The following is a 72,089-nucleotide window of genomic DNA, read 5'->3' as shown; positions in this document are numbered from 1 at the left end:
CCCGGTGCCGGATCCCATTTTCTTGCGTTAGCTACTACTTTAGACAGATAGTTCGTTCTCTGCTCACATCTTCTCACAGAACACAGCAAATCATTTCACAGCAGCATGGGTTCGAATCTGCCTATACATTGCCGCAACGAAATCAAACGTTTGACCTTTTTGTTTCATCAAGCGTCAGTCATTTTAACAAATTTTAGTCGAACGGTAACGGAATAATGTAAGGCTTATCACATTGGAAAGATTAATTCCGCATGCGTCACAGAACTGTGATTTTTCACTTTACAGCAGTGACTTGCCACTTTTTGAAGGTGCCTCTTGAATAGAGCAACTCATTATCAGGAGTGATACTCGTACGTTGTGTTCCTTCTAGTTTTCCTTGGTAGAAATTGCATAAATGTCAAGAAATTTGTAATAAATGTTAGTTAAAATCAGTGCTTCTATTGTCTGCTTTTTCGTTTGTCTTCATCTTCCCAAATTTCTCGGGTTGAGTTTGGTTTATGGGCATTGAACATCCCAAAGCGGCTAAGGCTATGAGGGACGCCGTAGAGAAGGGCTCCGGAATTTTCGACCACTTGGGGTTCCTTAACGTGCACTGACATCGCACATTACACGGGCCTCAAGAATTTCGCGTCCATCGAAATTCAACCCCCGCTGCCGGGGTCGAACCCGTGCGTTTCGGGTCAGCAGCCGAGCGCCATAACCACTGAGCCGCCGCGGCTGCCGAAATGTTTCGTTATAAAACAGAGTTTATACCCCATAAACTCTGTTTTATAACGAAACATTTCGGCAGCCGCGGTGGCTCAGTGGTTATGGCGAGTTAACGTATGCAGGTTATGCAGGAGTTAACGTCCCAAAGTGACGCAGCCTCTGAGGGACTGAACCAAAATAACGCTTCAAATTGACATATTTAAAACACAACGAAACGATATGATTTGTACCATAGACGTAAGCCGATGCTTTCTAGCAAGTTTTGAAACTGATGCGTTGAGTGGACGATAATTTATATTGATTTTGAATGCTCCCCGACGAGGCGCTCCACATTTCAACAAAATCGACTGATTCCAAGGAGCACCTGACCCAATTATTCCGGGTCAGAGATCCCAATTGTTTTTGTCTAGAACAGCTAGTGCTTGCCTGAGATTTAGACGTAATCAGTAATCCGGTAGTCCCAGTTGGCCGTTAGATCGTAGCACCAAGCTCCACGTCAATGCTGGCGACCAACTAGACAAATATTGCCGGTAAAAAATAGTTTGTAATTTACTCTTAATGGTACGGTCTAGTGTTTTGACTAATGTTCATGATTATTAGGCGTGTACGCCTCTTGGAGGGCAAAAAAAAATTAAAGGCGCTTAAGCTTCGCCTTTAAGACTAGAACGCAGTAGCGTTATCGGAGGCCGCCGCCTATCGGCATTCGCTATCGGCGGCCCTACGCGGGCACGGAGGAAGGCCTTCGCCGCTGGTCCGCCTCCTGGGATTTTCAGGCACGAACGACGCGACAGAGCCGCGGTAGCGCTGCGCCGTGGCGACAACTCCGGCTTTTTCGCCTCACGAGCAGCTGAACGCGGTTGCATTAAAATGGGCACCCACGAACTATGGGTTTGCATCCCTTCAAAGAGGAGCGCTATGCTTCTGTAGCAATATAAATAAAAATGTGAAACTGCTTTGTTTTTTATTTCAGAGGATGCTCCGGTGGAAGTTGCCTACTTCCGTTACAGCGACTACAAGGATTGCGCTATTCTTGAAATGCCTCATTTTGGAGACCGTGAGAAATGAACACTTTTGATGCATATTGAAGACTTCCATTCATTTCACTCGAATTGATTTTCGATTGAAAAACCTCATTGTTAAATATTTTATTCAGTGCCCAGGAAAACACATGCAAACGGTACCTTATGAATACATTTTATTTCTGTTCCACAATGCACCTGTCATTATCGGGGTTAATGTTCAATAGAGCCCATATATGGCTCTCCTGGAGAACCCGGTGAGCTGGTAAGCAGCCGCTCCTAAAGCGTTCAGCTCGTTTCTAGTCAGAGAAACGCATCTGGAGCAGAGAGTGTGTGAAGAGGCACTCCCGAATATCAGGAGGCTGAACACAGTGAGACTGAAAATGTTCGACTCGGTAAATAAAGTTTCGAATTGCTCGTTTGATTCGGTCTTGTATTTGAGGTTGATATTCAAACGTAAGATTGCAATGAGCGCCAAGCTATTTAAAAGAGCCACGATCATTGTTTTAAGATATGTAACGTCTGCAGCGAATATTTTTTCTAAGAAATGACTTCATACTGAAATTCTAAGATGCTCGCTTTAATGAAAGGCACTTCAGCCTTCTGGCAAAAACATTATTCATGGTCATTCCTTTCCAGCTCATTACCCTAAACGACCTGTTCCTTTGCAGAATGCACACTTTGGGTCTCAGAAGAAGCGCTGGATTCCATTCCTGACAAGTGCCTGGAGCAATACGCCGATATATGCGGCGATGGCGTTCCCATCTTCGACAAAAAGATTTGTAGAGACGCCGATAAATAGGCGTAAACGAGTAGAGCGCCGGGTGGAAAACTGAAAGAAAGTAATTAATGAAATAAACTTTTCATTACTTTTTACGGTGATTCATGCTAACAGAATGATGATTTTCTTTTCTTGGCAAAACAAAAATGACCTCAAATTCCAGAGCCTCAACCGCTCCCAATGCCAAGGATTTTCAAGGTCCCGAGTGTTGGCAGCTATCAAACCTACTCATTTATCTTGAAAAAGGATTCTGTGACCGTGTGAGGTGTCTATTTTTAGTGGGCCCTTTCACGTTCATTCAGTCCTCTGTCAGTGGTCACTCATATACAACCGCAGCCCTCAAGCGTCTATGGCAAGTGAACCGGCCATTACCATTGGCTGATGTTACGATGTTACACGATTGTTACAGTCTATGGTATCCTTGTACTGTTATTGCTTTAATATATTTAGGTGCCTGTTCTCGGTTTTCAATTGCTGACCATTAATATATTTGTTATCCATCTCTACCTCCTTATGTAAATCCCCACTTAGGGGCCTTTAGGGATAATAAATGATGATGATGATTATATTGGATGCACTATGTAGCCAAAACTGAGATGCACTGCAGAGCTCTGTGAACAGCTGACGACCCGACATGGCCACTCCTGTCATTGGCTGCAATATGCAGCCAATGGTGAGGCCCAGTCTCCAACAACTCAATGGCCGGGTCGCTTGCCACAGACGCTTCAAAGCCATGGGTTTATCTGAGTGACCACTGAGAGAGGACAGAATGGACCGGAAAAACACATCGGAATGTGAAGAGCTTATAGATTACGGTCCCTGGTTTTCTTCGCGGTTGACTGTTACGAGAAAAACGTTTTATATTACGATACCTTGTTCGCACTTCATCTAAGTTTGTGAAAGCACTGGCATATACATATTTAGTTATTTATTTTGTTACTATCAGGGCCGTTGAGGCGTTACAGATAGGAGTGGTAAGTATACTTATACAAATAAAATACAATAAGGAGAGTAGTTAACTTAGGTGATGAAGAACAGCAGATCTAAAAACTTCTGGTTCAGAGATGGAGACGATGCTGGCGGGCTGGTGGTTCCAGTCTGAGCTGGTCTTGGGCAGGAAAGAATAAAAATACTGGTTAGTTCTGCAACTTGGAACAGTCACTTTGAGTCGGTGATCAATGCGAGATGATACATAACTTGTAACAGCGAAAAGACTTTGTTTTAGTGATTGATGAAGTGAAAAGTCTAGACAGATGACGCCGGAGTGAAAGATCTGGAAGGTCTAAAGTTCTCTTCATGAGTGTGACGCTAGAGAAACGCGAGTAGTTAGACAAAATAAAACGGGCTGAACGATTCTGAATTGATTCTAAAGTGTTCATCAGTGACTTAATGTTAGGGTCCCATACAGAAGACGCATATTCTATTTTAGATCGGACGACCGTTTTGTACACTAGTAGTTTTATACTAACCGGAGCAAGTGAAAAGTTACGGCGAAGGAAACAAAGCATGCGATTAGCATTGTTAGTTATGTGTTCGATATGCGTTTGCCATGAGAGGTCATTGGTAATGTATACGCCAAGATACGTATATGCAGAAACAAAAGCTAAGGGGGAGTCATTTAGAATATATTGATGCGGGTTAGCTTTGTAAGGTATTCGTGTTACTTTCATTGCTTTACATTTAGATACATTAAGCTTCATTAGCCATGTGTCGCACCAAGCAGAAATGTTATTAATGTCAGACTGAAGAACCAAGGTATCGGATGGGCTGGAAATTTCTCTGTATATTACACAGTCGTCAGCGAACAACCTGATAGATGAGGTTATGAGATCAGGAAGATCATTATTATAGCTTAGGAGAAGGAGAGGTCCTAGAACAGATCCTTGAGGAACGCCCGATGTTACTGCAGAAAGATTAGAATCATGGTCATTAATTGTTACATACTGAGTTCGAGCGGCCAAAAAACATTCAATCCATTTTAATACATCACAATCTATGTTTAGTTTGCTGAGTTAGAGAAGTAGAAGAGGGTGAGACACGGTATCGAAGGCTTTAGCAAAGTCAATGAATATGCAATCAACAATCGAAGAACGGTCCAAACCTGCAAAAAGGCCGTTAGTAAATGCGATTAACTGTGTTTCACATCAATGATTTCTTCGAAAACCATGTTGATGGGGTGTGAAAAAAGAATTGGACTCAAGGTGAATCATGAGGGTAGAATAGATTACATGTTCAAGTAACTTGCATGGAATAGAAGTTAATGATATTGGTCTGTAGTTAAAAGGGCTGTGAACATCACCAGACTTGTGTACTGGAACCACCTTGGCCACCTTCCAGTCGTCAGGGAGTATGCCGGCCTGCAATGACTGAGTAAAAATTTCGGACAACATGAGTGAAGACTAAGTAATAGTGCTTTTCAACATCTTGTTGCTGATACCATCAGCACCTGCAGAGGATGAGATTTTAGCACTATGAATAAGTTTATGAATTCCCTCCCAGTCAATAGTGATGGCATCCATCAACTGGGAGCCAAAGGTAGGCAGGTCGGGAAGAGTAACTGGCGTGGTTGTTACGAAAGACAGAGAAAAAGTACGATTTAATAATGTGCAACATTCGTTTAGTGGGATCAGGGCACCTTGGTTACCTTTCAGTATCATATCTTTTTTTGGTTTCACGTTAAGGATATTCCAGAACTTGCGTGGGTTAGTAATCAGTAGACTAGGCAAGGTATTTTGAAAAAAGTTGCGTTCCATTCCAGCATTCCATCGCTCTGTACAGTTGGATGCTGTGCAGCGCCGAAACATGCGTTTTTTTTTGTTTAGCAGTCGCCTCAAGGAAACAATGAACCATGGTGAACGTTTAGTGCACGTTATTCTACGAAGTGGGATGTACTTATAAGTGAGGGCTTCCAGTTTGTCTTTGAAAAGAGACCAGTTATCGTGCAGTGAACGTTCCCAAAATCTGGGGGAAAAAATGTGAGCAAATTTTACTAATTTGGTGTTAATTGCAGAATAATTTTCATTTTTGTAATCCCGAATTACCTTATAATGTTTGACATATGATCACCATCTTCGCAGTTTGGTAAACAATTTTTCAGGCTTGAAGGTAATCGCCTATCAGCAAGATCGAATTTCACTTTGTGGAGATAATATAGAACCAATTTTGCGCATTCTACCGAAATGAAGAAATTCTCATCTTGAGAGTTGAACATCTTTTCTCGACCCTTGACCGCCAAGAGCCAGATTTTCACCGTAATAACTGAACGAGGAGTAAAGTATTCGCATCAGTAAATTTTTTTCATGATGTTAACATGAGGAACAATAGCAAATAAGCTTGAGGCAGAGAAAACGAAAGACATTAGTGTGAGGACGCGAATTCATTTCAACTCTCGCGAAATGCCTGCAAGGCTTTGTGTTCGCAGATTATGTCTGTCTTGAGCGCAGCGGTGTGACGAGTGTTTAGCCATACTATACGTTTTAGTGCTCAAGCACTAATACGGAAGATCAGAGCCTAGCAAAATCGTCTGGGAGTCGAACCCGCGGTGCCGCGCTAAGATGAGCTTCAAAGACCGCTGCGCGAGACAGCTAGGCTATTGCTCTGTGTTTAAACGTAGTATTTATTATAGTGACGCAACTTTCTCTATACATGAGCTAGATATAAACCATGAAGAAAACAATCGGAAATCAACACAGTGCATAATATGCTACACCTAAAGAACCGAGCACGACAAAAGACGCAACGCAGGCCACATCACTATTACAACAAAATAGGACACACCTAAGCAACGATTCACTAGAAAGAGGGCAATGAGGAGCTGAGCATTAGGATTGGTTGCCACTCCGCTTCAGACTCGTTACGGGCACACAATTCTTTCAGGTGAAAAATTAATTCTGCTAAAATGGTCTTTCGCGAAACAATGGATTCACAAAATCTCTGCATTATTTGTGTTTTCCAGGGGTTCTGTAGTCCAATCAAAAGAACAAGACTAAGGGTTCTTCAACACATGGCAGTGCAATGAGATATGGAAGAGAACGTTGTGTCAAATTGACTTTTTTTTCAATATCCGTTGCAAGGCATCCCAAGAAAGTATTGTATCTTTGGAATAGATGAAACGACGCTCAGTCGTTTCTGGGACATCACAAACGCGGAAATTTCCCGCAGACACAATAACGACCCCTTTTTTTTATAACCATGTTTTGACGGGGGATGTCTCGATATGTAGCTTATAGAAAAAAATTCACTCGATTTCTGTAAATCGGCCAAATACGGATATGTGCACTAGAATGACTTCAATTGTAGGTTGGAGCTACGACCTACAAGTGGTACCATGCTACCACCTAGTTGTCCCCCAACTTCTTCCCATTAACTGCTGTGCGAGCATCATTCGAATCACAGTGAACTCCTAACCGCTGCTGCTCATTCCAGTTAGCTCGGTGCGCTTAGTTTTGGTGCAGCCTAATTATTGCCCGAGGTTCTCTCCTGTTTAAAATCGGCTACACCTTGGCAATAAGCCACCCAGGGCGCAGTGGCACAACGCAGGTGCTATGGAAGGTGTTGCTATTGGCTGAACCTGGGTTACTTGGGTTGGTTTGGGACCACCATGGCTACGACCCAGGTTGGTCTTCCGGAGCAACCTCTGACGATTGAATGGGCTGCCGCTTCACTCGGTAGGCAGGTTTCCCAATAACAGTGTGGGCAGGTGAGCAACCTGTAACGATACACATTTTAGGCGTAGAAACAAACAAACGAACACACAGTGCCCAAATGCGGGCAATGGCCAGTATAAATGCTGGCGCCCTAAAATGTATTGCTACACGGAGAGAGGGTCATTTTGCGTACTGTTCTGAGTATGTCATGTCCCGGTAAGGCAAAATACACGGAGCTGTACATAAGCGGACGGAAGACATACAAACTAAATCCTTTTACAACCGTTTCTTCGATACTGAAAACATTAAATCAAGGGGAACGCGAAGAAGCAGGAAATGAACAGCCAAATACACATCATTGATTAAGCCCGGCAAACATGATCGATCAGAAAAATTAGAAGGAACAATGAGGTTCGGCAAAACGTGCACTGCATTACGTGAGAAGAATGCACGAGTTCTGGTGCTTGAAGTGCCCCGGATAAAGACGAAACATGAAGCCATCTGCCGGATATACAAGTGGACTAAATCAAGACTTCCAGCGCTTACAGGCCGGAAAAGATCATCACGCCTCATAGACACGAATACGAAACCCAAAAAATTGTCGAAAATTCCGTAAAAACACTGGATATAGTGTCTTGTGCAGTAGAATCGACACTTGAGCTAGTTGGTATAGCATCGTGGAAAAAATAGCGTTATCAGCACAATGAACAAGGTCCGTTGTCCTTAGTGCGCTATTTTTGCCATGAGTGTCTTGTGAAATGAACAGTTTTGAGTACAAATTCAATTTTAATGCCAAGAAAGATTACATGTGGTCACCCTGCCAAAAAATGAGAGGCTATTAGGGACAAAAGTCTGAGCATAGCACTGAAGATTTGGCACGTGGTTGGTCTTTGCAGTAGTGTGCATTGTCATTATAGGCACCCAAATGAACCCGAAGGTACTTGGATGGCCTAAGTGCCTGTTCGTTGCATGCTATCATATTCAGCAGGTCTCGATCTCCATAATCTAAACAACTGAGCGCAACTCTTAAAATGATTAATCCGTGCTCCTGACACTCAACCAAAGACCTCCGTTAAACAAGTAACATCACCGATGTTTGGCTTATCAGCGCATAAAAACGCTTGGTCACCTGCATAAGCTAATCCCTTCAATTCATGGCCCACAATCCAGCGACGCCTCTACTTTTCAGAACATTTATGCGAAGTGGCCCCAAGTATAGCACAAACAGGAGCGGGGACAGCGGGCAACCTTCTTTTACATAAGACTGAACGCATACTGGCTTTAAGAGACAGACATTTTCAATCAAGCGCGTAGAACAGTTTTTGTTACAAAGGCGTATCTCAGAAGAAAGAACTGAACCAATATTCTGGTGATTTATAATAGAAAAAAAGAAACGAATGGCACACTCGATTGAAATCCTTTGCGAATTCAATTTCCAGCAGGGATACTTGTTCATGAGTGTCAGTGCAATACAGCTACAACATGCGCACAACATGAAGATTAGTCTATTTTTAACAAGGCAAGAACTGAGGCTAGTTGCTGTTCTATACTGAGGAAATCGCCCTATGTGGAACAGAAAGTCTTAAACACATACGGACGAAGCGCGTACTGCCAACTGTTTTATTTCAACGAATGTAGCTCTTTTATACAGAACAAAATGACATGAAAGAGTGAAGAAAAAATGAACACTTTGCATCTGGAAAACCACCTTCGACGACCTCTCTATAATCTGGCCCCTGACCCTCAACCATTCTAATTCGCTATCTTCGAGGGCTATTGACGGTTTGCTGATGCAGTAATGCAGTAATAATTCCCATTTGTCTGCGAAGAATTCACAGAAGGCCATGTATTTTGTATGTCACTTTCTCAAAATTAGGTTCTCCTGTAAAGCCTGCAATAAACCACCACACCGTATTTGCCCTCAGGATGTCGATCTATAACTGCGCTTACACTGTCGTCGCGATCTTATGCGACAACCTGAAATCACTGTGCATAACCTGCTCAGTGCAGCCCAGCACAAAAGATGTAGAAATCTTTTGCCGCCCCAAGCGGAGGCCCATTGGCATGCAACCGCTACAACCACGATCGCGTTCCTCCGTAATGGAGCATCGGTTATAAAAAAGAATTTCCGAAGGAAGAATTTCCATGCTCTAGCTATAATTCAGTGCAACTAAATTAATACAGAAAAGAAATGTAAAAAAACGCACACGAGATACAACCGTCCAGTAAAGCTCGGTGCATAGAGCTCTCCCCAACAGCCGTTAAGTCATACAGTTATCGTCCAGCCTCATTCACTCTGTGTTCAAAAAGTGTGTCTCTACTGCTTCTGCTTCATTGCCTAGTTGCCGACATATTTAACCGATACGTTAGCGGCTGTTACTTAGGCGCAGTGCAGTAAAATAAGTGCTGTCTTAAACTGCACCGCACTCTCGTGCTGTGCATTGCCGAGCGTAGTCTTCATCAGCTTCTATCACCTCCGTCCTGCGGCGCTGCCCGCTCATCGTCGTGTTCTACGCAGCATAAATTCTTGCTTGCGCACTGTTTCTAGTGGAGTAGGTTTGGTTTAGGGTTTATGGGGGTTTAACGTCCCAAAGCGACTCAGGCTAGAGGGACGCCGTAGTGAAGGGCTCCGGAAATTTCGACCACCTGTGGTTCTTTAACGTGCACTGACATCACACAGCACACGGGCCTCTGTAATTTCGCCTCCATCGAAATTCGACCGCCGCGGCCGAGATCGAGCCCGCGTTGTTCCGGTCAGCAGCCGAGCGCCATAACCACTGAGCCACTGTGGCGGCCCTAGTAGAGTAAACATTATCTGTAGTTTTTCATTGTTTAGTTCTTGTTGTCTGTCATTTGTAAAGATCCCTGCATTAAGAAAAAAAGGATACGGGAATCAATGGTTATAGCGGAAATTGGTAGGAAGACCGAAGAATTCAGGCGTCAAGTACAGTGAAATAATTTCTTGTCTGTTCTTGTTGTGTTGATTTTAATGGTTTATAAGCTTCTAAGGCTATCATGCGGGAAGCTCAAGGCGCAAATTTAGTGTTTATTTTACTCGGTTTGCCTCGATTCTTTCTTTGCTCAAAATTTGAAAGTAAATTAAAATTAGCTCAAAACTTCCCGCACGTTATTGCAATGTAATATTTTTTAGGTTTTGTAAGTAATAATTGGTGATGTTTTTTTAGTTTCCTTCACGAAGTTTTACAAATATTTTGAAACATAATTTGATTATGTTTGGTTTGGTTTATGGGGTTTAACGTCCCAAAGCGACACAAGCTATGAGGGACGCAGTAGTGAAGGGCTCCGGAAATTTCGACCACCTGGGGTTCTTTAACGTGCACTGACATCGCACAGCACACGGGCCTCTAAAACTTCGCCTCCATCGAAATTCGACCGCTGCGGCCGGAATCGACCCCACGTCTTTCGGGTCAGCAGCCGAGCACCGTTACCACTGAGCCACAGCGGCGGCTGTGATTATCTTTCAAAAGTAACTAAAAAGACAGCTAGGAAAAATTTGCAGTCAACATTAGAAACAAATGCGTGGGAATGTAGCTTTTTTCATAGATTTCCTCCAGCTGGGGCATCATTTGACCTGATTATGTTTTTGCGAACGCAACAGGATCAGCTTTGTTGCCGAAATTAAACGCTTTTGAGAGAGTGTGCGACTCAGTGAGACAAACCTTATCATAGTGGGAAATTATGGCATGCGTGAGTTTCAAAACAGGCTGTTTTGTCGCGCTCGTCATGTTCCTTTTTTCTATTCCGCAGTCTTGTTCCTTTTGTGCTGAAACCACCCGAAATTAATACAGCCATAAAACTAACTTAGTGTTCGTTCTTTCGCAATGATTTTTTTGGTATTTCCTCTTTCAGATTGAGAAAAAGAAAACCCTCTTTCCACTCAATAACGCAGCGTTTGGTAATTTCATTGGACCCCACAGACCACACTCAACAGGCGGAGAAGGATATTTTTGGAATAGATCGTTGTTGTAACCGGCAAAGGCTCGGCATGTAGATTGTAGAAAAACTTATTTTTGGAAGGAAAACTCGCACACTTTATACACTTTTATTAATACAACATTCCCTTTGATGCCAAAAAAGAGAGCGCTCCCGTGTTGGCGCAACCAGCAGCGTTGGTAATTGCTGACTTTTTTTTTTGCGCGGAACGGAAGTGGAATAGAAATTCATTAACATGGCTGTAACTAAACTATTTGTAACTAAATAACGAACGTAACGAAATAATCCCCATTTGTCTTCGCAGAATTCATATAAAGCCGTGTATTTTATATGTCACTTTCAAAAAGTTAAGTTTTCCTATAAAACCTCCAATGGACCACCACACCCCATTTGACCTCAGGATGTCGATCTATAACTGTGCTTACACTGTCGTCCCGATCGGATGCGACACCCTTAAATCGCTACGCATAACCTGCTCAGTTCAACCCAGCACAGAAGATGCAGAAATCTTACGCCCCCAACAGCGGAAGCCCGTTGGCACGCAACCACTGTAACCACGATCGCGTTCCTCAGTAATGAAGCATCGGTTATAAGGAAGAAATTCCGAGGACGCCATGCTTTCGGAGTAATTTCAACTGTACTAATTCAGAAACGAAACGTCAAAGAAGTATAACCGTCCAGTAAAACTCGGTGGATAGAGGGCTCTCCCCAACAGCCGTTAAGCCATACAGTTATCGTCCAGCCTCATTCTCTCTCTTCTAAAAGTGTCTCTGTAATGCTTCTGCTTCATTACCCAGTTTTAGATATCTTTAACCTATTGGTTCTGCGCTTTGAAATGCCAACGCCAACGGTGAGCTGTGGAGTTGGAAGAGAAGCGGCTGATGACGAAGCTTCAAAAGCAGCGATGTAGGCATTGCGGGCTTCCCGGGCCAAACAATACAATCGAATAAAAGCGGAGGCCCTTCTAGCAGCGAAAACAACCTGGCCAATACAAAAGTGCGGCCAACATGCATGAAGCATCTTAGAATCAATCTGTTATGCCACTCCAGCTGTGCATTGCTTGCTTGCACCTAGATTCCACTACGCGCTAAAGTGTAAATATTTTTGGTTTTCTCCTCGCTGGCTACGAACTGCCCGCAAAGAACAGATGGAAGGTTAGCATCGCCCTTATGTAAGAAATATTTAAATTGCCTTCAAGCGGCGATGTATTGCAGGCAGCACTCTCTTACGACGAAATCAAGCTGCCATCAGATTTCGTCTGTGTGCAATGTACGCAAATCACCGTCTGCAGAAAGGCAAGTTACGATGAAAAAACCGCGCTTTATTTCCCACTTTACGGCCTAAAACTTGATGACACAGCTTGGGTAAATTCTTTCGTTAGAGTGGAAAATGCAAATAATGCTGCTTAATTGACTGCTCTAAACTTCTTCAGAGACAAGGACTGGAAGCACACGACATTGACAGGAAGTGAGACTAACAGCGACTAGCCGGGAGGGTTACTCCAATTGATTGACCAACAACATAAAGAGCAGGAGCCTTGTCCTGTTCCCGCATGAAAACAGTTCATATTATTTCCTTGAATTAATACGCAGCAAACCCAAAATTATGCGCTTATAGCAAATAAACTCAATAAAAAACGCGACCATCACAAACGCCAGCGAGCACCAAAGAAAAAACCAGGTTGGTCAAAATTGACACTTCTACCAGCGGCATTGCTAATAAACACATTTCAACTGCAGGCGAACCGCTTCGAAGTCGATAGATTATACTATGTATCTCTCTACCACAGAGCTCTAGAGCGACGTATTTCCCTTGGACAATGTGGCATTTCAGGGCGGTCACACGGATATTGTGGTCATGCTTTCCCGGACGCAGATCCCTATAGACGTCAAACCCAGATGCCACAATCACATTGAACGAAACACTTAGGCTGCGATTTAACTTCGGTATTTATTGAATGGAGCACACTGGTCGTCTTCTTTATACAAAGGTAACCCGGACTGCACTCTACACAACTGACTTCGTGGCGCGGTGATTAAAACGCTGTGCGCTACGCCAACCTAAAAAAGAAGCTCATAGGCCGCAATAAATATAACCGACGTTGCCGCTAGAGTGTTAGAAAACTTGCGCTTGTGAAACAAATAATCAGTATCCAAGTGCGAAGTCTTATAACAAAACAAATGTCATAGTTCGCTGCTTTTCGATGCTTCGTTGTCATTTCAGACGTGCCGACATCAACATGTTCATTCATAACACAGAGTCGGAAATTTGTGTTTGCTGCTTACTCGACCAGTGAAGTCAAAATTTTTATAGAGCCACGTGAAAAGAGATAGATGTATAACTGCGTCTTTAAAACCAGAATTCAATCACGAGGCAACACCAAACACCACACAAATGGCTCAGTTGGTCATATAGCTGGGTGCAAATTTCATCCGCGCATTCCTGGCAGCATTCCTGGCAGCACTTGCAGCATTTCGATTGTGCGAAAATTCTATTCAGGGTAGATAACTGAAAGAACGTAGTATAAAAAGGCCTTGTTTAAACGTCCGTGGGCTCAAGAACAGAAAGGTGCCCGATAAAATAACAGATAAATTGCCTTCGTGTGTGTTCCAGCCCCCAGTTCCCGAGTATAGCAGTGACACTTAACTAACTTTACCCACCGCGGTGCAGATTGCTTCGTTTTGACAAAACGCCGACATGATTCGCAGTGCCTTTCTACTAGCTACGTTTGAGGCCATGACGCTACAAAACACATAATTATCTCTGACTGCTTATTTCAAAGCGAAACCTTCATTTGATGCAATGTACCAACATACCTTTCCACCTGTCAGATCTGAAGGGCGCCGTGACTGCTCCGAATAATTACCTGCTCGTGTGCACTGTACTTGCACAGATTCCTAGATATTTTAAGAAAAAAATTAGGACACAGCTGTTACTAGTCGCGTCTGGCACATGGGAGGCTTGCGTGCACCCTGTCACATCCTCGAAAATAATATTTGTTTTTCCAAAAAAGCCTTGCGGACCCTAGCGCATGGCATGATTTAATATAGTAGCAGAACGAATTCAGCAGGGATATGGGCTCGAATAGCTGAGGGAATATAAACGCACCTGGAAGCAAGCACCGGCGCAAACCACGTTGAAGTAGAAGTGACGAGATGGGTTGCAGTTCCACTCCTTTCCTCGCAACTGGCAGTCTTTTCTACCTTTGCGTTGTTGTTGGCGCACTCAGAGGACCGAACAAATTGCAAAGGTATGTTCCAGATATGTACAAGGTAGGAATTTCCTAGTGTGTCCTCTCTCAACGTAGCCAAATCATGAGATTTCAACCCATTATTATGTTCTTTAGCGCTGCTTTCTTGCCTTGGATAATCCTTCATTATGTATTGAATATCTTTGATTTTGTCTGCTTTTGTCAAGATTTTTCCCGAACAATAAATACATGGCACTAAATAAACTCACTTTTTGCCAATGCGTACACTTAAGGTGGTTATTCGGCCCTGAAAACAGTTGCGGTACTTGAATTTCCGAATGCTAAATATCTTCGTTATTCATACAGAAGGCGCACCCAGATCGCTGAGCCGCTCATTCGATCGGCTGCTGAGTACGCAGTCATACGTACCCATCAACGAACATCGGAATGCTGCGCTTTCGCCGTAATGCGAAGCTACACGAGCGCCGAAATTTTTCTCCATGGGAAGGTGCCCATGTGGACGATGTTTATCCTGTGGCAAAAAAGTACAGCTGATATCACTTGCTCCAGAGTCTGCAGCCCATTATAGACGTATATTGTGTGCTCAACCGCGTAAAGGACCAACTGAATGAAAACTTCGCAACAGAGAGGCTTTTATTCACCCAGTGTACAGTGCGTTTATGCACTCTGCGCTTATTGGGCGCTCAAAAAGATTGGTTTGTATATTCATGCAGGCAAGTAGTTTTCTTGCCAATTTTACTGAATTAGAAATGATATGGATCTCACTTACGTAATGGCGTTCGTGAGTTCTGGAATTCTGTCGATGCTGCACAATACACAGCGTATGGATCGAAAGTGCCTGCAATATTGCTTTCTAATTTTTAAAAGCAGTTCTGATGGTACTTTTTGCGATAGCGCCAGAGGTGTTAGTTTTTGGGGTCAGATGAGGCAGCTGAATCAAGATGCCGTTGAAGAGAAAGGCGTGAGAATATTTTTTTTTTCCGGTCAGGAGTCGGTGTCACAGTGCTTGAGTGATTCCTGTGTTCTACCCGCCAACTTACCACTGATTAGCTCTGATGGTTATGTTTTTTTCTTTCGAACACTTGGTGTTTGCAGAAGAAAGAGGAGGCTTCTGCGGCCTAACAACAAATGGAGAATGAAGGGACAACAATAATTTATTTTATGAAGCGCGACATGTTTTGAAAAGTAATGAGCCCAAAATGTTGATGTGAACTGGGTAATACTTCGCAGTGCCACTGCATAGATGCATTGAATAGGATTGAAACGCGCGAAGGAAGGAATAAAAGAAATAATTTGCTGCTCTTTAGGTGGTTAAAGTTCTTTAACGACCTAAATTGCCTTAAGGCAGCAACCTAAACGGGGCTGAACGTGAAATGCGTCATTAGCTACGCACGCTTCCTAATGCATTGAACGACTTGTGTTGATCCGGATTCCGCGCTTCAAGGTAAAAAATGGCGCAGTCGAAAAGAAGGTTGGTGTTCACAGTTAGCAAAGCTTTCCTGATGTCCATACATCGAACATGTTGCGGCTCGTGGCGCTGCGCTAGCCCTGTGCAAGCTTTGGAACTTGACGCCCTTTCCAGGCGAATGAAAGCACTTGGGCATTGAGCACGGTCAAGCAGTGACGTCGGAAAATTAGTGCCATTTTACAAGGAAAAAGAAATCTTGAAATTCCTTTGGAACTCGTTATTCTGACAAATTAAAAGTTCGCCTCTAGTTCGCCGTTATATTCGATGCTCTGTTACTACGGCAAAAAACTTACCTGCAAGTTTCCCATGCCAATGGGCTCACCTTTCATTTGTGTATTGAGAACTTCATAGCCGGCGTTTAGTGTACAGTCGATGTGCGTTGCGAGGGCGACGAAGAGACCAAGAGCAACGAAGCGAGTGAGTAAATTGTGGTCTAGTAAACATATACGTCATCATGTCAAAGCACGCCCATGTTTTATAGGTCTGATATGAGCTTCAGAGCCCTGAATGGTCCTTGCAAAAATATTGTCGCGGACGACAGAAAAGTCGTTCTCGGAGTATTTACAACCGCTTCCTAGTCGCTGAAGGCGATTCGCGACGCTGTTATCGCCGATTTCCTGTTCGCGGATGTCGTGCAACACGCTTAAGCCGATTTGTGGCAACCTCTGAGAAGAGAGAAAGCGCAAAGGGGACGCAACGAATGGAGTCCGCGAGCTGAAAGGGCCTTCAGTGGCGTTGTCGTCGAGAGTGCCTATTTTAGTTGGCTTAGCCGTACAGCACACAAGCACACAGATAACACTTCTTTTCATCCTCAGAGCGTGTTGTGGAGAACGAATATAGCTGAACGAATGCTTTAATGGTGGTCAGCTTCTCGTAAATATAATTTGTTTTAGGCTTTCTTTGTGCACGTGGCCCTCTGAACTTATTATGACCTCAGTACTGTCTGGAGTACCTAGCGCATTATTAAACAATTTCAACGAATGGACGGACTGGAAAGGCCAATAATTTACAGTACATAGAGGAAGAAAAGCAAAGTGTCGTAGAGGACCATGTAGCGCGAAAAGAAGTGAAAAACAAGGAAGCTGAAATTGGCTCCAACATTTCTGTGCGCAACTGTTGAGCTTCGCTACAAATTAACTTACTGAAAGTGAAATGGATACTAGCCTTTACATTTTATTCGTTATATTCCATTCTGTAATACCTCATAGGAGTCCAAGGTGCCAATAGTATTTCAATCAGAATTTCAGCAGTCGCACATAATCGGCAAGGCACCAGGTCAAGGCAGTGTTATGTTCGTCCCTGCGTGAGTCTGGGCCATATGACCTTCTACTGGCCTGTTCACCAGCAATTACAATGGAACAGACAACATACATATGCGTGAAATGACTCAAAATACCGTAGTTGGCAGAGCGTAGGCATGAAGTATTATCTATTGAAGCCCTATCTAGTGATGTAGACCAACACCATGTTTGCAAACAAAGCGGCGGGTTCGCAGCAGGCGTCTCCATGTGAGGGAGAAAGTAGGCTTATCGCCCCTAGAAATACAGGGAAGCAAAAGGCCTCAAAGTAGATTTCTGACTTCGCAGCGCGCCTATGATAATGTCTGAGAGCGTCGAACAACAAAATTTATCCTAGAACAAGTCTTGAAAGTATGATGTCTCATTTATGAGGCGACGTATCTTAAAAACATGGGAGTGACTCATGGGAGTGACTCCCTCCCGGCAGTGGGTACTGAACGGATGCGCGGCCCATAGAACGCATGTAAGTAAAACTTTCAGAATCTTTATCTTGTTTCATGGAGTACCCACGGACTTCAGTAAGACGACGAGTTCAGACAGTTAGTGCAAACTGACTGTGAATAACTGTGCACGGATGAAGGACGTGGGAAGCAAACAGGACAGGTGCTGTGAATAAATCGGGATCAATACATGGAAAGGGCTCAATAAAGAAACAATAAACTACAGCGCCGGTCCTGTGATCTTCATCTGTCCCTTGTCTCTGCGCTGTTATTCGCAGTCAGTGAGCACCCATTACACGGCCGATATTTAACAGTTCGGTAGTGCTTTGAAGACGAGTGTACCAAATTATGCGGTGATTTCAAAGCTAGCTTTATAAATGTCACGGTAAATATATGTTGTGAAACGAGACGTACCCTCAAAAGGCACTGTGTCCGCTGGGTGTTTCCCCACATCACGCAAGCTTCTCGTGTAGTCTGTCGTTTCTGCCACGCACTCTTGATTCCTTTGCAAATACTGCTGTGCAAACGGTAACAATTTACATTGAAGACAGCCCTTAAAGAGCACAATAAACGAATCGTGCACTGCAGCAGACTACTAACTGCGTGAGTACACCCACAGGTGGCGCTGACGAACGCCGGAGTCGGCCGGCGCGTCGACTGCGGAGCCGTCTGCTGCAGTGTGTGGGTCTCTTTCGTGCGCTTGCCAAAACATTTGAGAATGCCTTTTTTGAGGTGATGCTCTCTAGATTATGTAGTTTTAACGACTCTATTAGTGAGAAAATGTAACGCACACAGCAGCACCTCGAACTACATCAGAAGCCTGTGCGATTCTCGGAAACACCCAGCGGAGAGAGCGCCTTTTGGGCGCAACTCCGGATTCACAATACACAGTTATCGTGTTGTTTTCAAAAGACAGATTCGTGAAGTCGTACCGCACTTTGTCAGAGTCTTCTTCAAAGCACTCGCCAACTGTTAAAGAAACGAGCGCCTTCATTGGCACTCTGTGAAATAAGAAAAATATTTCTGGGTGTTTTTCTCAAATGCGCTTCTATGGGACGCGCTCCCATTCCGCACCCCCAGGCGAGAGTTACTCCCGTGCGCAGGTGTTTTAAAAGTACGTTGCCCCCGAAATGGCGCCCCACATTTAGAATTTGTTCTACGTTTATGGTTTTAACGTCCCAAAGCAGCTCAAGCTATGAAGGACGCTGTAGTGGAGGGCTCTGGTTAACCTCGATCACCTGGGGTCGTTTCACCTCCTCTGACCTAGCACAGTACACAGGCCTATAAAATTTCGCCTCCATCGAAATGCGACCGCCGCGGCCGGAATCAAATCCGTTCTTTCGGGCAAATAACCGAGCGCCATAACCACCGAGCCACCGCGGCGGCTGGATAAGTTTTTGGCTTAACGTGGTATTGCTGCACGACGGGACGACGTCGTAGTTGCAATGTGAAATCAGAAAGCTGCTTTGAAATCTTTTGCTCCCATGTATTTCCATGAGACCTAAGCCTACTTTTCGCTCGTCAAGTTTAACATTAATCGTCTCAGTTGGCGACGGCAGCGCCACCGCATCTTTCTTGCGTCACAGATCGGTGGTGGTCTGTACGTTGTTCATGGGCTGAGAAAGAAATATTTGTCACTGAAGAGTCAACTTTAATAGTGCACATGGTAAGCCGCTCTTAGCATAGGTAGCCAGGAAATGATAACTCAGCTAAAAGAATCTTTCTTGGCCGATATACCAAGCGTACAAAGCTAACTCACCTGCAACACCTCACGCACAAGTGCTAGAAAACAGCTTTCAGGCGGTCCTATGAATTCTCCAGCAGGTATTTGTGTTGAGCGCGAGATGGGTCTGCTCTAGAGCGTAGTATATTCGGCGACCGGTTTCAATGGAAATCTATAGAAAGATACAGGGGCGGAGCGTCCTTAAAGGGAATCTGAAACGATTTTTTGAGTATTCACCATTATTTAAGAGTTCCAAACTATGATGTATCTTGGTCAAGCATGAAAGTATTTCTCGACTAAAGTTTAAAACATGAACCTATTCTTCGATTAAAACTGCAAAGATGTTCAAGCTCTCCTAAATGCTTTGTAGAAGAGCGGATGAGCTTGCAGTGATGTCATTTTTGACTACATTTCTGATTTCCGCTGCCTTCGGCTGCATGCTGGTATGCGTAGTTTGTTGCTGCCAAGCAATATTTGGTGAGCTTCACCTTTGATGGCGTTTGTTTTCTTCCACGAAACAACTGTTTTCTCGCTCGAAACACAGCGCCATTGAACGTGACGTTAATATCGAGACCTCTTCCCGTGGCTGTGCACTGCAGAGAAGCCTAAACACCGAAACCGCTTTATTCAGTGAACACGCACCGTTCTAAATGCTCACAGATAACGATTTCGCAGGCTTTAGCTGCGTGTTCCACACATTCAACACATTTAAACTGATTCTGAAGTCATTGAATTCTAAAATATCTTGAGTTGTTCATTAACTATGCCATTCCAGCATACTGTTCGGCCACGCCGGTGGGCTTGGCAGCATGGCATGTTAGTCCTTCAACGGTACTATCAGCAAGAAATGAAACGCGAACAAGACAACTGAACCACGGACTGCAAAATAAGCAGCTCTTAGCCAGGGGAAGCTGAATACTAGTTCCTGCTTTTTTAATTTCGAAGGCACGAAGACTATTCTTTAGAGGTGCTATTCAACCGCGCTTGTATTTTCAATAGAGGAGCTAATACATTGGTGCTTTTGTGTTGCCACCTCAGTTTTCTTGTTCGCGTTTCATTCGTTGCTGATAGTACATTCGCAGTATTGTTAGGGAAGCTGGCGCCACCTATGAAAGCTTCTTTTAACTTGATGTGCCATGCTAACTCATAGTAATAAAAAGCTGTTCTCCTTCATTATGAGCACCGAAGTTTGGCAGCTGTGATATCAATGTTACTTATTGTGACGCCATTGGTGCGTTAGGAAGGCGCTAATAACTGCAAGCGCAGACTAGTACAGGTATATTACGCGGCGTATGAAGAAAGGGCATGCTTCGGGTCCGTACCCGCCTGTCCATAGTCAGAAAAAGTTGTCGCAGGGTATAGCGTCATTAACGAGAAGCCGGGGGCGCCACAGGAAGCGAACCATAATTACTGCGATCTTTGATATCAACTGTAATTTAGACATCTCCACAGAAACTTGAAAGGCTTAATTACGCAGCAGCATGGGGTGTACTGAACGCTCCCCAGAGTGTGCCGTTTTAAGTCTTTAGGCAAGTGAGTGAGCGTAATGACAACCCAGAAAAGCATGCGTTGACAGGAATGATGCAAAACACTATTCTTATGGCCTAGAGAAAGCCGACCTCTTTTCCGTTATATTTTTGCCCACCTTTGTCAAATCTAAAATGTCAAATACTTTGTTACGGGCACTCTTTCTCGTGTACCAAGATCCTTTCCCCACGAATCAAATCAAGCTGTCGACATGTTAATAGCGCCAAAACCAGCAGCAGGAAGTCCCACGATAACTTTTGCAGGCGAAAAATAAGCACATATAATTAATTTACAAGAAAGGTGGAGGATAAAGATAATGAAATAACTTATATTAGCGTTACCATAATTCGAGAAGCCGCATGTTCCGAAGCATTGAGGTCTACAAAGGTGAATAGCTATACTCTAGAAACTGGACAGGCCCTGTAAAATAGCTGAGCCCATCTATGCAGGGCAATTTACTCGTCTCTTGCCGCTGCTTGCTCCACTCAGAAACGAAATACCGCATTAACATTTTCTTCAAAAGGCTGTAAAAAGTGGACAGCGCTTACATTACGGTGAAAAGCAGTTGGAGGGCGGTCCCGCTATCTACATCTTGTAAATGCCCTAGAGTAGTTTTCTCTTTTAATCTTCTTCTTGCTGAATACTCAGCTTGCTCATGGCACTGCGTGTAAAATACATAACTTCCTACTGTACCTAGGAGGAGCTTTGAAAAATAATTATTGAACGGGGGCGTTCACTTGCATAATTATGTTTGAAGAAAGGTTGTGTGCTGGTCGTCGCATTTTGGGGTGTGGAGAGAATCTACGCCTTTCCGGTTGCGAAAGAACACAGTAAATATCTTTATGAGGACCAACATTCAAATGATAAAAAGGCGTCCCACGAACGGCCGATGCTTGGCCTCCTGAAACAAAACTTTAAAGATTCGTGAATCGCATAAATATACCAAGTAAAATCACCACAGGCACTCGCATTGTGCTCCATGTGGTGTTCAATTCACTGCGCGAGCATGTGTAAAGTTGAACAGCTTTATATGGCATAAACTATGCGATACAAAGCCATTGTATTGTGCTCACTGAGTGAAGAACTTCCACATCAAGCATATTTGTCCTAATGGGACCTTTCTGCACTGTGCAGCTTATGTCGGAAATTCTTTTATTTATTCGGCCTTTGCGAGCTTTTCCGCACCAAGAAAATTAAAAGGAATGTGCGCGAAGGTGAACGAAGAAGCCATTCCTAGAGAAGAGCAATCGTGTGGCGTCAGGCACACAAACAGGTTCGTCGAGTGCTGTGAAGGGGTGGTCTAAAAGATACCGCTATCTTGCGGCCGAGCATATGTGGGCCAGACGGGCAGATGACTAAATGAAAGACTAAGGGAGCCCAACCGCAACTATCGCCAGATTAACTCACCTGGAAATCTGGCGACACACTGCGCCAGGTGCGATAGCTGCAAACCCCACTTCCAACAGACAACAGTTCTGCTGAAATCCAGAGATAAGACAATCAGGGAGCTGTGGGAAGCCTACTTCATGGAATCGGAAAAAGGTACCTTTGTAAGTGACCCCTCGGTTTTGCTTTCCAAACAGGAAAGGCAACTCTTGGATCACTGTGAACGATTGTAATCTAATCAGCAGGGAAAAAATCTCTTTTTTTTTTGCTTGTTGACATGATTGAAAACTGCTGTTCAACTCCGTTTTTTGGTGCTTTATGTTATGACGTGAAGCTTATATATGTGTGTTCATTGCAATAAAACTTCAGTTTACAGTTTGCGCACGAGAGTTTGTGTCGTCCCTGTTTTGTCCCGTCTTTTCAAAAGCGCAATTATGTTTGACCATGTTAACTATCAACTAGCCCAATTTGAAACTTTCTTAGCGTACTGCTTAAGCTATGGGGTATTCTGCATCGAGAAGACATGTTTTTTGACCCCTCAAAGCCCATACAACTCTTTCAAGTACATGATCCTTAATTGTGTTTTACCCCGTATTAGACGGATATGTTTCAAAACTGCTTGCGGTGATTAGCTCGGGTATTAGCTGCTTCTGCACCCGGTGCAGATATAGCCACATTTGGTTGCTCTTGAAGACCGCCATGGCACTTCTCCTGGCAGACCCACTCCTTTTAATCTTGGACGCAAGAAGACTGACACCTCCGGGAGAGCACGCTTCCATATCTGACCTGCATGAGCAATAGTCAATGCGCCCTTGGAGTGCATGCTTCTATGTCCGCCCTTCATACGAAGTAGTAAATGCGCTTTGCAGTGAAAATATGTTCTGTTATGCATTGATAAGGTGAAGCATCAAAACGCAGCCTCTATATGTCTAGACCTTGTTTATTCCCTGTACTCGAGAAAAATCAAGCAAGGTGCCGTAATTTAGATGCCTCAATGTGGAAGTCACTGCATCTTTCCCTTTCCCGAATCTCACTGGACAAACACCATGCCCGCGTCGGGTCGCCGATAAATTCAGCCTCGCCGTACGATCTCCTAGCCACCCTGATTAGCTCAATTAGTAGAAAGACGGGTATACACGGTCGGTAGAACTAAATTCCATTTTCAGCACACAACAAAGTTTTATTCAACTGCGACGTTTCAGAGAAAGCTGCAGAGCACTGAACATGTTAGGCATGTAACTGCGCTTGAGTGCATGCATTTACTAAGTCCCTTTTCCTCACGATTGCTCAAAAAGGGGGTTTCATCCACTTGGTGAGTCACCTTTGCAGGTATTAACGGCTGGTATTGAGATACTCTTGTAATTCAAATGTGACTGTTACGATCAGAATCTATCGATCTGGGGAAAAGTGAAATATTTCAGGCATTGCCGACCTGCAGGAAAGGTCTGCAGAGTGTTGAGTAACTTCTCACCAAGATGTTGAATGCGTAGCGATCGGTTTACGGCCATGCCAGGCAGCTACAGCATGTGCTCGGCACGACTTTCGCACATAACCTATTCTGCTGGTATTTTTTAAAGCAGCTCTCTGCTTCGTATTCATCATCAAGTACTCTTGCATGTTGCTCTGTTTGAGCCTCTGCACCACATATTCATTGATTTCTTCATTGTTTGCTTTCAATGTTTTGGATAGAGCCTATTGGTTTTCTTAGTTCTCCACCCCTCTGCGCCGTTTATGAAGGTGGCGGCAACAGTCCTGCACAATTAAACTCAGACGCATGCTGCGTTTCCAAGGAAAATCTGTATATAAAGCTTTTTGACCTCTGCATTGCACGCTCCTTGCAGAGCTCAGCCGAGGAGTTAGCAATTGCACTTCACGGGAATATCTTGAGCATACTGCGAGCTCCTTCACAAGTTTGGAACACCTTATTCACAGCCTATAGCATTAAGACATGTAACGGAAGCGCCTAAATCCTACCACAATAAACCAAACCCAGATAAAGACAGGTGCCACCACATGCTAGCAGGCAGCATCACCGCGACGTGGGGTGCGTCAGTGGCGTCAGCGGCTGTTAAGGGAACTACACACAAGCAAAAAATAAACCTGGCATGCTGGGGCAGCTCGTCATGAGCAGGTCGCGCTGTGTTGTGGTAGAAGCTCCCGGGCATGCAAGTCTGAGCGGCTGGCAAATGTCCCCAACTACGAGCTGGTGCGCAAGATGTTCAAAGATAATAGAGAGATTTAGTATAGCGTATCAGCGCTTACGTACGCTATACGCAAGCATTTAGCGGGAGGTTACTGTGGAAGTCGCGAGAGCACTTTTAGTTTACCGTACAACCGCCCGAACGCAACGATAGCTAAGGCCGCAGTGGCGCCATCTGGTGTTATAATGTGAAAACATTTCGTGTCGTATTTTTCGCGCTTAGCCAAGGCATAGGCCAAACCGATCCAAGTCGCATCACGTAGATAGCCGGTTGCATGGCGTCCCCGGTGAGTCACGCACTGCGCAGTCGAGAAAGGGCCTAGCTTTTTTTTAAATTTTTTTAGGTAACCGAACCGAGTAAGGTTTTTTAAGAACGTAATGGTACGTACTAGCATTCTTTCGGACCCCTACTGCCCTACAGCCGAAACGGCTACTTTTGGCAAGGCTATGACTACCTTGGCATAAAAATCCAAATCAAGCCAATCCACAGTCGGCGGTGTTTTGTTAGGGTTAGGAACGGCGGAATCGTTACACAGAATCCAAAATAGGGCAAGTTTATCACTCATTCGTTCTGCTGTCGGCGAGAGGAGGCAAAGCGAATATTATACGTTCCATTTAAGGGCAATGAACGTGCCTAAAAACCCAATAACATGACATTTTCTCTCCGAAGCGGGCGACGTGGGAGCCGCCATGTTGGCAACGCTATTTTTCCTGGCGTACGCAAGAGCACGCACGCTAAATTCGAAAAATAGCGTACGTAACGCGAACGTACGTAAGACATCGGTTTGAAATAGCGTTTGGCGCATGCACAGTACGACTGACGCTATTTTATAGCGTACGCTCTGCCTTTGCGTATGTCTACGTACGCTATACTAAAACTCTCTACCACCCTGCCCTCCAGCGCGTACGCTAAGCGTGTGTTCATTGTGGCCTCTGACCTCTTGTTCAGTGAACATGAGAAAATTTGCGACGAGAAATTCCAGCAGCAAGTTGTGCTGAAAATTAACAACGTATATCAAAACATAAAAGAATTAGTCCGAAATAGATATGCGTGGCGAGAGTACATTTTTGTTATGGGAACAACATTTCGCGATCAATCAAGAAGACTAGCTTACAGGACTGGAAAGAAGAAATAGAAAAAGAAAACGAGCACAAAGTCGTCGTCTTTTTCTACTTCTTCATCCCAGTGCTATGCGCTAGTCTTTTTAATTATTCTTGAACAACAAACTACAGCAGCTTTCTGCGTTTATTTATTAACAGGTCGACGGCAATTAACTCAGTAGCAATGGATTTCTTTTTCATAATTGAACGGTAACTATTTGGGGGCTGTAACTGCCCTTAGCAAAAACTAATACGTTTCGAATATACGGTGGGCTATTTAAATTGTATTTGAAACATATTTTGTATTCATGAATGCACTAAAAATATGTAGGAAATACGTTCCTGAAATTTCATGCTTGGTATTCGAAATATATTTTTAAAATGTGCCAAAAATACCTCACTTAAAGCATACTTCGAGCACTTTTCAAATACGTGAAAAAATATGTATGCAGTTTTAGCATCTTCTCAGTGTATTAAAGGTGTATTTTCAGGAATATGAAATTAATTCATCGAAAGTATACTTCAATTCTAGAAAACGGGCAGCCCTTGTAAACGTATATGTATGTAGTTTTAGCATCTTGTCAATGTATTAAAAGTGAACTTTCGTAAATATGAAATTAATTCATCCGAAATATACTTCAATTCTAACAAACGGGCAGTACTTTTAAACGTCTTTGCACACTTCTAGCTGCCGTTGAACAGTCGAGTGCTCGAAATCGCGTTTCGGGAAATGGCATTTGCGTGTCGTCAATGTATTTGAAGTGTACTTCCGTAAATACGCAATTAATTCGTCCAAGGAACACTGAAATTCTAGCAAATTGGCAGTCCGCATTAGCATGTTTGCAGCGCACTACAAGCTGTCGTTGAACAATCTAATGCTCAAAATCGAGTTTCGGGATCGCATTTTGGTGCTGGCCATCTATTTAAAGTGTACTTTCGTAAATACGCAATTAATCCGTCTGAAGTATACTTAAATTCTAACAAATGGGCTGTCCGCGTAAACATATTTGCATTACACTTCAAGCTACCGTGGAACAATCTAGGGCTCGAAATGACGTTTCAGCGAGGAGTGAAAACTTTCCTTTTTGTGTCATCCTTTCGTTTGTGGTAACTTCTAGCAGGAAGGTGATCACCACTTATACCCCTGCTACACGGGCGCTTCGAATGCCTTCAAACCGAATGTCATCTAACGATGCTACACGTGTTCTGTCTAAGGGAGTGCTTGAAGATAATATTACGCCAATGAATATTAACCGCGTCAGCATGAAATTTCCCCGGGAGTGCGCCGATGAGGACGACTGCACTCATACTGTTGTTTACATCGCTTGTTTACATAACATAAAACGCAATCTGCGCTTTCGTTCTATTAAACAATCTGTTTTCTTTTTTACTGGTTGTACTCGTGCTTGTTTACGCAGTGCGACAATGTGTGGGAAGCGGTGATGCGATCGCACGCCTGAGAAAGCCGGGTTGTTGGCATCGCGCAGGACTGGCGCTTCTCGCTTCTTGTCCCGGCTTTCTCCGACGCGACCAGTACTTTTTTTAAACTACTTTATCCAGAAGTATGTCTGGCGACTGTTATCCACAAGCTAGCGACGGCGACGACTGCTGCTGGCCGTAAAGCACGGCTCGGCAGTCTGGGTCACACCGGCGATTCCCGTTCATCGTACGCGTGCCCTGCGATGTAAGCAATACTTGATTTCAGGTCACTGTTGCCAAAACTACACCTGGTGACTATTTGCATTCGCTAAAGCTTGTGATTCGCTCTTCACAACCGCCGAAATCCCTGCGAACTCGCTGGGCCTAGTCGTCGCGGAAGGGAACAGAGCCGTTGTCGACTGAAATTGATTTGGCAAGCGCTTATCGCTGGTGAGTGTTCAGGTGTGCACACGTGAAATATAGCCGTTCGTTTCGCTCATTTAGAAGCGCGAGCATATACACACCGCCGCCTCATCACCGTGCTCTCGCTCAGCCGCCGACAAGGCTGACCGTCCGCCGACCGGATTCGTCGGTGTCGTTGGCCTGAAAAACGTGTCCCTCTAGAATCATATTATAGTAAACTAGATATTTCACTATAATTACATGCTGTTGTTCAGCTTGATATATACTGTCGTTGTCGGACTAGTGTGACCGCCGTCGTCGTCGTCGCTGTACACTGAAAACGAGCTGAGGCTTTCGAATGCGTTTCGAAAGTGTCGTGCAGCACCGCGGCAGTCCGTCGAATCCGAATGTCATTCCTATTCTCGAATGTCATTCCGCTCAATGTCATTCGAACATTTCCGTGTGAGAACGTGATAGCATTATACCAGCAAAAGCGCCTTGGGTACTTCTGGGTCTGAATAAGCCAGCGGGAAGGACCCCGTCTGGCAGGGCAGACCGGCTCTCTTACACGCCCATGTATCTGTTGGTTGACAGTTTGACTCCTGACCTGTGTCTGACGCAAGTTTCAACTAGCAATTCCGTTCTCAATTAACCCCAGATTCGAACGCGACCAGTAGGGTACTTCTGCGATAATTTGGCAGCCCACAGTATTTGCGCAAAAAAAGGCCTCACCGCGCAAAATAGTGCGTCGCTTTCGCTGGGTATATAAACGGCAAGCCAAGTATAGCGCTTGTCATAGGATTTGTGTTTTTCTGTGTCGCTGTCGTCTTGGTATGCTGTGTGTAGGTATCTGCCGTTCCCATTCAATCACGTGACCTTATAATATCAGATTCCTGTTGATTAATGATAAATACCCGTGTGCGATTTGTTCTCCAGTTGAAGAATTAACCCGTGTCATTCCATGGAGCCGCCCAGTAGACTTTTTTTTAAGCCCGAGTAAACATATTTTTAATGTATTAAATGTATATTTTTAGTATATTTCTAATGTATATTTTTATTATATTTTTAATGCATTATAAATATGCTAAGCGGGCAAAAATGTACTTTTCACGTATTTTTAAGAACGTTCAAAAAATTATTCCTGGTATACTTAGAAAGCATTCGTATTGCAGTTTAAGCATAGGGACAAAAAAATGCGAAATAAATATGAAATTAATACAATACGTTTGAAATGCATTTTTAGCACATCCTCTTTTTCGCTAAGGGTGGCCACTGTTATCAGCTACGTTTCAGACAGATTAATTGTAACTGTGATCGATTACTTCTTTCTGTAAAGTCTGCACGACTAATTCGAAGGTAGTATTACACGGCAGCGTTAAGTTTCCACTCAGAGTAGAAACCGCGTAATTTATTGCACTGGTCTGTCGGGAAAATTCCAATTGATCGATAAGGCCCTGATGCCAAATGTAGAGCTGTGGAATAAAACCAGTTAAAACGAGTTAAATTGTGGTTAGGATTTAATAGCATGGCTGCGGTGTCATCATGACCTATAAAGATGTAAAATAAATTTATTGCATTCAATAGAAAATTAGGATAATTAGTTCGAAATCGCACCCATGGCCCTTCGGTTGTGGATCAAACAGCTACCCCTGTGCCATTTTTTTTTATTAAACAAGGTAATTAACTTATGCAACATCGGTGGAATTTGATTAATAGAGACCTTGTGTGTGTTGTGGTGTACCACGCGGTAGCAGATGCCCTTTAACGCAGTGGCGTCCTATCCTTAAGGTGAAGACGAAATGTCCCTGTGATTTGTATTTGGGCTGTCGTTTTGCACACCAGATTTCAACGCGAGGGGCAGTGCTCTTCTTGAAAGACGCAGTACACGCCAAGCGTTTATGAAACTGAGCTGGCATTGTACCTTATGCAATACGAAAATTTATGTGAAAGATTGGTTGGTTTTGGTTTATGGGGTTTAACGTCCCAAAGCGACTAAGGCTATGAGAGACGCCGTAGTGGAGGGCTCCGGAAATTTCGACCACCTGGGGTTCTTTAACGTGCACTGACATCGCACAGTACACGGGCCTCTAGAATTTCTCCTCCAAAGAAATTCAACCGCCGCGGCCGGTATCGAACCCGCGTCTTTCGGGTCAGCAGCCGAGCACCATTACCACTGAGCCACCGCGGCGGCAGTTTATGTGAAAGATACTTTGTGCAATTGAACATAGAACTTAGTACTGACGTACCTGCCGAGCTTTACCGTTCTACGCAGCGTCAATGGCAGCCGTCGCCTGCGAGAGCAAATCTACGCCGATGACCTAATTCCTAAACCCGTGCGCACTTTGTAAAACACCATACCACATTTACCCACAACTGTAAAGCCGCGCACCATGTGCACGATAACGGCATTGTTTTTTATGCTGCTCGCAGAGACGAAGTCGTACATTAACTCGTACATTCAGAGCTACTCGAACAACGCGGCCCAGGAATACAAAACGAGGGATATTGAGGTTGGGGCACCGGGGCCCTTGAAACTGCTTTCACATTACTTTAGCCCGTCACCGCGTATCTCGTTCAGGGAAGAAATTTTTGAATCTCTGCACGTAACGAGAGCTAAAACTATAATGTGGTGTTATCCTTGGTGCAGTCGATAATATAGGCACGCTGCTTTACAAATCATAAATAACTTTGGTGTGCAGGTCTCCCCTTAGCTGCAGGGCGTGTACGGGCATTTTCACGGCCTGGTGTTAAATATAAAATTCATTAACAGCAAAGAAGCGCTGAGCGTGAACTTAATAAAATGTATCAACCGTTAAGGCGATCATTACATTTGTGGACTTTTATTACGCTGCAGATATTGGAAGCATTCCCCCACCCGATTGCAGTGATGGACATTAACAGCGATGCTAGACTGCAGTGCTTGTCTGCGCGCCGAACAGAAATAGACCCCAAGACTCGGACAGCAACGTACATATGGTCGTTAGCAGGGGAGAATGGAGGACCACGGTAAGTTGCCACAAACCCTGGTGATTCGCAAAAAGCACTGTAAATAGATGTGCCATGGGAGACGTTTATATCACTACATTTACCCCCCTCCCCACTGCTCACTGCTCATGTGCAACGTTCCTATAGCGAGAGAGACGCCACTATGGTCATCGTCTACTTCCCACGGCGCCGCGGTCCCAAAGCAGTTCGCAGTTATAGTGTGCGCTGCAATTATGGCTACAAGTTCATGTCACGTGCTTGAGCATTCGCGGCAGATTTGCGGGCGGCGGTATGGCTATAGCGTTCCACGTTTCGTCCATTGCCAGCGCTGCGCCTCGCAGTGGCACGCATCGTGTCAACCGATTTTAGGCTTTGTAATTTGTAAATACTGCACATATATTAGGAGGCTATACACCCCAGCAGACACAGGACAGAGGGAGGGGTTCACACCACCCTGTGTCGTCACCTCCCTCTTTCCTGAGTCTGCTGCAGTGTATAGCCTCCTGATGTCTCAACAATTGGCCACTCATCTACCCTCCTAAGCTGCACATATAGCTTTCCCCTATAGCCTTTCACGATGTTCCTGGGCGCTTTGTTTCTCGCTACGCAGCGCCTGCTACATTCATTTCCGCGGGCCGCAGCTCTCGTGCCTAATATAATATAGCAATTGCTGCAGCCGGCACACTTCCTTCTTTTTGTATTTTTCTTTCAAAAACCACCACAACTAGCGCGCAGTGCTGAAGGGGAGGAGCGGAGTGCTTGCATTTTGAGAATAAATGCAAATGAAAATCCAACGCATGTGAAAACGAACACAAATGGTCTGACCGAGCTGCACAGAAGCAGGGAGGACTCTGCGTAGACCTTCTCCACTCACCACCTACGTGAATATTCAGTTAACACCGCCATGGAAGCAGACGACTCCACTCCATCAACCTACTCTCGCGGTGCTGCTCATGTACAGTGCTCATGTACGTGAGTTGAACTTGAATCACGCTAGCACCGCAAACGTCTTTGAGGATGCGGTGCCTTAGGGAAGGATAAAACGTGCCTAGGCGCGTCTCCATCGCTATACCAACGCCGCGTATGCGCAGTGAACAGGGCGGCTCAGATGAAGTGATATAAACCTCTTCCATATGCCAGTATCGGTGCCATATCTTTAAGTTCAAAGCGTTGTTCGCTTGTCTTGTCATAGACGCTCAGTTTTGAAGAGCATGAACATTTCCAATATGCCATAAGTTATCTAGAAGTTGGCAAAGTTTAGTTGTCAGCACAGTTCTTTTCAAAGTGTATGTCGCTTTATTAATTGCTCTTTTCTTGTGTGTATACGAAGCTAATCGAAAAGGGAATAGCAGCACCATTTCTACACAGTAGCCAAACGACCAATGCGGTGACGTCAAGATTAGAAAGGTTTCTGGCAGGACCAAGCTAAAGGTGAACAGCAAATATTCCATTTATTTCCATCAAAGATGGGAGTGGCGAGGCAAAAAGCTGCGATAGCAGCTTGACAAGTCCTCGTCCCCTACAAAGCAGCAGCAGTACACGCCGACAACCCGACACATCTTTGATCGAAGAAAAAGAGAAACAAAATAAGAGAAACAAAAACAGATATATATGATAAAGTATAGAATGTACTGCTCAACAATAAAAAAGAAAAAATGGACGACTTGCACACACCAAAAGCATAAACTTGTTAACAAATTTATAAGAACGGTATGTACACTGAACGCAGTTCTTTTATGCGAAAGAAAAAAAAAGTGAATACAAGCTTCTAAGTAGGAGGAAGATCAGATACTAATATCAAACAAGGAAGCATTGAACTCTGTAAGCACACTGTAAAGAAAAATGTAATGGTAAAAAGGAGGATGGTAAGGAGGAGGAGGAATGGTAAAATATAATCTGTGTCCCTTGAATAAAATGGCGGAACTCTAGAGAGGCGCCGTATAATCTAGCAATTATCTTTGCCCACTGTGCCTTGTTACATAAGACAAGCCATAGACCCGTATGGCCTTGAGGCAGCTTATTTCTACCCGCCGCTCTGGTGCGCGTACTAATTAGTACGCGCACCAGAGCGGCGGGTCAGCCAATTCTATAGCGTAGTAATAGACAGATTGAGGCAGCAACGATTCCGTGAGGGCGCATCTCTGAGGGTGAAACTGCGAAAAAAAATTGCTAATAATATTTGTTTTTTACTGTTCTTGGCGCATTCCCAGGCAATACAGGTCCACAAACGTTGAGCGTTCTGGTGGGATGCGAAGCCCGTTGAGTATGTCTTTCTTAAGCAGCTCTGTACAACGCGAAGAGTCACAATTACACATGGGGGATTTTCGCATGTCCGATGCAGTTAGAAATCTGCAGCTGAGAAATGTAGAGACTTAAAACTGAGTGAAGCGCGCGATGACATGAGGCACTTCTGTTGTATGGTTCTTCCCAATCTAAACTCTAAAAAAGGGATTGGCAAGGCAACACCTTGTTGACGCAATCAAGAAGTTTCGTTCACAAAATTTCGGTAGAGCTTCCGAAAACTCTCCGCTAGATTCTAAACAAATGACTACCAGCGAGCGAGATGTAGAGCAGCCTTTAAAAAACAAAAACGACCCTCAACAAAGAATGTTGAAGATGGAGCAGAAAGTTGATAGGTTTAAAGTTGCAGCTTAGATTTGATAATAACATCAGCGAAAAATACTGACCGGCAGATACGGTGACCCTGTAACATTTGTGCTTCTGTCAGGAGGCTCGGGGAACTGGGCCAAAGGCATTATGAGTTGGAAAAGAAATAAAGGCTACAACAGGAAATCGGTGACGCGTTATGAGGATTATGTTAATCTAGAGCCTGAAAAGTCTTTCTTTTCACAAAGAAATAGATTCAAGTTAGTTGGTAATTATTCGGTATCATAACGCACCCGCAGAGTACAACTGTAGTTAGTGTGAGGTGACTCCTCATAGAGCACATTTTTATTTAATATTCGAGATAAATATAAAGAACCATATCAAACGAAGAAAAAAGGAAGCACAAGTTCAAAGAGAACACAAAACACGGATGTCATGGTTTCACGCTGCTAGGCCACAGAAAATAAGCTCCCTTTTACGACAGCGAACTGACGGCGCAGACAAGAAATCTTTGGCCAACGAACCTATCTCCAACGTCTCTACAATTTCGTGCATGATCTGAATTGGGTGACTGTCAATATCTACATGCTTTCTAAAATCAGGCGCGTAGCTGCTATTAATACAGTCGCCAGGTGTTGCCGACGAGAATGGAGCAAATTGTTAAGCGAATCGCAAGCTGTACATTTAAGCACAGAAATCTCCTACGAACATAGTAAGACGAAAGGACGGTGCTTTTTTGTATTTAATTACTTCGTGAGTACGCACATGCTTGCTGCTCAATTTTCTGTATTTCTTTCCAGGAATTAAACTTTCGCTGCCATGTAGGAAACTGAATTTCGCTGAGGCCATAGAGCCCAAAGATTGCGTGTGTGTGCCGCCAATTCCTCTCCTGTAAGGTAAATTGAATACTCGTGCCGCAGTGGTTACACAGCAGCAAGTTTAGTCCTGAGGGAATTGATTAAAATGAACGCTTGTCATATCAGCGCAAGTTATGAACCGCAACAGTATCTTCCTATGAAGCATTTCCTTGCGTAGCGGAATCTATAAGGTAAATGATTTTCAGCGCACGTATTTCAGCTGTTTGAAACTTGAAAATGTGAAAAACGTTCTAAACGAATGCAAAGTCACTAGGAAGGAAGTTATTATAAAACATGAACTAATGCTTCATAGATATATTTAATCACTGTATTGCACGGCTGTTCGTTAGGAAATGGTCATTAATGAGTTTCCAAGAGCGCATCATGTGGCAGCAAGGAATACAGTACGCATCAACACAGTGCCAAGAATAAAAGTCGTCAATGCTGTGCAGTTTATGAAAATGAATGTTTGACTTGCGGCGGCTCGGCACTTATTCTGAGAAAACGATAAAAGATGTGCTCTCCATTGCGTGCTTCTATAGATGAGAAATTACGAATTTCTAGCCCCCTCAGAGTTCAGTCTTCGTGAAAGAATGTGAGATAGGAACCAGAGTCATTGATGACCATGACTACGCCTCGTTTCCGCTTGTAGCTCTACCTTATTAATTCTGGAATACAGTTCAATATAACTGAGAAGCATTTGTGGCTTGTCTTTTTGGTTGATATTTTGGAAAGACATAGCTGCGCCAAAAAAAAAAGGAAACGGATGTAGTGAGGGGACGGGACGCCAGCTGTACTATCAACAAGCTTTATTGGACGAAAAGCGTTCATACACCAGCTACTTTACCCATGTGGCAAGGCACGTACAGCCAACATATATGTGTTTATAGACACATATCAAGAAAAACATTTCATTCCGATGAAGAACCAGTGACATGTCACCAATACATCTATTCGTTTTTTCATATAAAAGGCCTTTGCAATTGCCGTTGTGTTCTGTCACAATTATTCATCAACACATGACATTCCGATAGGCGAAGCTCCCAGGCGACACGATTTTTTCCCGAGCTGGCTTAGCAGGATCTCGAATATATTCATTTCCTTTTGTTATTTTTCATTAAAGACCCGATGATAGGTTTTACATAAAGGGTGGGAACAAGCATTGGAATGTCAAGGGAGAAAACCAGCCAAAAGAGACGGAAACACAAGAAGAGAACGACACAGGACAACGGCTGGACTAACAACTGAATTTTTCATTGAGTACAGACCGCCAGGTAATCACCACGGATGCGCCAAGGCAACACTCAAACATGATCACTCAAATAATCAAATTCTTTTGCCGTTAACGCTATCGATGGTGAACTGCCGCAAGCATCACCGTATTTGGCAATCTGGAAGGCCTCCGTGTTTTTCCATAGCCCAGGATGTTGACATCTGCGAAATGTGGGGAACATTTCCCAGGGCATCTACTACAATGCAGAGCAAGACTGGCATCTTCACCAGTGCCGACTTTTGTTCTGTGCTTGCGCAACCTCTCGTTCACACAGTCCCCCGTCTGACCTATGTAAAATTTTCCACAGGTCAGCGAGATCTTGTAGATCACTTCGGGTCCGGCACTTTGTGTGCACAGTTCTATGTTTGGTCATGCAACGCTTCTTATTTCTGCAAGGCATAATTCGCACACAAAGACCTGAAAGCTGACCACTGACAAAAGGAAAAAAGTCCAAGTCATGCCTTATTTGCACAAAGTGTCGCACAATGTTAAGAAAGTCGCCGAGCGCCAAGGGGTCAATTTGGTTTTTTCTGCGCCAGTTAAGCCTTCAGGTCCTTGTGCGCGAATTATGCCTGGCAGAAATAAGAAGCGTTGGACGACGAAACATAGAACTGTGTACACAAAGTGCCGAACGAAGTGATCTACAAGATCCCGCTGACAAGTGGAAAATTTTACATAGGTCAGACGGGGGACTGTGTGAACGAGAGGTTGCGCAAGCACAGAACAAAATTCGGCGCTGGTGAAGATGGCAATCTTGCTCTGCATTCCAGTAGATGCCCCGGCAAATGTTCCCCACGTTTCGCAAATCTCATCATCCTGGGCTACGGAAAAACACGGAAGGATCGGGAAATCTTCGAGGCCTTCCAGATTGCCAAACATGGTGATGCTTGCGTCAGTTCACCATCGATAGCGTTAACAGCAAAAGAATTTGATTATTTGAGTGATCATATTTGAGTGTTTGCCTTGGCGCATGCGTGGTGATTACCTGGCCGTCTTTACTCAATGAAAAATTCAGTTGTTAGTCCAGCCGTTGTCCTGTGTCTCTTTTGTGTTTCCATCTTTTTTGGCTGGTTTTCTCCCTTGACATGCCATACCAACAGGCCCAACATCGTGCCCTGCTCCAAGCATAAGAAGGGCCAAGTGCTAATACACCGAAAGGTGATTTGCCACATTTTCGGCGAACGCGCATGAGGACGTGATGGCAGCGATGTGGTTCTAAAGGTCGTTCAATCTGCAGCAGCACGGAAAAAAAATGAAGCGGAAATGGTGACAGTGCGGGCAAGTGGACGACATATTTGGAGTTTATGACGTGTGCGGTGTCATACGCAGGCTGGAACCTTTTCTTCAGGAACCTTCGCGATCTTTTTTTTGATAATGAACTATTGTGTTCACGCAGGCGCTCAATGAGACTTCGTCTATTTTGCCCACATAGTCTTTCACACACGTAAGCGAAAACTCATATAAAGAACCTGCGTTGATGTTTGCAGTGTTGATTGTAGTGTCATAATACACAGCCTAGCGAGAGGAGCAATCAGCTTTTTAGTGCACTCGTTGTACATTTCCAAGCCGCCTTCATGCGCTGATTTGCATGAACGTCGGCTCTGTGTCGAAGCCACACGTGCCGCGCGTCAGCTATGTGAGCTTTACTATACGCTGAGGTAAGGTAAGCAATGAATGCTATCAGCGAATACTATAGCACAGATAGCTGAGAGAAGGTAAGTAATGAATGCTATCAGCCAGTCACGAGTCTCTAATTGTTGAAAATGCGCTCACACGTTTGCAGCGGTCCAAGCCGCTGACGGCAGCAGTTTTTAGTCACCGAATGTAACAGTTGCCGTGTCACCGGTGCAGCGGAGGTTCCCTATGCTACTACTTTTTTCAGTCCACGTGGAGGGTTTCATGTCTCACGGCATACTCTAGCACTTTCCTGTCTCGAATACGTGAACACAGGCTGGTGAGCTTTCTTGAAGCAGAAAATATTACGTCTACCACGTACTTATTAGTCACCATCTTCAGATTGTGCGAAGTTTGGTGTACGTGATGCACAACCTCCGGCCAGGTGTAGTGAACGTCACCCAGTTTTGGTTTGAAATACTGCAGTGCGTCCCGGTGACTGGTGGAGAACAGATGGCTATAATTTAACAACTTCTCTGCATGCAAGCAGCGCCACATGCAACAGAGGTCACAGAATTTCAGCGAAGAAATAAAAGCAGAAGTGGCAGGATTGCTTGGCGATCGAAAAAACGAAGCTCTTTGATATCGCACGCAGTAGTTCGATTCACACTGGGGCACGAATTTTTTTTCTAAAATCCAAAAGTCGGCTTTACTGGAGGCGGAGCACTAATGGCCATAGTACTGTGCAATATCTGTTCAACTAAAGAGCCCCATTTAGGAGAATTTATCCGGAGGCCTTCACTGCGGCTCTCATCATTGGGACGCTAAGCACTAGACGTCTAAGCCACAAAGTATAATTGCTTAAAGGTATCCACTTTTCAATAACAGTGATAATAATTTAGTTATTCCAAGAGTTTCCTTCCAAGTTTGCTATAAAAATCTTGTCACGCTCTTTCTTACAGAACACAAGTTCGAATCTACCATATGCCAGGCGACACACCTGATTCCACTCGAGTGACCCTAGGTTCCAGTAAGCATTGATTTGATTCCTTACTATCTCTATGGTACTGCTCTAATAAAGTTTCTTCCGGGAGAGTCCGTTTATTTCAAGGAAAGTGATGACTGCGCGAAAAAGCAAGGTGCCTGTGGTGTCGTAATCGTATGCATTTCTGTCCCTCTTAAGCCCCTCCTACTCGTGGTCAACCACTTCTAGGAAATATTTTTAAATTTTTTCGTAATTTAGTTTCTCTCGCTCGCACGCAGGCTCGTCTTACAACAGATCGCGCAAGGCGGTTTGAGGAAAGATTTCTAGAAAATGCAAGGGCTTTTTGAGTGGCATCAAGGAGTGAATTATTTATTTCCACTAGGGGAACAGATGCAAGCGAAGAGCACCGGAGGGAAGAAATAATTTCGGCCTAACGCTCAACGCAGCCAGCCCAGCCTTGATTTGCCCACGATGCTTCCTGCCTGCCGAATAGCGTTTCGTTACGCGTTTTGTTATTCGGCACGAAGGGACGGCCAATAAACACAATTTTAAGCAGTTCCAACTGTCCATTCCCAAATGGTAATTTTAGACTCCAGTCTATGAAAAGAATTCACTGTATGGTCTGTAATTCAGGTTCTAAGAGCGCGCATCTACTGTCCTCCTGATAGTTAACCGGGAGGTACATTTACCACGATCAGTGCGGGACCTCTGCAACCGAGGTGCATGGGAGTCTTCCCACACGGCCAACCAGGCTAATTACCGCACTGTAATGACCTCCCAGAACGGATGTTTCAGGTGTACCACTGCCGCATGGCTTGCGTCAGGTGTCCATCATAGCTGGAGGCGTTTGGGGTCTAAAAAAATTTTCCACCTCTCAATAGTTTGAATAATATTGAAACAGGCCTCTCATGATTTCATCATTTTGGCCGATATCTGTACTTAGTTAGTATTCACAAAAATTTTTAACCGAATGAGGTCATGATGTGTATTTCGCACGCATAAACTGTCAAGCTCAGAATACAACAGGGCGGCTACACCTCTCGCCTCGTACCAACGGTTCTACTAGCCTGGATTTATGTTAAGTCGAAATATGAAGTACAATGGGCTTTCGAGCCGCTTCGAGGCTTCTTGTGCAGCAGCTGAAATGGCTGAGAGTTCGAAGCAGTGTTAAACAGATCCGTACAGCTTATTATTGCAGTGAGAATACAATTTTGTGCTCATATGTGAAAAGCGGAGCATTTATGTGCCCTTCTACCACCAACGGACATTAAAAAATATACGTATTCTTTCTTTTTTTAGGAGACAGCCCTGTTGAAGTTGGCTACTTTCGTTATACTGACTACAAGAATTGCGTTATTCTTGAAATGGCACATTATGGAGACCGTAAGAAAAACTCCCTTTTCACCTCTCTCAAATTCTTTAATCTACATATTCTGTTTTGTCTGGAATATTTTTTTTACTTTGTTGGAGCAAGGAATTATTGTTTCATAATGCTTCGAGGATAACGTGTAAGATAACCAAGTGACCTATATAGTGGATTCGTTTTCCCGTAGCGTTCCGCAAAACTTCATTCACCTAGTTTTGCTTCTTTTGCCGGGGTACTGTCTTCGACAGCAGGCACACGCCTGTTGTTGAGTCGTTTTCCGACTAATTATCGAGTTACCTCGCTGTCCACTGCAAGCCACTGCTGGTATCCACCTTTTCCTGACTACCATGTAGAACTTCTTAACTGAAACCTCACCTATCGTGAGGTTGTAGGAGCTTATCATATTGCATCCAGGAACAATTGTGGTGACCAGCTACATGTGAGCTTGGCTTAGCGAGACGACAATGGGATCGAAAGTGCTCCAACAAGAGTACACTAAATTTTTGTTCATAAATCAGAGTCACTAGTGCGTAACGTCTGAACTGTTTTGAAACATAACAAGCCGGGATATAGGAACTCAGTGTGGCACTCACTCTGTGCAAAGCGTTTGAGGCAGCGACAGTCAAGTGTAGCATATGCACCTGGCAACAGAGGCCACGCTGGAGGTCATGAGCTCACCATTCACTGCTTTGCACGGCCTGTTGTTTATTACTTTACAGAATGCACGCTTTGGGTCTCGGAAGATGTGAAAGACTCCATTCCTGCCAAATGTATGGACCAACACGCCGATATATGCGGTGAAGGTGTTTCCATCTACGACAAAGACCAGTGCAAAGACACTGATCAGTAGCCGTACGTGGGCTGAGGAGCACCGCGTACGATGGGTAGACTGCAGTAAGATGTAATAATAAAGTTTCCGCTACCCCTGTGCTACCTAAAGATATATCTGCTACTCTCACGTAAGCGTGAGTGTAGAAGTAATGTAAAGAATTTTGAACACCGCCCAGTCTGTCCTATACATGCGCCTCACAAAGAAAAGCGTTGGGTATGCACGGAATGCAGAGGCCACAGTACAGCAATACTTCAATAATTCGAAAAAAAAGCGACAGGGGGATGCACGATGCAGTATTCTGAGAAATGAGTGGAAAAACGGGGCCATTTTATTAATAACAGAACACTTTATTGTCTGAACACTTACATTTGCCACCGAAATGTGGCGCTTTGCTCTTTCATTTGTGGCAATTGCCATCACCCGTTTTCAAAGGGGACGTTCCTATCTTCCATCCATCCATTCATGTCAGTGCGAAGGTGAAAAATAAATTTAACCAAAATGACGACAGCTGTGCAGTGTGGGGTAACTCTGTAGAAACAATAACCTCGTTTACTCGAATGTGATATAATTCATCCGGATGTCAATAAAGCCGCAGTCATTCTCGCTGAGGTTCGGTAGGGTTAACATAACAAAGGAGAATTGAATGAATCTGCGCAAGGAGTAAAAAAAAACAGATCGGAATATTAGTGGCCCAAAAGCAATGCAGTGATTACCAGTTCAGAATTTTAAAGTGCTACTTAAAAAATCGGTAATTTTTACATAACTCTTGTAAAGTTTGACGCATTGCTTAAAGGAAATAGAGCGGGAAAAAGCCGAGCGTGGTGGCAACCGCCACCATCCCTTTTCAAAGGGGACACACCTAACTTCCGTCGATTCAACCATCTCTCAGGACTTCGAAGAGTGACGCTAGAGGGCCACATTTCGGCGGCAATTCTCGCACTCAAATGTTTATCAATTTAAAAAAAAGTCCTAAGTCGCTATGAGCACTTCTAAGAGAACCGCCTCACCCTGCCTTTGTACTTTGCGAATTATTGAAGTTTTATTCTATCCGAGAATTCTGGACCACCTTATAGAATCTCCGCTGCAGGGGCGAACTGTGCTTGTGGTCTGCTTCCAATTCTGCCACTGTTCGGCTAGCATTTCACGTAGACTTCCATTCAATTCCTGGGGACCGCGACCTGAACTTAATGCACATGCTGAATACGAACCATCATCCTACCTCGGTACCTTGCTGGGGTACCAGCAAACGCCATTCGCCGCTTTCAGCCTACTGCCTACCATAACGCTGTTATCACTCTCTTAGACTCCCCACGGTTTACGAATATGTTTAGGTGTTGACACTGACCACCTGCAGAGTCAACACCTAAATATTTTCGGCCACCTGGCGTTATTTTATGTGCACTGATATCGAACGCTACGCGTGCCTCTAGCATTTCGCCTCTATTGCAATTTAACCGCCCTGACCGGGACTGAACCCGCGTCTCTCGGGGCAGCAGCCAAACACCATAACCACGTAGCCAACGCGCCGGCTTTGCGTGGACCTGTGGAGCAGGATAATCTCCGGAGCAGATAGGGTATTTCACCCCAGACACCATGCCTGTTATGTTGTCATTATTTCGGAATTGGGTGGATGCAAGCGTCTGACGACTGTATGCATTCATGGTCGAAGCAGACGGATGCAGTGCTTGTCAGAACTACTGCCGCAGTCTGGCCTCCTGGCTACCCGAAAATTGCCTATAAAGCTGAGACGAAATGTATTTTCTGCCTGATCTTGTGAATACAGGAAATTACTTCTCCCAGCAAGGCTGTTTGTTGCACAAATTCGATATTCAGGCCGCAGTGGATTAATAAATGAAAATTGGGCGGCGCACGTTTACGAAGCTTTATGAGCTATGAGGGAAGCTGTGCATTCGTCAACGCGCGCTGACATTCCGTAGCACACGGGCGCCTTTTGTGCTTCGACTCCATTAAAACGGGGTCACCACAGCCAAGATTGAATACGTGTCCTGCAGCACAGCGGCCGAGCGCTCTGACCAATGAGATACCCCGGGTTCAAAAGCATGGCGGTCACGCCAGAAAACAAAACCTTTGGTGACACTAACGACGGTCTCCATTGTCCGTTGTCTATGTGTATCACTCTTGCCTTTCCGAAGAACCTGCTACCTAGGCACACTGGATGCGAGAAGGCACGGTATCGCAATAAATATCGGTCGGTGATCTCACGGCCTCCAACATTTTGCACCCGGTGTGCATTTTGGTGCTGCAACACATGGTGGTATAAAAAGCAGAATCTAAACCAGCAACGTTTAAAACAAATATGCAGGTGCATAATTTGAGTACGACTTTCGGAAGATCGTTGGAGTATTTAGCGGCAATACTTTATTCAGGGCAACATATCCACATTATAACACGCACTTCGAATCTTCGGTGCTGACATTTACGAAGTGCAGTTTAGAGCTTCAAGTATTTTATCTTTTCACGTGCATGTCGGCCCAGCTTTCCTTGAGATCGTCCGCCATTCAGCGTCGTCGGTGTTGGCATAAAAGAGCTCAGCGGGAGGAACGCCAGGGGGATTTTGGCAAATTATTTTTGCACTGCTTAGTTGAAAGCGCACTGCAGTAGCCACTCAAACGACACAACCACGACACTGGAGCGTCAGACTTATGGTTTACTTTCGCTCCGGGCACTCAAACGTACAGCGTCGGAGTTTCGCTACCGAGCACGACAGTGCGGGGCCGATTCTCAACTTTGGAGGCAGTATTCTGATGAAGGGGAAATGCGAAAACGACGTTGAGATTTCTGTGCATATCAAACAACCCGTTTTTTGCCCTTAAACAAGCTGACGCGCGCTGCGGCACCGCACCATCGCACAATATCTTCATGAGGTCGCCGCAGCTCCGCGAGTAGACAAGCCTGCGTTGCGTCGCATCGTCTGTCCGCGCTGAAGAGACGCACAAGGAGCGACGAACAAGAACTGGTCGCGCCACGGGGTGCAGTGTCAGCATTTAATTTTATTTTTACATCTCCACACCCGCATATTTGATTTAACGGCAGGAACTTGACAATTCGCGATATACTTGGCCCATAACACTTTCTCTCCTGTAATACGTGTTAGCCAATCGCGCGTTAAGATGACCGTAAAATATGTGGCATTCCTGACGGTCCGTGAATTCATGTTACCTGCGTTTTTCTTCCTGTTGATTTGCGGTTTTTCTTTGCACTAACCTTTTATTATTCGGCGTTTCTATTGTGTTTCAGAATTCTACAAATTGGTGCAGTGTATGAGGTCTATGTTCTTGATTAAAAGGTTTTAGTTGCGAGTAAGTGGTTGTCCTGTGTTCTTGGACATGTGGTGCACCTCCTGTGCTGTCTTTCCCAGAATAAATTCTGACCAAGTTTATCAAATGTGGACTCTATTTCAATTTATAATATACACTCGAAGCCCTGCATAATTCCTGCTCCCTGAAGCGGCCAACTTCAGCCGCATGCATTTAGGTTGAAATTGAAGCAGTTGCAATTTCAGATTGCTCCTGTTGCCACAGCTCAGAATTTGGCAGAGATAACAGCCGAAAAGATGCACGCCTGTATTGTTTTTGTTTCCTCTCTGAAGGAGAAGCTGTTCGGAAGTGAACTATTCTTGCTACAATCTTGCGTCTAGCGTAGTCGTAGGGGTTCGTTCTTATTCCGCTTAGAGCGAATCGGTGTCGACTGACACTCTGTTAAGATGCATCTCTGCTTCCTTAATGTTCTCAATAGTAAAAGCGCACATGTTTCCAAACACTCCATTAAGCACCCCTCTGTTGTATGGCAAACTTAATTCGAGATTTTGAGAAAAGAAAACGTTTCTACGCAAACCAATTCTCTAGCGCATTTTTGGACACTCGCTAAGGTCTTCCGCAAATTCTACACTGCCACAATATGAATGATGTTATAGGCAGCATCTCCAGACGAATATATAAGGGTTCGTATATTAGTTACTACCCAGTTCGAACGAATAGCAGAGTTTGATGATCATTCGGCAAGGGAAGGCAGAAACTGCGACTGGCTCAGGTGTTAGATGATTTTTTGATGCCGTCCTTTTTCGCTCAGATTCAGCCACACTACCATATGTATTAACCACCATTCCGCTCGGCGGCGCAAAGTCTGATGCATCTATTCCTCTGAGTTTGTGACTAACGCCATGCAAGTATAAACAATTTTATCGCGGAAGATTATGGCTCAGTACCTCTTACTGAATACTTTCTCTATGTTGCTGCCAGCTGTGGCTTAAGGAGCTTCTACTGCAAAGATTTTTTTGATGGTCGTGGGTTGTTTTATTCTTACCTTCAGCGAAATAGTTTTCGAATACGCTTGTTTAGACGAGTCATATGCGCGTATTGTTGAGATGGAGTCCAAAATTTAAGACATTCTGATGTTTGTTAAGTTGACTAATTATTTCCGCAATGCACAGGGAAGCAACAGAAACTGTCATAAAATAAATGCAGCGACATTTCATTTAAACTCACGGACTTTCCAGTCAACTTTAGCCCAATACTATTATTACGAATCTGCTTAAAGGCTGCATAAAAACTTCACAGCAACTGAATTTCAGTGTTCTGTCTAAAATTCTGCCTGCCTTATTCCTTCGCGACATGCATGAGCGTAGGCGTTCACAGATACTTTAGTAACATCCCATTGCAGCTGCATTACTAGAAAAGGAAACAGGGGAACAAACGGGCTATATAATATTGTGCAACGCAAGGAGAAGAGTTTCACCATTGCTTAAAAGAGAGAATGTTGTTCCTGTACGGGGAAAAATATGTGCGCCTGTTTAAAAAGTAATTCGATTGAGATTTCGCACGTTTCACTAAACAAGGCTTTTTGTGCTTCTGTTCAATCTTTCTAGAAATTGAGTTCAAACTTTCTTCATTCAGGTGGGGTAAAGCTCCAAATTGTGTGATACGCAAGGTTCGTACACCTGAACCTGAAACAGTATACCACTGGGTGGCAGATTTTGAACTACCAAAAGGCCTCCTCATTAGGAACCACGTGCGTATAAATAATGCTCCAGACTTTTTTTTTTCTTGCTGGCTTCTGTCTATTCGCACAAGTGCCAGAAGCTCTCAGGCGTACTTTGGTTCACTTTTAATTTCCATATAAACCTATACACAACGCGCCATCGGCGGAACCTGAAATTGCAAAGGATTTTTCGTGCTTAAGAGCCGAAGGCGTGCTCGGCTATCTTGATCTGAAACCCAAGTTGCATTAATGAAATTGACGAAAAATAAGCCTCTCAAATTTTACAATTATTTATAAAAAACTGAACGCTACATATCGGTGCCCTCGCTTTTTACCATCAAACAGCGCGCAGCATTTTATTCTATACTTTCAAAATGATGTCTTCGAAGCTGTTGCGCATGGGCAGAAATTTGTTTCCGCAGAACATAGCGAAAGCGGCCAGCGTGATTAAGTTTATCTGCCGGGAGAATTTTCCATGCTATTGAACTTAAAACAGCCACTATCCGCAGGAGCTCTTAGTATCTCTCACTGTTCCTAAGCAGCTGCGCGTAAATATCCTGTCGGTTCTTGGTCCCCATATTCCGTACATACTTCCTCAACCTCTGACAGGTGTGTGGCACGTAATGCATGTCCCTGTGGTAAAGAAAGAATAAGGAACAATTTTGTGCCTCTCGGACAAATTGGAATTATGTGTGCTAGCACTTCCGTTTCGGTTCGCGACTAGAATTTCAAGGTCAAGCAAGCTTCAGACTAACATTGGCGAAATGGGTGTGTGGGGGCCTTACTACTATCGCTTTAAACTGGAGGGCACACTTAAGACCCCTCTGAAGGGTATGACACGATAGCCTAAATCGGTTAATGTCCATATATGCAGAGTTGGCCATTTTCTGTTTTACATTCTAGGTCACTTCGAATCCTCATACCAGTCCTGGCGCAGTGGTTAAGTGATGCGCCTCTGCCCAGCGATGGCATATGATCCCACCGATGGGGCTTGTGAGACTTGGGTTGGTGTTCCCAACCAACCTCTCGCGACCAATCGTTAATTTAACAGACCCTCGTTACAGTGGGCCATTTGCTCGGAATCCGGTGGACAGGTTGTGATTACTACACAAGGTCATAAGGTCAGACGACATAGGTGGCCCATCTGCGGGATTTTCTTTTTCTACTCGCGTAAATGTGCCCTTCGGTATGTCAGTGTCATATGTACACATGCATGCCTGTGCTAGCTATAAATACCAACTACGCGCGGTGGTGGGGCCGATGGATGCAGATTCTAGAGTTTGGGGGGTGGTATGGGATGGTAACTTTGCCTGCAGAGGTATCCCTCTCGTGCCGTCTGATATCCGGGGCAAGGTAACAAGAGGTGAGCTAGCGTCGCCTCTAGAGGTAGCGGGGAAGATGGGAAGGTCAGAAGAGCAGTGTGCGATTTCTAGGAGGCCCTGTCTGCGGACTTCAGCGCATCACTCACCGAAATTAACCGCAATTACGCCGCCTCCTCGCGGCGTGTTCAACCCCTGGGAAGGCTGGATCCACGCGGTGGAACTAAAGCATGCGTGGAGCGGAGGAGAAACCCATTTCCGGCAGTACGGCGTCTCCCTCGGACGGATAACTTCAGTATAGGCAGCGTATTTATCTCACGAATTGGGGGAGGGGGCACGTGGAAAGACACGCAGTGGAAAAATATGAAACCAAACGGATAGTCGCGACAATCGGTGAATAGGGGTCTTAATTGTATCGCATCTGAAATTGCGTAGCCCCCTGCTTGATAATTATCATCTTATTTTACTTCTCTTACCATGTGCATACTCTTAGCACGTACCAGTGTCGGTTGGGTAAATGAATTTCTAAATCACAAATGCTCTCCAAGCTAACATAGGCGTCACTTCAGGAAAGGTTGCTGACTTGAAACTCAGTTAACTTTTATTGTGCACGGCGTAGAACATCTCGTTATAAATGTAGGTACGCAGTGTGTGTTCCTTGATTGGGCAGTTGGTTTCTGTCTTAGTGCAAGGTGTAGCGCTGGCAGAGAATAGAAATAGAGGACAGTGACCCGCAGTATTGTTCCTTTTTCGTGTATGCCCATCATCTGATAGAAATAAGCGTAGTTGTGTGTCGTTCGCGTCAGAGTCCGTCGTCTGCATAACAGCGCAGCTGCCTGTCCTCCTCGTCTACTTTCATAGTATGGCAGCGCTTCACATTCCCTAGTGACACCAGCTTATCTATTTTGCCCTTGCTCTTTATGTGTGCCGTTTACTAGCGCTGTAGATTCGATAATGAAAAGTACACTTATTTTTTATAGTCTATTTTACTTGTTCACTTTATAATGGTAAGGTAATTCACAAACTCAAAACACTGGTGTACGCTTGTTTATATTGAATTGAATTGTTTCGTACTTCACTAACTGAACTCATATTTCGGGCGTTTTTGGTCATTCGATCCGTTCCTTTGCACTGCGGAGGCGTACTTCGCCAGTTATAAACATGAGTGTGTTGAGGTTCCCGTTCTGCACAACATCTGGCGTCGCCGTCGTAGTAGATGGCGGCAATGTGAGCAAAAACTGATCCACGTTAAGCTAACCTGATGGACGCCCTTCCCTCTATGATTCAGGTGGGCCATATAGGTCACTTCAACGTGTTACGGCATTACAAGCAGCTCAAAAAATGGTGAGAAAAATACCCATTTGGCCGACGGCAGCACAATGAATGCTTGGTCCCGAGATGTTGCTCGCGAAGAGCAACCTCGGCCTCACAAGCCTCACCAGTGAGAGCACTTGCCTTCGCAAGGTAGTGGCCCGTCGCTTAACCGCTCACCAATGCACCAGGATTGGCCGAGAAGACTGCTAGCGACCAATGCATGAAAAGTAGGCAATACCTGCAAATATGGGAGTTAAACCGCTATCGCTACCATTTGATAGGCTTAACGTGGAGCTCAAGTGCGCCATACAGTGTTAGTGCTCTAACCCCTCGACCCCCCCCCCCCCCCCCCCCTAAGACCCCTACACATCGATTTCGCCAGTAATTGTCTGAAGCCTGCTTGACTAGAAAAAGCGAGCTTCGAACCGATACCGAAACCGAAGTGAAAACCGAACTACTAGTGCACTAAATTCATGTCTGACCTAACCACACTAAATTGTCCTTCACTTTGAGCGAGATCACGCCTGTGCGTGTGTGTGTTAACACTGAATAGTACCCGTAAAATATGGCGTCGTCGTGCAACCTGGCAGGTGACGGTTAAATTAATGTTTTGTCGCTCGAGGTTTCTAGGGACTCCCTGGTGGTCCCACTGCTGGCGTCATCTCCCATCCAAGGGCAGTGGCGCACCGATTAACCGGTGCACAAACTGCGTTAAGAGTGGTATGAGGACTCTCAGAGATCTATGAACGTTAAGTAGAGAAACGCAAATTCGGGATATAATGGCTTTAACCCATCAGCTATCTCGTCTTACCCGTAAGGCGATGCAAGATCCGCTGTACGGCGGCGACAGCATTCACGAAGTTAGCGAGCAGATCGGATGGGGTGCGGCGACGTCGCGGCAGTGGCTACGTAGAGCTATGCATAGGTAGAATTTCCAGCTGCGTGGCACCGGGTTGCATCATGCCGCAGCGCGTGGCGACTGCGTTCACAAAGAGAGCGGACGGGGTTACGCTTTTTTACTCGTAAGCAGTCTTAAGTGTCAGTGCCGACTTCTATCTCAACATAAATGGCGTTCATTACATTAATGCAGAGCCCGTTCATAGTATGGCGATTGCGAGTAATAGCAATTTTTTCAGTGAAATGAACGCTCCGAGAGACCAAATTTTCCTGAACTCTGACCTCAACAGTATTCATGATTCGTGGAGCCGATGTGATATAAAACTAAATGCTCTCTAAACGCTGTTCAATGAATCAAATTATAGTACACGCGATGTAATATATCAGTGGAGCCTATCAACGAAACCCCTGTTTTAAGTAACGCACCATATTACTCTATGTTTCCTCGTGACAAGTAATTTAAGTTGAAATGCTCCCATTTCTAACATTTGCGCGTCCTCCTTCCGTAACCTTTTATATATATAAATAGATTCAAATAAAATTATGAACCTGCCACAGCAATGGTTTTAGCTGGTGCATGAATAAAATTTCGACCGCCTGGTGTCTTTTAACGTGCACTGACATCGCAGAGTAGACAAGCCTCTAGTATTTCGCCTCTAGTGACATGCGACCGTCGCGGCCTGCATCGAACCCGCGTGTTACTGGCCAGCTGCCGAGCATCATAACCACTAAGCCACTGCGGCGGCTAGTGCATAAGTTATTGCACTAATCTAGAAGACGCTCGTACGGAAGGGGACTGATTAATTGGGTACGGTGTCCATGTATTGGAGATTATTCTGTGTAAAGTCATTCAAAGTTTTTTTTCTAGAATGTTGCGATACATTATCGAACAACTCATGGATACCATCCGATGAACCCAATGAAAACTCTATGAAAGTTTCTGCAACTCAAATTTTTTGTTTTGATGGCGAATGCGAAGTTATCAATTAGTCGGGACAGAAACGTAGATCCTCTACTTACGCGGCTAATAGAGCAGCGCCAAGCGCAATCCTTAAGCTTTAGTCGCGCCATAACTTACATTTTTAAACGCTGATTTTACGTTTGAAGAATAAAAGAGGGCACCAGATCGAAATAAATTCTGTCATGACAGGTTACAGCATTACCAGTTTGTTCAAGGTATTTTGTATTTCAAATGTGTGGCGTGAAATTTTCCTAATTTTTCCAAAATTAAATTAGAATCATATGCATATGTTGGCTTCTTGTGTTTCTTCTTCCTGTTCAATAACTGCAGCCCAATATGCCTAAGGCGCTACGGGCTGGGGAATATTATTTTCATTTATTTTATCTGCCCCCGCCAATTTATCTTCTGTTACTCTGCAGTGTATCAACACGGCCGCCATTATGGACTTCTCGTTCATGTCTTATGACCAGGAATGAAAAATACAGAGAACGTTTCTATCCGACAGGACGAATAGTACACTGAGACGAGCTAAAAGATTTGAAAACTGAACTGCCCCTGACCATACGACCAGGTACAACGGACAGTGGTAATTAGAAATGCTGGCTCGTTTGCAACAACCGCAGTTCTACAGCTGAGCAGCTAGCGAGATTAAGGAGCAGCTGTTGCCGTTGTGGACTGGTGCACTGGAATGGAATATTGTTTCGTGCTTTTACTGAAATGACGCATCACTTTTTACACATATAGACGATGTTTCGGAACAAAAATATTCGCAGGCAAACATGATTTCCTGCTAGCGCAGCAGTTTTGCGGAACTTCCTCTTTTACATTGAAACAATATGTTTTTCTACAGAACTCGCGCCTCACGCCGGTGATGCGACTTGAGTAATCAATTCGGGCATTGGTAAAAAAAGTGGAGTTATTTATGCACAGTCGTCCACACACTTGTCTCGAGCGTCGAACGTCGCGCTGGCTTCTGCATTTATGAGAGCCGGCACTGCCTGGCAGGTCCAATATAGCCTTTGAATAGCAGAGCAGTTGAATAAAATCCATGGGAGTATGCATACACGATAAGATCGCGTTTCGAGTCTTAGGCCACTCATGCAGGACGCCAGTGTACACGCCAGTATGCCGCTCAAATGCTATAGAAAGGTGTGTGGGCGACTGTACGTCTCTTGCCTTTCTCGTTCAGATGTGCCATTGGGCGCTGATACACACGCAGAGACGATGACCACGTTAAAGTGGAGAATATATGTTTGCACACTTTAGAAAAAAGAACAATGGCAACAGCAAGACCATTATCGGGATGCGAAGCTCTGAAAGCAACGCAAGTATATAAAAAAGCTTTGGCAACTACGGGAGGCGCCACACAGGTTGCTAATACAGAGTACAAGATGAGGTGCTCATCAGCCCTTCTTTTTTTACTTATCAATCTTTCCCTCGCTCTGCTCACTGCTGCTGCTTCCAGGGGGCCGCACAAGTTGGAACGGGAGGTTCCAGATGCGTTCAAGGTAAGTCGTTTTGGGTATTATCTTTTAGAACATCACCGTACCGAAGGGTTTAGCACACCAAGTTCCCATGGATGCCGGTGTTTATATATACGTCAGCTAAGACTTCAAGCGCTTTAGACAACCCACCAGGTTTATTTTCTGCTTCGCAAAGTCCTACAAATTATGCGCGCTTCAAGAGCGATCATGTGACGGTGCTTGTCGTAAACGCATCCAGCTCCGATATAGTTGAATTTTATAAGAACATCACCCACACCAATTAATTGTTTTACAGCCATTAATTAGAAAAAATTTACCATGGTTTCTAAGTCACTACAGCGTTTAGTTCTGGGCAGTATGTTTTTATTTTATGCATGCCGTAGTGGAAGCATTTCGATGAATGTGAAAGGTAAAAACGTGAGTCCAGTGAGGAATCGGGGCACGCAACATAATACTCTAAGTTGTCCCAGTTAGCACGTGTTTTCCCTACTGCCTGGCTCTATGCCTACACTGTGCCTTCGCCACATGGAAAGCAGATAACGAAAGTAACACCACTGCTTCGAAAGTAAAGAGAGGGCTTGTTGGGAGAAAGAATTTATTCAGTGGTTTCTATGGCACGTTCACGCCCTGAAACTGGGCAAGGTGCTTTTCGTAATTTCTTATCCTGCCAGCCGTTGTCCTCGCAAAGGCAATCAACTCAAAATTGTGGGGCTCTGAATCTTTACTTTTGACAGCAGAATGTAGCAGTGCTATCGGGTCTCGTTCCCATTGCCTGCTAAATTACCAGATTCCTAATTAGCATAGTGATAATTACTCATGTACGCATCAGTACCTGTCCATGAGATATACTTCGCAAAGTGAAAAACTAAAAGTATTCACTATGTAAGCTTGTATTTAGCTTGAACCCAAGACCCTTGGTGACCTATTGGCAGCGTGGCTGTATTAAATTCCGAAGGTCTTTGGTTTGATTATCATACAAACCCAAATTAACTCACTTTTGTTTTGAATTCAAGTTTTTTAATTCCTCATTTCTATCGGGATTTTTCGCTAGCAGACGATGGCATCGACGCCGAAGACGTCGACATCGGCTCGGCTTTTTCGCGATATAGACTGGCAACATTGCACCGTTAAAAAAGCTACTTTGACATTATGTATACCCTTGCTAGGGGAAGAATGTTATGGTATGAAGCAATTCCGCGAAAAACATGCTGGTTGAGTCGCTTTTCACCAAATAAGTACAAAAGAAACACATAGTCCCATAGAATGGACACACACCGGAAAACTGATTTCTAATTGTAATCGTTGCCTTCTGCTGTTTTGGTTCAAGTTTCAGAATCCAAACGATGGCTCCCCATCCCTACTTCAAACCGCCGGCTTATGGCCTTTGGGGTGATGAATACTTTCCGGGAGCTCCGGTAGGCGCACCTTACAAACGAGTACACGCGCTTGTCGCCAACGGAGTCGGGTCGCCGCCTTCTTGCTCGACTCCATATCCAACATTCCACTCCCATGGAAGAAAGGTTTCACATCCCATGAACTCTGGAGACGTGCCCCCCACGTGCGGCCTCTTTAAAACAACATGTCACACGAAGACCATAATGGTCGGCGCCTGGCACGAGCGGAAGCTCTAGCCCGACATTATGGCAGCAAAAAAGGTGTATACTACGTGGACGTCTCCGATCCTCACACGGCGTATAGCACACAGTCACGGTAGTTCGCAACAGCAACACAGTTAACAGATTCACCTTCAGAGCGCGCGGTGCAACACAAGCAGAAGAGGTCACGATTGCTCTCGCGGCCTGACATTCCGATTCAAAATATGTACTTACCGACTCGCGAGGGGCCTGTCAGAACGCCGAACAAGGCTGCACTGCCTTCCTAGCCTTTCGAATCTACCAAAATTGCATACGGGATACGGACCCCGTACAACGTTACCTTATATGGGCCGCTGCTCATCAGGGGTTGCCAGGAAACGAGGCAGCAGACTCAACCACCCGCGCGCTCTCTCACCGGGCTGTTTCCTCCTCCCCATCCGATCAGGAACCCGATCCTAATCCCATCTATACCTTCAACGATGCTGCAACCTACTATCAAGACAGTCATCTCCTTTACCCTAGCCCATGTAAAGGCCTGAAGAAGGCGGATGAGCGGCTCCTTCTCCGCCTTCTCACCAATACATTTCTATGCCCGGCAGCACAAGAAGATTTTGACCCCTCCTTTAATGGCCCACCAAGCCTCAGTCGGGCGCGCCCGGGCGGCGGCCGCCGCCACTGGAGTTCCATACTAGGGACCTCCACCTTGTGCTTGTAAGAATCGGTTTCTTATGGGCTGATGCAAACTTACCTCCTGTCCCTCCTCCCTCCTGTCCCTTCTTAATTTTTTTCAGCACCACCACCTGATGGACAAGACGAATTAAGGCCACATAGGGAAAACAAATTCAGGGGGCACTTTGTTGACCTAAATTGCGGTGAGGCGAAAGCCTTTGCGTTTGGGAGGCATCTGTCTGATTCGACGCCTTTCTGCAAACACTCTCCAGCGTTCCAGGCAAGGAGAACTACATATGCGTTGACAGGAAGTAGCATAGCCATTATCACGCTCGGATGCGGAGCGGAAGGATGGTGGTTCGGATCGCATCGTGCAAAAAATATTTTTTTCTGGTCTGAGTAGAACAAGCGTGACATCTCTGGTGACAAGCTTCTGCTGGTAACCATCTGCCGACAACCTTCTATCGACAATGATGAGGCATTAAAGGCTTTCGACTTGAAATATTGATGAAATATGAGCTTCCTCGCATTCACTGTCGCAAACTCTGCCAGCCACCGTCCTTAAAGCAAGTATAGCAACAAATTAATGAAAAGGAAGCACAGTATAAACCAGATGCTTACGCAATCGCGCATGTATTGCGAGAGTCGACTTTGCTGGCGCGAAGCCGAGGAAGATGTAACAGATTGTAAGTAGAGGGTCGGTTTCGTATGTGCATAAAAGACAAAACGAAACAACGGGAAAATATAATGTGATGAACCATGCCAGAGTTGGCGGAAAAAAAGTAGAAGATTACGAAGAAAATCACTTGAACGAATGGATTTTGTGCGCTCTTTCTGTTTTAAAACAGGCACACAAACTATCATAATAGACCTATAAGATGACAATTTCGTAGTCGTGGCTCGCCGTCACTGCGTCGACTATGCGCTCTAGATGCCTCGGTGTAAAAGAAGCTTCTAAGTCGCGAAACCAACGCACTGGCGGGTCATGCCTGCCAAATATTTGCGGCCGTTCTCTGGAAAATTTGAGTCGTTGCCTTGCCCGAGCCGAGCATAATACCACGAGTTCGATATCGCCGTAGGGAGAGTGAGATAGCGATATCGAGAAAAGCAGTGAGAGGGAGTTTTAGAGTAATGAACCCTTGTCCCGAGCGCGAATAAAGTAAGTAAAAAGGGGTATTAGCTTGTTATCTAAGTGTTTTCGTTGACTCATTAGTGGCATTCAACTTAAAGGTGCAGGCTGGCAGCACCCGCAGGTTTTGTCCACGTGCTGACACTGAACTGGAACTATAAGCCTATATTTGGCGGGCACTGTTGGGCTGCCACTTTCAAAATTGCGCAAGGTGTAGTCACCAGGTAGAAGTCTTCAATTCGATAACTTCATGTTGCAATTAAATAATGTCAGATATGGCTAATCAGCTTAACACGTTTTGTAAAGTGGTTTTCTCTGGTTACACTTCTCCAACTACAACGTCGATTCATAAATTTAAGAAACTAGCTCCGCCTTCGTTGTTCAAGGTACTGAAGTTCATTACATAAACTCGCACCATAAAACTAAACACATTTGATCTGCCGTTTCAGTTATTCATTTTTTTTCTTGACGTCGTCTTATCGAAAATGAGTTCTCTTATACTCTGCAACCCATACGAAGACATACAACAGATGAACCTTTCAAAGCTTTAAAAGAATATTCTGGATAGAATAAAAACTGTTGCAAGTTTGAACTTCGGTATGCGAGTGGCTTCACGATTCGACCGGTCATACTTGTATTAAAATTTGTGAACATGCGTACCGCGCAGATTTTTGAAGCTTTTCGCACCCCATTGTAATTATGGACACCGACAACGACTCGATATTGGATTGTTTGTCTGCGCGCCGGGTAGCACCGGACCCGAAAAATCGAACCGCCATGTACGTGTGGTCGTTTCTGGACAGCGACGGCAAGACACGGCAAGTTTCCCTGCTAACTCATGTGACGCACAGGAGAAAATGAGGCAAAAGCAGGAGCTCATTTTGACTTCTCATATGTTATTTTCTAACCCTTAGGAGGACTCAAAAATCATAATGCTGACGAGATTGCAGTGGACTAAGGGCACAAGCAATGTATAGTCTCCGGAGTGGTAAAGATTATAGTGCAAATTACTAAACGAGGCACTTAACTGCAGTACACAGAGGAAGACGAAACAATGTTTTAGCATCTGAGGTTAAAAAACAGTATTAATGATTCAACGTGGTTTTTACGTTTGATCAGTTCCGCGGACTTCATGGAGCTTCAACATTTCAGTTTCCAGTTGAATCCAGCACTCACGTCCGCACTTGTATTTTTCCGTCCAGTATGGAGCTCACCTCATAAACAAACTGTTCTGCTGGGTGGACGCCACGGGTTTTCTATTAACTGAGCAGAGAAGGATGATAAGTTTAATGCCTGGGGAGCGTAAGCCAAGTACATCGCCAAACACACTGAAAGCGAGAAAGCGATACCAAATTCTTTTATTGTAAGTTTTCTTCGTAGAGGACAAACTCATTGATTGATTAATTTAAATGTTACGGGATATATCAGCAAACAAAAGACACAGCTACAAGCCACTGGTGGGATTCCAACACAGGATTGGCTAATATCGCGTAAGGCCTAAAGAAGTTAAGGTGGCGCCCGTCTCTTACTTAACTTTGAAAGAGAAACCAACTCTCACAGTCGTTCAGATGGATCAGGAGGGCGCGCGACAAGCAGAGGTCGGCATTTAGAATGCAACCGATGGTATCTGGCAGTTTTTTCTGCTACCTTCTTAAAAACTATGTCCTCGACAAATGACTACAAAGGTATCGGTCTCTTTAAGGATCGCTTTGATGAAAAGATTTTTTTTTTCCTGGAATAAGACTGGCCTGCACATCTGATGTTTTCACAACCAGTTGTCTTCTTTCTTACTCAAAATACCTACTTAGAATCGCTACCTATTAGTGCCCGTATAATGAGATGCATTTCTGAAGCGCAATTTAAAAATAAAAGTTTTTTTCCATATAGCTCCTGCAGTTTCGAGTTTTCGAAGAGGCGCAAAACAGCAGGCATTTGTTTATTTCTATTACTCGACATTCAGAGCTCTTCACGCTCATGGTCATGCGCTTAAACTTGCCGGGTTTGATCTTACTGGACCCATATTCCACTCTACCTCATAGTAGGAGACACACCTGATACGATTCGCTACACCGTGGGTTCAAGTAAGCATGCCATTTTTCTTTGAAGATGTATTTTTCAGTCATAATTGATTCGTTGAAAATCAGTTTAAGGGACTGTTTACTGATTAGCATTCATGAAATCAGAGCCATTGGGCAGAGAGGAAAGCTCTACATCTAGGACGCATTGTTCTTCAACTGCAACGTGCCTGTTAAAGGTGCACAGCTTTTCTATTTAGACGTATGGCTGCGTTTGGGTGGATTGCGTTTAGTAATCGTTGGCATATTAAAGTTTAATCCACCGTGAGATGTTCCCCCCAGCGCACTGAATTGAAATAAGCGCCTAAAGAAATCATAAAAACTGTACGGGGCAGTGAAAGTCGTCCGATCATTCACTAAGCTGTTGGTTAGGACGTGGTTGATTTAGAATTTATACGTGACCATGAAAATTTGTGTTTAGAAGAAATTCCTAGCAATGGAGTATTGTATTCACAGCTCTCGCGATCATATTCTCGAGCAGGGATTGTGTCCTAATCTGATAGCGTTGGCAGCAAATTCGGGGAACGATACGACTGACGTATAAGACAAAAGTATATAGCGATAGAAACTGGGTAGCCATTACCGAGTAACACTGTATACTGGACGTGGGCGAAGAGAGAGTGACGTTTTCGAGAAGTGAATTCCTAATGTGTTGGGAGCGGCATAGTTACACTTGACCATACCCTACATTGAAAGTGAGGTTTTATTCCAATAGCCAAATTTTGCAAACAAAAGGTATTGTAAGAGGGCAGCTTGACTCATTTAGAAGCCATCCTGATGTGCTGTTCTTTCCGCTTTTGTTCTCATTTATGTGCAGGCAGTGGTACATGAGAAGATAACATCTGACCGTCGACATAAAAAATGTGATTTCATACTTAGTGGCTATAATCACAGCTGTACTAAGCAACGAACGAAAGGCGAACAAGAAATCTGAGGTGGTGACACAAAAACGGTAAAGTATTAGGTGTTGGAGAGCAAATACAAGCAGATTAATAACATTTCTGGAGAAGAGTTTTAACGGTTTCGAAGTGAAATTACCCTGCGCTAGCATTTAGTTTCTTCTGCCTACGAGATTTTTATTTTTATGCTCGTGGCGCAACTGTCTTGTCCTCGTTTGGGTTCTTGCTGATACTGCATAACTGCTTCAAAGAAGGAAAAGAAGCGAAGGTTCCGTGGCATACGAAAAAAAGCTATTTGTCACCAAAGCACGGACAGAGACACAGCATGCGTACATGGTGTTTAAGCTACGTTATTTCAAGAATTACTAACGAAAGCACGCGTTCCCGCAGATTTGACGAGCACAAGGATGCAGGCAGTTGTCTTGATCAAGTCAGGCAATCTTTAAGTGAGCCTGATTTTTTAGTTAGGAAGTAGAAATTAGTTTAATTTTTAGGTTGACCTTAGCCAAAAATTTTAGTCTGAATGATATGAACCATGCTTACAAACACTGGTTTTTATTCCTCTCATCAAATTTAATATAGCATCTTTAATCCTTTTTTTTCGATGTCAAGCCTGGTCATCATCATCATCATCAGCCTGACTACGAAGACTGCAGGGCAAAGACCTCTCCCATGTCTCTCCAATTTACCCTGTTCTTTGCCAGCTGCGACCACCATATCCTGGCAAACTTCCTCATCTCATCCGCTCTCCTAACTTTCCTAAGTATGGTACATTTATAAAGTTCCACGCAGCAGTTCACACTCGCGTATAACGTTAACACAGTCAAGCGAAAGCAAGTCGAATCAATTCATTCGCAGAGATCCGCAATGGATAAAGAAACCAACCGCCGCAGGTTCTCCTATAAGAACGAACACTTCTTTTTGCTGGACTGATATGCTGCGAGTAAAGTTTCACAGGTTCTTTCGTCTTCCTTATTGCACCGGCGGTGCCCTGCCAGAGACGGTTTGTTCCAACTGGAAGACTGAAGCTCTTCGCACCAGGGGTGCCCGTCAGAGACGGTCTTGTGTTCAGTTGAGACGCAGGGGTAAGGCGAACACTTCAAATTTTATGTACAGTATTTACAATAGATACAAGTTAAGGCACTAGACACATTAAGCAGCAAAAAGGACAAACCCAACAACAAAAAGGGTGGAACTGGCTAATACTAGGGGAGGCCCCTACTCGGCGTTGCCGAAGATGCGTTGCATCTCACCTTAGCACAGAACCCCGCTTCCGGCTCCGGGGCCCAGTTTTAAAGCCCTAAAGGCCCAGCCCACATTCGGTAACTTCCAATCATGTTGCGCTCTTAACATGGTTGGTTCATCCAGGGCATGGCCAGCCCTCCAGCTTCCGTAAGGTAGAGCGCTCTCTCCACCACAAAATAAAACAAAAACACAAATATACATTCGTGCCAGAACGTGCTCGAATCGGTTCCGCGGGGCGGGTGGACACCCGTACTTCCCGGCGCGTTCGCGAGCGGCCGCGTTCCAAGAAAGGAGACGCTCCGCTTTGAGTGCCCCCAGCCGCGTTCCAATGACCCCCGCGAACACTACCGATCCCTTACACGCCCTTCCCAAGATTCTACAAAGGGCTCAAATGCCACTTTTAGAATTATAACAAAGGGATCGGTACGGGTCACAAAACCACCCGGTGAGTGACATCCCGCAGCTACATCAGTACTGGCACCAACACAACCAAAAGCAAAATAATGCACACGGGCGCCAACACAACACAAGCAAATTGCACACTCAAACACACACGGTGACACGCTTGCTGTGCGCCGTAAAACGGAGTCCAAGTTGATAGGCTATACTCAGTTCACTTGCATTCACACTGTCGTCCTGCTCGCGAATGAGCACACACACGCACCGACACTCGCGACTGGAGCGTTCACTAGCACTCGTACGATGTCCGTAAGTGGCCACGTGAGCCTCCTTAGTCGCACCGAGCGCCCCTGTGTGCGTTCGAGCCACCACACGTCTCAATAGACACGATCAACGCCCAATGGCCACTATGCCCATTAGGCCGATGCCACAGCGAGGCAAGAACTCAAAATTGCTGCCCTCCTGGATCAAACACTTTATGATCCTCGATAGGTCCAAATACTTCAGTACGCGACACACTTGACGGAAAGCTTTCTCCGGCGCGCCAGTACGAGACGCGTGCTGCGTAAGGAGCATACCCCCTGGCCCGTCTTACCATACATATGCGGCCGGTCTCGCTACGCTTGATTCGGCGACCTGCAGCACGGAACGTAATGTTCCACATACCGGCTTTCAACATGAAAGCCGCGCACCTGCCTCCTGGCACTTCGCCTCGCTTAGAGCCATTTGCCCCGTTCCTGATCGGGCGAACCTTGACGTTGCCGTTCCCTGCTTGATAGACGCTGGCCGGCTTCGTGGCATCGTCTGCTGCACGAGCTGACTCGCCGTCGCTTGACCCGAGCTTGCCTTGCGGCAAGTCGCCACTCATTTCCGGGTACTCAAATGACCTGGCCGGACACACATCAGGTGCGTTCCACAACTGTGCGGCGCTCTGCCCGGTCGGCCCAGCAGGCCCACCTCCGCTCTTTGCCTCGGTTGAAGGGCTCTTGCCACCAGAAACGCTACGGGGCACTTCATGCCCTATGGCGAACACAGTGTGTGTTTGCAGCAACGCCAGATTTTCATCTATTACTAGCTCCGTGTCGGAGGTCACAATCTTAGTCATAGAGCATGCAGGAATTGCACCGCTGTCATGTTTGTTATCGGACACCTTGGTCTCGATTGGCCCTAGATCATGAGAATTGGGCTGCTCCTGTTCTTTGCTAGCCGCCCGCGGTGGCGGAAAAGCTGTGGTATTTCCGCGTCCTTCAGGAATCCTGTTTTCACTTCCTGAACCTTTCGCGGCGTTTCCTAACAAAGATGCGTTCCCGCATACCAGCTGATTGCTTTCAGCGTCCTCACTGCTGTTTCCCTGACCTGTGCATGACAAGCATATTCCTTTGTCTTCCAGCACAGGCGGTCTCGCCTCTCGGGACTCAGAGAAGTTCTCCCTGGCTAGTTCACTAGCTTTCCTAGACTCCTTGAGCTCAGCGAGCTCCAGCGCTAGCTGCTGGCGCTTTGCTTCTAATTCCTCCAAGACGCACTTAACATCCTGAGGTTTCTCCTCGCACAGCGGCGCCTTTCCTCCATTCACTTTCGCAAGTTCAGCCTGAAAGTACGCTAAGCGCGCCTTCGCTAATTCCACTTGGTACCTCACATCGAGTGAGGGCCGGCATGGATAACTCTCCATACCGCCGTCTGTATCCCTCAACTGTCCTGCCGGCTCGAACACAGGGACGTGAACAATGCGACCAAGGAAACTCACAGTTTCGATGCGTCGATCCGCATTGCCAGCTCCTTGGCGTCGGAGTCCACCTCTACTTTTACCGCACGCTGCGATGAGCTGTCGGACGCCGCTGGTCCTGTGCCCGCTGCTGTCGCCTTGCTGCGACCCGCCGGTGACCGTCGAGTTCTCGACGCGTTTTTATCCTTGACCGGACGCAGTCTCGCGTCGCTGTACTACTGCCGTGGTCCTTGCGTCCTTGCCGCCGTCTCTCCGCAGGTCCTTTCTCGAACGCTGCTGTCGCCTGACCGTCGCCTTTCTCCCTGCCCTCAGTCTTCCTGCGTTCAATCTTCTACCTGCGCCGTCTTCCGATGGCCGCAGGATCCTGTCGACTGCGCCAGTAAATTTCCACAGGTTCTTTATCTTCCTCGCACCAGGGGTGCCCCGCCAGAGACGGTTTATCTAACTTGAAGATTGAAGCTTGATCTCTGCACCTGGGATGCCACGTCAGAGACGCTCTCGTGATGAGTTGAGACGCAGGGGTAAGGCGAAGACTTCAAGGTTTATATACAGATATTTACATTACATCAAGTTGAGGCACTATACACATATTAAGCGGCAAGAAGACAAACAACAAAAAGGGTGGAACTGGCTAACACTAGGGGAGGCCCCTACTCGGCGTAGCCGAAGATGCATAGCATCTCACCTTAGCGCAGAACCTCGCTTCCGGCTCCGGGGCCCAGTTTTAAAGCCCTAAAGGCCCAGCCCACATTCGGTAACTTCCAATCATGTTGCGCTCTTAACATGGTTGGTTCATCCAGGGCATGGCCAGCCCTCCAGCTTCCGTAAGGTAGAGCGCTCTCTCCACCACAAAATAAAACAAAAACACAAATATACATTCGTGCCAGAACGTGCTCGAATCGGTTCCGCGGGGCGGGTGGACACCCGTACTTCCCGGCGCGTTCGCGAGCGGCCGCGTTCCAAGAAAGGAGACGCTCCGCTTTGAGTGCCCCCAGCCGCGTTCCGATGACCCCCGCGAACACTACCGATCCCTTACACTGCGGTTTATAGGCATGTACTCAGTTCGTCCCGTATGCACATCGCATTCATGAAATATTAGTAGCGGAGAGTAGACTAGCAAAGCGCACCGTTCTGCGCTTTGCTAGTCTACTCTCCAGGAAGGGCATAAGTTGAACAGTCTAAAGCACAATAAGGCAAGCAAGCATAATACGAAGGTAAACACAGCGTTGTGGGGGTAAGATGTTTAACAAGAAACTCAAGAATAGAAGTAAAGGGGTATAAGCTTTCAAATGGACGGAACAGAAAACAGTAATCATGGAACAGAACAGACACTGGAAGCCAATGAATCAATATTTTAAAAATAATAGGCAAAAATGGAAGGTAATGCAATGGAAGAACATATAGGGAAGCACACACAATGAACACGATTTGTGCCTGACTGGACTAATAGGCAGAGTATGATCAGTAGTTGTATATAGGCTACGTCATTTGGCTTTTCTTCCAATGCATTTAATTCAGAAATGCTCAGCACTGTGTGTTTTAACGAGGATGGGAAGCACCAACCGGATACTACCTCGTTGAAATATACTGTTTCTCGCTCGTAGATGGCCTTCTCATTTCTATCTAAAAGTTGGCTTAATTGAATTGATCTTTTGCCTTTTGTACAACCGGTGAGCTTCGTACAGAGCCACTTTCAAAGAACTTGGCATGTTTCCTAATGAGAGAGAGATGAAACTTTATTTTGCCCTGGTGCGGGCTGCAAGTCTTGACCAAAACGGCCCCACTACACTAGATATATGTTAGACCATGTCGCTCAAAGGCATGGGCGGTGGTGGCGGTCTTCTGCTGGAGCGGGCCCGTCACGCGCAGTGACACCTCCCATTCCCCCCAGGTGGATAGCTCCGAGCCCGACGTGAGAGGATCAGCCGGGTATTCAATGATGATGTGTGTCAGTCTAGGGGTTGTGGTGGGTTGGGGGCGCAAAGAGCATGAGCAAGATTGGGAGAAGACACACCGGTGAATGGGAGACTTTAGGTAGGGGGTGGGGAGCGTTCGGGTATGCAGGCGGCGCTACAGGAGTTGATGGCGCTTGGTAAGAGATGAGTGTGTTAGGGGAGGGCGAGTGCTGGCGTTCAACCGGATAGGCCTGCGTCAGCACGCTGTAGTTATGCACGTGCTCTCTATAGTCACCCAGGCCCGAGTCCGACATTATCCGGTTTCTTAGTCCTCGGGCGTGGGCAATGGCGGCTCTGTTACCTGGGTTTCCTGAGTACGTAGGCACCTGGACAAGCTGTACTTGGCGGTGTTGTTCAGCAGAAAGGGATCGTAAGACGCAACAGGCGGTCTTGTGGATCCTGCCTCGAGGAAAATTTACTGAGGCGTTTTTGTAAATGAAACTACTGTAGCGACGAGAAAGTTATCAGCTATAAGACAAGATTCGGACACTCAAGAATTACTCAAAATATTTCGGCGGCATTAAGTTGCAAGAGGTGACTCTTGATGCAATGCGAAAACGAACTTGAAGAGGTGTAACGAAGCTGTGGGAGCTGATATGAATATCACCCGCCAACGACAGTTACTCTTGAAAGATGCGACTGTAACTAAAGCTTTGTAAATGCTTCTATTTGTCGAAAGAAATTTCAGCCTTTTATTAAAGGCTTTATTCATGGCTTGCAGTTCGCAGCTCGTCATTTGACAGCCTATTCTCAATTTACTTCGCGGAATGCACATTCTAGGTCTCAGACGAAGTGCCAGACTCGATTCCTGCCAGGTGCCTGGAGCAGTACGCTGACATATGCGGTGATGGTGTTCCTATCTTCGACAAAGGAATCTGCGAAGACGCCGATCAGTAGGCGTAAGCGGCCAGACTGCTACACGGACAACAAATGTAGCAACAAAGAGGTGATAAAATAAACATTCCACTACTCTCTTACGAGAGGTCTGTGCTTTCAGATTCGTCATTACGTTTTCATGGATAAAGATATCGCAGTTTCTTACTTCACACTGCTTCAATTTTCCAAAGTTTTTGAACCTGACCACTGGCGCTTTCTAAAAGCCTCATTTCTGAAAAAATCAGCCTAGAGGTCTTCGAAGTTCACTTCTTTAGACGAACGCATCCTAATACATCACCTTGCTCGCACCTGCTGCAACTGTGTGGAAGTGCTGCAACTCCCTCGAATGAGGCGAATCAGAGGTTCGCCGTATTCGCAATTTTGTAAGCGAGCGTAGGCGCTCGAGGGTAATCATCGATCAGTAATCAGTGGGTTCAATTTGTGTAGCTGATCACAAGCATGTGCTGCGCGACCACCGCTTTACCAAATTGGTACCTTCAGCTGCTTTTGGAAGGCAGAGCAAAATATTTGCCGCCATGGTGTACAGGCGAGAGAGAAGGAAAAATAAAAGCTCTAAAAAACTAAGGACTCCAGGATAAGGAGGACATTAATGCTAATGAGTATCTCTTATTTACTACCGTTATAATAATTTCGTACTTCTGAGCACCTAGAGTATCGTGGTTGTCGCATAGTGACAGAAGACTCGTATCTAGCACTGCTTCCTGCACAATAATAATCCCTACTCCATCAGGAGGATCCATAGCGCACAAAATTGAAGGGACACAACACCATCGGTGAGCTACAGTGAGCTACATCCATCGGTGAGCTACAGTGCAAGGTCAAGCAATACCTCAAGGGGTGTGTAGTGGACGGCTGGTTAAGATGTAGCGCTGCGACCTTGTACTTGACGTTAATTACTGGGTGCCAAATGCGGTGAGGCCCACGGTTTTTCATCCTGACCCAACGGGCGAGAAGGGAAGCAAAACGGGACGAAGTATCCTGCAGAGTAGTGCACACCTCTCGTAGCTACGGGCCTAAGGCGCGTTGAATGTTGGCTGCAGTGCCTCACTATAGCAACACTACAATTACGGGCGTCGTCAGCGTGGGCGACTTCATGACGAACCTAAAACTGGACTGCAGGTCGTTATCTATTGTACGGCAGTCGTCAGCCTCGAGACTTCATAACAGCCTAATACTCGACTCGTCAGCCGGTCGTAATCTAGAACTCGGCCGTCTCGGCTCTTGGACAAAGGAAAAACTGAAAGTGGGTAACCGGCAGTGCTAGGATGTTATGAAAAAGGAATGCAAATTTAAAAGGGCAAGTTGGCTTGAAAGCACTCTTCTCTCTGTGAAGTGCTACAAGTAGAAAACATACAAGCTACAGATGATAAAGCACGCTTTCGCAGCCGAATTGCTTCGGCATAATTTTCATTTAATTTGCACACCACTTCAGCTCTCTAGACCAGCCTGTTCAAGATTGTCCCGGCCGCAGCGGTTGAATTTCTTTGGAGGAGAAATTCTAGAGGGCCGTGTACTGTGCGATGTCAGTGCACGTTAAAGAACCCCTGGTGGTCGAAATTTCCGGAGCCCTCCACTACGGCGTCTCTTATAGCCTGAGTCGCTTTGGGACGTTAAACCCCATAAACCAAACCAAACCATTATACTGCCCCCGTCCGCCTCATAATGTACACTACGGTACTGTATCTTTTTTGAATAACGCAGCTGATACTGTTGTTTATTGAGAACAACAATGAGCCTCCTGACTGCGTTCATGAATTTGTTTCAAGCAATAGATTACACAGAAATCTCTCTCCACTACACAAGCAGTCATCGTAATCAGTGGTCTCATCTCATGTGATTCCTCTGTAGCCCATGGAATGCCGCGGCAAAGCCTTTGACGGTATTTGTGAGGTGCTTAGGGGAATTTTAGACGTTGAATGCCGTTGTTATAGGGGAGTTATTACTGATAAGCACGACCTCAGCACCTCCATACGACAACAAAAGAAATATATGCAGCTGCCACAAGTCTATAGGTATCCGCGCGCGAATCTTGTGAGAGCATGTACGCTAAACGCACATGAGTAGTCCCGGAGTATCACGAGTTTACTTTACGTCGCTCAGAGATGGCTGCACACCTGAGTCCCCGTCGATGAGGTGTTCTCGCTTCTCATCTCCTCCATTCTGGTGCCCCTGACATCCGGGCGCACCAGCAACGGGAACTAAAAGCATTTCGTTCTTAATATGCTGGAGAGTATAGCTCCATGAACATAAGCTTTTTCTCAAATGGGCAGGAGTTCTCTCTAAAATATAGCAAAGAAACAGTTTAACAACAAGTATTTACCATTCTTGTGCCTCCAGTCGCCTGCACAAAAAAACTTGAAGGCAAACATCGTTTAGATGCAACAAGCGAATATATCGCCCGGCTGAAGCCTTACAACGGCTTCTACCTCTACCTTTAGCTACCAAGCTCTACCTGGGGAGAGACTGCGGTTTAACAGCAGATTATGCCGATGTTTTTCTTTTGACATCTGTACCTTTGTTAGCCTCGCTTTCTTGCCACGTAGTTTCTGGGTCCCCGACAAGCCGCGTAGCATACCACTTCTGTGATTCAACTCAATTGGCTTGATTACACTGGCATGGCACACCAAGGAAAGTTGAGGCAGGTTGACAGACCTTGATTCTGCTTCTTCGAGGTCGCAATGTCCGCTGTCTACTATTGAAACTATCAAGCTGCACAAGCCCCAAAAGAGACTGAAGCTGATCTTCAGTAATTCTTTTGGAAAACAGCCCATAACAGGAACAGCCTGCTCATCGGTGCTGCGCCCCGCTCCCATTCCCTTGATTTCACAGTTACTACTGAATATGTCTTCATTTCGACAATCATCAGAATCGTTATGCTATACCACTTCCCGGAAGCATATGAGGTTCTTAAAATAATTAAAGGTAAGCTGAAGAGATTTTCGAATTCATTAAGATGCTCACGTATGGATGTGGGAACCTTAAAAATCATGCGGGTGAAATTTTTTTGCAGATTAATCACTTAGGAGCGACGTAATCGCCGTTTAAAATTGCGCGGTAGCTCCGCCCCCCGCTGTCCGCCGAGCGCTGCTGATGACCCTGACGATGCGAGCCGAAACCGGACACCGTGGGGTGGTGACGTAAACATTGGTGTTCCGTCGCCACGCAACCTCCGCGACCGTGCTTGTTTCTGCGTGCGTGCCTTCGTAAGCTGCTTCGATCTGCCCTGTGTTCCTGTATTTGTGCTTTTTTATGTTTTTGGTGACGTACAGAAACGTGGGCAGCATTGAGTGAAGCGGTGGACCATCATGCCAGCGTTCTGCGCAGCCTTCGGCTGCACTAACACCAGCGGCCGCGACGATGTGGTCTTTCATAATTTCCCGCAAAATAAGAAGCTTTCCGCGAGGTGGGTCGCTGCTGTGAAGCGAAGGGGTTTCAAGCCCTCAAAGACTACAGTGCTATGCTCTGACCACTTTCGTGATGAAGACTATAACCATAGCCTGTCGATAATGCGTTCATTGGGCCTGTCAACAAAGTCAGCTGGACTGAAACCCGGCGCAATACCGTCTGTCTTCGCGCACAGGAGCTCGTCACCGCCACCGAGGCCAGCTTTCGCGAAAAGGAGGAAGCTCGAGGTAAGAATTTGTGTATTAACTCTATGAGAATTTGACTGCGCGAACCGGTGTTCTGTGTAGTGTATGGCGCGTAATTTCGTGGATGCAAGACTTCCGGTAGTAGTGAGGTGAACGGCGCTGGAATGAGAATGTCAGGACGGCAGCAAACTGCAGCTTACAAAATAAGTGCTTAGCTGTTATGCTTGCAGGCATGCATCATGCATCTCGTACAGCATTACTCATATCAGAACTCGGCCCTAAATTGTTTGGCTGAGTAAAAATCGTTAAACTGCTATTAATACTGCAAGAGGTGGAGCGACGCGAAGTGCGCCTCACAACCAGAGACTGCGCACCGCGCGTGAGCAGAGAACTTCGTTCGGTAAGCGAGCACGTGAAAAGACGTTATATGCAGACTCTTTACTCAATTATGTTGGAGCTCGGATATTCTAGGATTCATGCGTAGCCCTCAGTGGCGAGAACATAGGGAGTAGTACGCGGCACATTTTTCTTCGTGGTCGGAGCGCCGAGAAAACTGTTTGCACATGTTTCTGGTATACGGGCGCGCGGCGTTTCGTTTTGAATTTAGTTTCGCCTGGGGCCTGGCTGATAGCAGCCTCGTCAGCGCCGAATGTGCGCAGTCATGGCGCTTGCAGTCCGGCCCCAAAGCGCACACTTTTTTTTTGAGCGATCTACGTCGGACGCGGCCGCTGATTCTGTGTTAGCGCTTGAAGTTGCCTGTCAGGGTTTTTAAAGTGATCTTTCTTGCTTGGCTATAGTATTTACAGGAGGTGCTCCAAATCTGCAAATACGACATAATATGAAATACAACATAATATGAAAATAAAAATTTAATTAAGATATGCATTTTAGTGAGCTAATGGAAGCCTCCTGCCTATTACTGGTGTCTGCCGTATCCCCCAATATAGCCCCAGGTATAAAATTAATACAAGGTTAGTTACCCATTTTTTAAAATAAATTTTGGACCTTCTAAAGGAACACCTGGTATATAATAAATGATCTCACTTCGCACGGAGCTCGCCAATCAACAAAATGGTTTATTTAATAAACCAGCAGATTTTACTCATACTGAAGCACACCTTTGTTCTGTTTGGAACAATAACATCATGTGGCTTATGCCTTTCAGTTTCTTGCTGAACTGCTGCAAGATCAATACTGCGCACCAGACGATAGTGGAAATGAAGAGTGCATGGAAAATGACATCACATCTGGAGGCTGCACACCACCAGGCAGTCAAGAATCCACACCAAACGGCAATACAAATCAGGACTGTGCAACAAGTCGAATGCCACTGGCCGATGCTGCTGAGGACCCTGCCATCGAACTTTTAGAAAAGTGATGACAAGGCTGACAAGTCTGTTCAAGTTCTAATGCAGCCAATACCAGTAAAGTGTTCTGCCAGAAATACGTTTATAATAACACACGTAGTCGTAACAAATTGCCGAGTGCAGCATGGCTTCATACATTAATAATAATATTATATAATTGTGCGCCACGTGTGCTACAGCCCGCCTTGCGATTCGGCCTGCTTGGTTGCAGCACGAGGCCATCGAGAACAGCGCGATAAAGGCGGCCGCAAACGGATGGAGATATTCCTACAAGGGCTTGCAGTATGAAGCAACTCGCCTGAACAAGGATTTCAATTTACTGCCAGATCCCATCTTGGCACGCAGAACGGAAGGCGCACGTTTGTCACCTCGACGAGTTCTGCCGCAAAGCGCCGCGAACTTCTGTCTTCCGCGTGTGTTATGAACCCAGCCGGCACGCAGCGACCATGAAGCGATGCCAGCATAAAATTTGCGTGCAAAATGAGCCTGATAACTTCTTGCGCTTGTTAATGGTCTGTGTGGATTACAAGCAGATTTGCGGCAGCACCGACAAGCGGCAAGACAACAATGCCGACGATCGCATCCCGCTTACATTGCATTAGGAAAATTTCGTGGAGCAGTGCTATACTACATTTGCTCGCTTCAAAATTAATTTATTGTATCTCTGAATGAAGTTTGGCTAGAAAAGTATGCTTACCAATGGACATTTCCAACACGTGGAGATGCTGACGCTTCGCTTTCGTTCAAGCCAAAAGCACCGCTTGCGCCAGCATCGTTGCTTCCTTGGAGCGGTTTGCTCTTTGCGATTGGTTCGTACATGTAGGGGATGACGCCAAGATCATCCTGGTAATCTTCGATGTGTTCCATCGTGATATAAGCATCAAACCAACAACCGGAACACCGCGCGCCGCGCTTCATGTACTACATCGGCGGCGACCGAGCCGGGCTCACCGAGCCAACGCCAGTGTTTACGTCACGAGGCGCCCAGCCAATCACAGGCGGCAACGAGGCGCGCGAGCTGGCTCGAGGCTGCTGCGACACTTTTCGCCAAAATAAAATAGGTTTGCGCTTTCTTTTGCCTAATTTCGACGAGAAATTCGAATTCCGAGGGTGGAAAACTGTAATGTGTATCTCTTCACTCAATTTTTTTGGGAAACCTTTCAGCATCCCTTTAACTCAAAAGCATCCGAGAAACACAGTTTCTGGAGGCGTCGATAAACAACATTGATTCACTTTTGCTCTTTTTTAGCGGCCGACCGACCGAGACTTCAGAATCTTGGTTTGGTCTGCAAACTAGGCATGCCATCTGCACCTCCTCGACCCCTTCCACCTACTGAATCTTCCGTCCGGCCTCTTCCACTGCGTTGCTACGCTGTTGTGCCGTCAGGGACTAGGAGTAGCGTTCACAGATGCCTGCTGCCACTTAATCGTAACGACAGACTCTCCAGCAAGTGAGAACTGCGGGTGTGACAAAAAAAAAATTGAGCACCTTCTATGTGACTGCACTTGGTTTCAGCGTGAGCGTGTCCACCTGGCTGCAACTCCCCACAATACATTTTGAGCGAGTTGGTTACCCACATTCATTATTACACCGCAACGACGGCTCAAAACAAGAGAGGGAAACTCTCCGCCACTTAGATTCTCGTCCACTTACACAAGCCAAGATTCTGGGTCCTTGGACTAAACCCTCCTCGCAAATAACAGCTATGGAAGCACTTCTCAAGTTCTTGAAGGGCTCCGGACTGAGTTCAAGGTTATAAACGTTTGGTGTGTGCCCTGTGTACCCTGTTAGTAATGGCCTATGCATACGCGAAAAAGTCATCTCCCTTTCCTAACCCCTATCCATCTCTCAATCCGGGCCCCTTCTCACCGGTAGGGCAGCATACTGGGCGTGTAGTTAGCCTCCTTGTCTTTCTGTTAATATTTCTCTCTCTGTCTGTCTGTGGAGATTTACTCTTTTTGTGTGTTGCAATTCTGGAATACCGTTCAAAATTTGCTGCGTCCAGCTCGGCAGCAGCGGACCTGTTCTCTTCAATCAGAAATAGCAAAGGGTCCTTGCTTGCATATATATATATATATATATATCAACACCACAAAATAAATAAATAAATAAATAAAAAATCCCCTGTGCCCCTTGGTTTCTGTGGCTGTTGGCTTCTCTCATATTTATAACGAGCCCCTCATTCCCTTTCCCTTGTTTGCTTAATTGCTTAGCGAGGGCCTCGGTTCTGGCAGCCTTGACGCCATAGGAAGCATAAGAGGGTTCTCACGCAGCTTCCACCCTCTCCGTTCGATGATGTTCTACGTCACACCTGCGGTAACTCAGGACGTTCTACGTCCGCCGCTTATGAACGTGGGTGGCGCTGATGAACACTCTCAAGGTTAGGTTACTTGTAAACATAAATACCCCCGAAAACAGAAGACTTGACAGCCGTCGCTGTAGCTCAGAGGTAGAGCACCGGATGCGTAATTCGGAGGTCGTGGGTTCGGATCCCACCGGCGGCATGTGGTTGTTTTTTCTTCTCCTTTTCTAATCAATTAGCTTTAAGCGATAACATATTCAGTAATATTCTGAATTGATCAACACCACAAAATAAATAAATAAATAAATATATAAATAAAAAATCCCCTGTGCCCCTTGGTTTCTGTGGCTGTTGGCTTCTCTCATATATATATATATATATATATATATATATATATATATATATATATATGTATGACAGAAGCCAACAGCCACAGAATCCAAGGGCACAGGGGATTTTTTTTTTAATTAATTTATTTATTTTCTGGGGTTGATCAATTTAGAATATTACTGAATATGTTATCGCTTAAAGCTAATTGATAGAAAAGCAGAAGAAAAAACAACCACATGCCGCCGGTGGGATCCGAACCCACGACCTCCGAATTACGCGTCCGGTGCTCTACCTCTGAGCTGCGGCGACGGCTGTCAAACCTTCTGCTTTCGGGGGTATTTATGTTTACAAGTAACCTAACCTTGAGAGTGTTCATCAGCGCCTCCCACGTTCATAAGCGGCGGACGTAGAACGTCCTGAGTTACCGCAGGTGTGACGTAGAACGTCATCGAACGGAGTGGGTGGAAGCTGCGTAAGAACCCTCTTATGCTTCCCATGGCGTCAAGGCTGCCAGAACCGAGGCCCTCGCTAAGCAATTAAGCAAACAAAGGAAGGGAATGAGGGGCTCGTTATAAATATGACAGAAGCCAACAGCCACAGAATCCAAGGGGCACAGGGGATTTTTTTTAATTAATTTATTTATTTTCTGGGGTTGATCAATTTAGAATATTACTGAATATGTTATCGCTTAAAGCTAATTGATAGAAAAGCAGAAGAAAAAACCACATGCCGCCGGTGGGATCTATATTTTTTAAATCTTCGTTTCATTTGAGTTCAAGCAGTGTAACTAATCTCGAAGAAGAACGCTTAGGCAGATTGCAGAGACAACCGCTATAGCTACACAGGAACACAAATTTAATAGACAAAACCTATGAACAAAACCAACACTGGCAGCCTACTGACCTAACACACTATGAAATCCTCCCATACACAAAACTAAGGAAACCTCCAGTCAAGCAAAACTCCAAAATCAGTAGTTGCGAACAGCGTTGATTGTTTTTCATGATGGTGTTCGATGTCTTGTGGCCTTGTGTTGGAGACATTTGAGCTCAGCTTGCCGCCAGCGTTTCATGTGCCGAACAGGTTGGACGCGTCGGTATCAAAGAACCCACAAGGCGTCGCAATGTACTAGGGTCAG

General features: G+C 45.3%; 2 protein-coding genes across 2 annotated transcripts in view; both read left to right on the top strand.

Moving 5' to 3' along the window:
- Window positions 1-2,529, top strand: part of LOC149360846 (uncharacterized) — a 12,847-nt gene extending 10,318 nt beyond the window's left edge. Inside the window, exons 4-5 of the mRNA XM_089567947.1 lie at window positions 1,679-1,762; window positions 2,399-2,529. Of these exons, the coding sequence (XP_089424073.1) occupies window positions 1,679-1,762; window positions 2,399-2,529 (215 nt within the window). The remainder of the gene's footprint in view (window positions 1-1,678; window positions 1,763-2,398) is intronic.
- An 11,715-nt stretch (window positions 2,530-14,244) lies between these two features.
- LOC149360845 (uncharacterized) lies at window positions 14,245-39,820 on the top strand. The gene is made up of 5 exons (XM_089567946.1): window positions 14,245-14,358; window positions 30,138-30,289; window positions 37,582-37,649; window positions 38,904-38,987; window positions 39,690-39,820. Exons 2-5 carry the CDS (start codon window positions 30,171-30,173, stop codon window positions 39,818-39,820), a joined length of 402 nt encoding a protein of 133 aa, XP_089424072.1. The 5' UTR covers window positions 14,245-14,358; window positions 30,138-30,170.
- The last annotated feature ends 32,269 nt before the right edge of the window (window positions 39,821-72,089 follow it).

This window comes from Amblyomma mixtum, chromosome 2, assembly GCF_055824585.1.
Source record: "Amblyomma mixtum isolate Tamu chromosome 2, ASM5582458v1, whole genome shotgun sequence".
In the NCBI taxonomy this organism is placed as follows: domain Eukaryota; kingdom Metazoa; phylum Arthropoda; class Arachnida; order Ixodida; family Ixodidae; genus Amblyomma; species Amblyomma mixtum.
This window is presented reverse-complemented; position numbering and strand designations above follow the sequence as displayed.

Bases quoted from the DNA above. Each gene is read 5' to 3' on its own strand.
- LOC149360845 (XM_089567946.1), top strand. From the start codon at position 30,171: ATGGACATTAACAGCGATGCTAGACTGCAGTGCTTGTCTGCGCGCCGA. The intron at 37,650-38,903 runs GTAAGCATTGAT...TTCTTTTTTTAG, and splicing joins TCGAGTGACCCTAGGTTCCA to GAGACAGCCCTGTTGAAGTT. The intron at 38,988-39,689 runs GTAAGAAAAACT...ATTACTTTACAG, and splicing joins AATGGCACATTATGGAGACC to AATGCACGCTTTGGGTCTCG.